Source organism: Mesoplodon densirostris, chromosome 9 (assembly GCF_025265405.1).
Source record: "Mesoplodon densirostris isolate mMesDen1 chromosome 9, mMesDen1 primary haplotype, whole genome shotgun sequence".
Lineage (NCBI taxonomy): Eukaryota > Metazoa > Chordata > Mammalia > Artiodactyla > Ziphiidae > Mesoplodon > Mesoplodon densirostris.
In genome coordinates, this window is record NC_082669.1 from 24,802,008 (window position 1) to 24,874,096 (window position 72,089).

The window sequence follows — 72,089 nt, forward strand, 5'->3', positions numbered from 1 at the left end:
CCTGATGGGTTTCTGGTGAATTCTATCAAACACTGATGGAAGAAATTATGCTAATTCTCTACAATCTTTCAGAGTATAGAAGCAGATGGAACAATTCCTAACTCATTATATGAGGCCACCTTTATCCTAATACCAAACAAAGATAAAGACATTATAAGAAAGGAAAACTGAAAACCAATATTTCTCATGAACACAAATGCAAACATTCTCAAAAAAATTAGCAAACTGAGTCCAACAACATATAAAAAGAATTACAATTACCAAGTGGGATTTATCCCAGGTGTGCAAGGCTTGTTTACCATTCAAAAATCAATTAATATAATCTATCAATACACTAAAAAAGAAAAATCACATGATTATATCAATAAGTGCAGAAAAAGCATTTAACAAAATCTAACACCCATTTATGATAAAAACTCTCAGTAAACTAGGAATAGAGGGAAGCTTTCTCAACTTGATAAAGAATAGCCAAAAAATCCCACAGCAAACATCATACTTAATAATGAGAAACTCAAATTTTTCCCAGTAAGATCAGGAACAAGCCAAGGATATATCCTCTTCTTTTCAATGTCATACTGGAAGTCCTAGCTCATGCAATAAAATAAGAAAAGGTAATAAAAGGTACACAAACTGGGAAGGAAGAAATAAAACTGTCCTATTTCTCAGATAACATGATCATCTATGTAGAATATTTGAAAGGATTAGCAAAAAAAAAAAAATCTCCTGGAAATAATAAATGATTATAGCAAGACATCAGGATACACTTTAATCTACAAAAGTCATTCACTTTCTTATATATCATCAATGAACAAGTAGAATTTGAAATTAAAAACACAATACCATTTACATTAGCACCCACCAAAATTAAATACTGAGGTATAAATCTAACAAAATCTGCATAAGATCTATAGGAGGAAAACTACAAAACTGATGAATGAAATCAAAGATCTAAATAAATGGAGGGATGTTCCATATTTATAGATAGGAAGACTCAATATTGTCAAGGTATCAGTTTACATCAACTTGATCTATAGATTTAATGCAATCTCATTCAAAATCCCAGCAAGTTATTTTGCATATATCAACAATCAATTCTAAAGTTTATATAGAGAGGCAAAAGATCTAGAATAGACAAAATATTAAAGAAGAATAAAGTTGGAGGACTGAAACTACCTGACTTCAACACTTACTATAAAGCTACAGTGATCAAAACAGTGTACTATTCACAAAGCAAAAACCTAGACTAGATACACAAATGATAAAGAGAAAGGAATCTAAGCACACTACTACAGAAAATCAACCAATCACAAAGGAAGAGAGCAAAGAAAGAAGAAAGGAAAAAGGAATTACAAAACAGTCAGAAAAATTAACAAAATGGAAATAGTAAGTTCATACCTAATAATAATTACTTTAAATATAAATGTACTAAATTCTCCAATTAAAATATATAGAGTGGCTGAATGGATAAAAACAAACAAACAGAAAATCAAGACCAAACTATTTGCTGTCTACAGGAGACACAGTTCAGCTTTAAGTACACACAGAGATTGAAAGTAAAGATTTGGAAAAATATATTCCATGCCAACAGAAATGAAAGAAAGCAAGGGTAGCTATACTCATACCAGACAAAATAAACTTTAAGCCAAAGACTGTAAAAAGATATGAAGAAAATCATTATATAATGATAATGATATCAAGAGGATATGACATTTGCAAATATTTATGCACCCAACATAGGATCACCTAAACATACAAAGCAAATATTAATGGACCTGAAGGGAGAACCAATCACACTCTTTGGTATTTGCCAAAAGGAGTTGAAAATTTATGTCCAAACAAAAACCCACACATGGATGTTTATAGCAGCTCAGTTCATAATTGCCAAAAGTGGTAAGCAATGAAGAGGTCCTTCTCTAGATGAATGGATAAACTGTGGTATATCCAGGCAATGGAATATTATTCAGCACTGAAAAGGAACCTGCTATCAACTCATGAAAAGACAGGGAGGAACCTTATATGCCTAATACTACGTGAAAGGAGCCAGTCTGAAAAGCCTGGATGATTCCAATTACATAACATTCTGGAAAAGGCAAAGCTATGTAAGCAGTAAAAAGATCAATGGTTGCCAAGAGTTTGGGGGAGGTTGGAAGGAGGAATGAATAGGTGAGGCACAGAGGATTTTTAGGGCACTGAAAACACTCTGTAATACCATAATGATGAATACATGTCATGATACATTTGTCCAAACCCATAAAATGTGCAACACCAAGAGTAAACAGTAATATGAACTATGGACTTTGGGCGATTATGACATATTATTGTAGGTTCATTAATTGTAGCAGATGTACCATGCTGGTGGGGGATGATAATGGGGGGGGTTGTGCATATGGGGGTCAGAGAGTATGTTAATCCTTGAACAACACAGGTTTGAACTGCACGGGTCCACTTATATGCAGATTTTTTTCAATAAATAGGAACTGCAGTACTACACGATCTGCAATCGGTTGAATCCTTGGATGTGGAACTGCCTATAGAGTCCTGACTATTAAGTTATACATGGATTTTTGATTGCTTGGGGCTCAGCACCCAAACCCCTGCATTGTTCAAGGGTCAGCCAGCTATGGGAAATCTATGTACTTTATTAATCTCTGTATCTTTACCCTCTCAATTTTGCTGTGAACCTAAAATTTCTCTAAAAAAACATAAAGTCTTAGTGAAACCGAGCAGGACCCTGTGGGGCTCCTGGGCACAAAAGTCATTCCATGTCCCCTGCACAAGTCTTTCCATGTCCCCTGTTTCTTATTTGTATGAAATAGGCTTCCTTCAGCCTCCATGCCCTTCCCTGAATTCCAAAGGGCAGGTTCAAATAGTTGCCAGAGTAGTGAGGGGTTGAGGAGACAAGGGAGGAGCCGTCAAGAAAGAAGAGTGCAGCCTTGGGGCAGGGTCCTGGTTCCTCCTCAAGGGATACCTAACACTACCTCAAGGATACCTAACACTATCTTTGAGCTCTTCTGCAGAACTAAAACCCCCACCAAATGGAAGATGTTAACTACTTAATGAAGCATTCTTTATTCCAGAGAGAAGGTCACAGAAGCTCATCACAAAACCACCTGAAGCCAGATGACCTCTGGATTGAAGGAATGCAGGCCTTGCAGGCACCCTGATCCTTATCAGCAGCCCTGCTCCTTGACTATAATACTCCCCACAAACCCCCTGGCTCGGGACACACTGTTTTGAGGGCATTAGCCCGCCTTTGCCTGGAAAAGCAATAAAGTTATTCCTTTCTACTTCATCCAAACTCTGTCTCCGAGATTCAATTTGGTGCCGGCATACAGAGGCCAATTTTCGGTATCATTAGTAAAAAATAAAATAAAATGAAATAAATTATTATAACAAAAAAGAAGTGTAATTGATTTGGGCACATTTAAATATATAATAATTCATGAGTCCAATATGGTACTCACAAAATAGAATCTCCCTCCAAAAAATTCATTGCTGTTATTGAAGGTGACTATTATACCAATCCCATACTCTGAAAACCATTAATTAGAGAAAAGGAATTAAGGATACCCTGACATTCAAGAAGAAACTATATTTCAGAGCAACCAAATGGCCCCAGCTCATACGGAAATCTTTCCGGTACCCTTATAGAAGAATGATACCTAATAAGTGTAAAGGAAATGGTAAAAGTGGGAAAATCACCATTTTGTCACTCTGAACGAAATAATTGATTCAAGGTTATAATGATTAATGCATGCTAAAATCATTAGGTGAAAGGACAATGGGGAACTGAATATTCACATAGTGCAAAAGTATTATTTCATAGTTAATTTACTAGTCCCAAGGGGAAAAACATCACTTTACAATGGAAAGTTCTGGCTGTCACCACTTTATTCAAAGGGACAATACTTAACATTACTAACAGTGGAACAACCAGATATGATATGACCCCTGGTGTAATGCTAATGAAGAATACAGTATCACCTATAAAATATTTAATCCAGCTTTTAGATCTCATTTCCAGTTTACAGGAAATAAAATTTACCACCAGAAACAATTAGATAAATCAAGAATATAGGATATCCTGTAAGACAACAGTCCTGGTATCTTCAAAAGCCAAAGTCATGAAAGAGTGAGATTATGTGTTAAATCAAAATAGAATTATGAAATATTAAAGCCAAAAGTAATGCCTAGTGTTTGACTGGATCCTGGTTAGACAGAACCCCTGACATCAGAATATGAACTGGGCATTAGATGATGTTCAGAATTATTGCTAATTTTCTTAGGTGTGCTCATGGAATCATCGTTGTGCAAAAAAATGTTCTTTCTGGAACTGAATACTGAGGGAGGTATAGGTAAAACATCATGGTGTCTGTAATTTATTTTAAAATATTTCAGCAAAAGAAAAACTTAAAATAGGGCAAAATAATAACACCTGTTTAACTGAGGTGATGGGTATGTGAATGCTCATACTCTATTCTAATTGTTTTTCTGTACATTTGAAAACTGTATTTATTGCTTCTCTCCCATTTTGTCTATTCTTCCTTTTGGGGACAAATAAACCATAATGGCAGTTAGAAATATTTTCTAATACACGAAAGGAAAAGCCAACTCCAGTGGCTTAAATAAATCAGGGTTTTATATTTTCTCTCAGCAAGAAGTCCTGAGGGAAGCTGACGTCAGCACCAGAGTCTATGATGTTCCCTCGGCCTTCCTCTCATCCTTATAAAATCATTTATTCAGTCACAAAATGGTGATCTCCCCGACTCTACTGTTTCCTTGGCACACTAGCTATCATTCCTCCACGGGGCAAGCCTGGCCATTGCCCAAATCAAACCAGGAAAAAGACGGAAGGAAGAGGAAGCAGAACTAACAGACTTCCCCGGGATCTCACTGGCAAGGATTTCAGGCTGAGAGAGCAAGGATGTGGGTGCTTCCCGCCCCTACAGGACAGACAGGCAAAGGCAGGGAGAACTTGGACCAGGTGCAGTCTGCCGGCCCCTGCTGTCTGCTGTGACCTTTGTGGACCTCACTATTTGTCCTCCAGGTCTCAGCCTCTCGGATTTTCCATCCTTTTACTTCTTTGCTGCATTCTGGGAAATTTGTTAAGAGCTATGTTTCAGTTCAGAATCTTTTCTTTAGTTCTGTCTGATTGACTTTTTTGAAGTTTTTTTCTGAACTTCTCATTTTAGTGAGGCTTTTTCTATTATGAGAACTCCCGATTGCTTGTATTCTCTCCTTATGGTTTCTATACTTTACCTTCTTAAAACATTTTTTATTTATGTGGAGACGGATTTCTGATTCCATAATGCCAGGTCGGGGGAGGTCTTCCCCACAGTGCACTCCTGGCCCTTCTCCCCTTCTGGGAACACAGAGTCATTTATTGGACCACCTGGGATACTCCGGTCATCTCTGCCCTTTTCCTCTTGGGAACAAGCTTCCCACAAGTGAGGTGTCCTCTGCACCAGACAAGCTCTCCCATCACACGCCCAGCATTACTTGTGCCTGGGTGGGTAGCGTCTGCCTAATTCTGGGGTTCAGCCCACTTTCTGCAGATATAAACCACATCCTCCATCTTAGCTACATGCAGTGTTTTGTCACAGATGGTATTTTAGCCTCTATCTGCCTCTTTGACTCATTCCTCTTTTTTTTCTAATAATATACGCGAGAAACACGTCAAAACCCCCCATATTTACTTTATATTATTTATCAGATTATTTTACTATGACCTTAAGTTGTTGAGGAACTTTGTGTTGCTGACTCACTGGTGGTGGAAGATTTCCTCACACGATTTCACAATGTCTCACTGAAAGCCCATCCAAGCAAAGCTTCATTTCCATTGGACTCTGTGAAGCTTGGGAAACTGAAGCGTCCCACAAGTCACGAATGATGCCATGAGTGTTTCTGTGAGGTATCTGAACGATAGTACTTACCTGGGACCCATTTTTATACTAATTTCACACACCTGGGCCTTCCCCATGACGCTCCTAGCAGAGCACAGGCTGGACTTGACATCCCTCAGGCTCCTTTTCTTCCACTCAGAGCCACTGGAGTCACATTTCCTTGCTGTCACCCTGGGCAATGTTTACAAGATCCTTTTTCTCAGGGACTTCAGCCTTTCCAAGATTCCGGCTTCATGCAGGTAGGAGTCTTGGGGTTACCTCTTTACCTCAAAGTAAGCCTCCTGCCTCCAATTTTATTGCAGCATGGAGATTAATCCCCAAGTCCCTAATATTTAAGTTGGGGGGTTCGTCTCTGTCTTTTATCCTCTGGCAAACAAGATTCCCACAGGGTGAGGTGTTCTTTGCCTGGGATTGAAATATTCAGGCAGCTTTCTTTTTTAGTATATCTTGTTTTAGTGTCAGAATCATGCTTATATTCCACAAAATGAATTTGAAAACATTCCCAATACAGTAATGATCTGAGACAACCAGCTTGCAATTACACAAATTAAGATACAGCCCCCGGGCTGCACACCTTCACAGGACCCTGTCCTCAAGCAGGAGCAGCCCAAGTCCTCATTTGGGGGTAGGAGAGGGCGAGTAAATGGAACATCACATCCTACCATGCTAAATATTTCCACCCCACTTATGGGGTATTATTTTTTTTAATTGAGGTGAAGTCCACAAAACATAAAATTAACTGACTTAAAGTGAAAAATTCCGTGTCTTTAGTACATTCGTAATGTTGTGTAACTACCATCTCTATCATATAGTTTCCAAAACATTTTCATCACCCCAAGTTGTTTAGGGCAGAATTGGCATGATACTTATGTGTCAGATTCAGTTTGACCATATTGTTTTTTAGAGCAAGGAGATTATTTGATATTTAAACGTAAGCAAAAACTTACCTAAAGAAGTTAATTGGACCTGGACATTTTTTGGAGGTCGTTAATTAACTGCTTGAACAATCTTCTCAAGGACTATGGGTTAAATAGGTTTTCTAGTTCTTCCTCAATTTTAACTCATATTTCCTAAGATTATCATCTGTTTCACTGAGGTTTCTAAACTTACCAAAATAGTATCTAGCTATTGTATATTTCCCTATAATTAATTAGGGAAATTATAGCTTCTACAAAGCTGTTTTATATCCTTCTTGGTCTTACAGCTCTCTTATGTTGTGCTTTCTGGTTTTTATGCTTCCCTTGAGAATTCTTTTGACTTGTCTTCTCTTATATGGACCACATTTATTCTCCACCCTTGCCCCTCGTTTGGAAGTGATTCAGCTTGGTTTCACTTCTAGTATCAGTAATATTTCCTGTTTGATACCTGCAACTATATTGCTCTATGACAAACTGTGTTTGATATGACAGGAACTTGATAAATGTTTATTAAATGAATGAGTATCGCATCAATTCTGCCTTGAACACACCCAGCATATACTACATTCCACCATATTGCACTAACTATCATTACAATCCTATCTTTCCTTCCATTAATTCTTCCTCCACACTACAGGTCTCTGTTGTTTTACTAAGAGATTTATGACCCATAATCATGACCCACCCTTTCTTAAAAATGGCCAATGGCTCTCTAATGCCAAACTCTTCAGAGAACTTTGCCTGCTTTTCTACTTCACTTCCAGTTTTATAAACTGTCCACATGAGCCCTGTCTCTGAACAGGCCCTCATATTCACACTTCTGTACCTTTCCAATCCACTCCCTGTACACTTCCTGTTGTCTCACACCCAAGCCCTCAGAGGTCACTGCCTCTCTGACTTCCTGTCCCCATAGCACGAATTACTCCCTTACTCTGTTCCCAGTCTTTTAAACGTAACTCTTTTAGAAAATTTAGCACATTAATTATACTTCAATTGTTTCCTTCCATTTCAGACGAAGAACTCCTTAGACCAAAGAGCAATTATTCATCTTTTATACCAATAACTGTTAAAATGCTTGGTACATAATAGTACCAAGTAATTAGTACTTTAATAGGTGCTTGAAAAGGCCTAAGCCCAATTTCTAACACTAGACAATTTCTGCTGCAGTGAAAGTTAAATCTACCTCTCCACACTAACTTGGAGCCCCAATCACAGCCTTTTCCCCTAGGAAATGTGTTGAGTTAGTTATAGAATCTCTCCCAGGAGAAACCCCCCCATACACTTAATTTTGTGTTTCATTTCATGGGCCCCGACAATCAAGTTCCACCTACTCAACATTGTGGCTGGAAATTGAAGTTTCCCTACTCACAGAAGAGGGGCTGGCTCAGTGGAAAGGCCAGGCTGTGAGAACACAAAATCAACTTCTAATAATGGCTCCCACACTTAGCACAAGTTAACACTTCAGCTTTAAGACTCAATTCCCAATGTTTTAAATGTGAATACGTGCCTACTTTGCTAATTTCTCCTCACTGCACATTCACGAAACACCTAGCACAATACGGACACAAAAATTTCTTTTTAATTACAACTGTGTCATGAAACAGGCATGGAATCTCCCTGCCACTGTCTCACGAGAGAGACGTAATAATGCAGCTGTCCCTGCCCACTTGCAAAAGGAATGAGAAAAGTAGTATTCATAATCCAAATACTGCTAATGTGGGGGGCATTTATATCTAAAAGTAAAACCTATTATTTTATATAATTCTTTTTCAATATATTCAAATTAATATTTAACCTTAAACACCTTAGGTTTGTAGTAGTGTGGCTGTTGTCTATCTTACCACGATGGTGTATCAAGAGATTCATGGGACTCCCATGATCAGAATTCCCTTTATTTCCTTCTGTATTAATGTCCTCTTCGTAAACATAACCACCAGACTGCACCTGACAGATAGCAATCAAATAAGTGTCTTTTCAATAACAGCCATAACTTTGGAGTCTAAAATCAATGGAAAACTATTACCAACCCATATCGATTGCTAAATCAATATAATGAAAAACAAGCTTCAGAGGTTTCTCCAGATATTTAATGCAAGATGCCATGTAGCCACAGTCCAAGAGATGTGGTTACCATTAGGGGAGTGGTAGCCCTACTGAATGAAACAAATCATAACACTGTGATACAGCTACAAGCCTTATATAGATGTATTTCTGCTCTAATTATAATGTAGCCAGTTTGATAAATAAGGTTGCCTCTTGTGCTTTTTTCCTACTTTAGGTTATATACCTTATAGATGAGACAGACAGTCAACCTGACTGGTTTAAGAGCTCTGAAGAGTATTATGTTTACTATAGACCTTTTTTTTTTTTTTCCAATTAAGAATGGGAAGAGGGGCCTCCCTGGTGGCGCAAGTGGTTGGGAGTCCGCCTGCCGATGCAGGGGATGCGGGTTCGTGCCCCGGTCTGGGAGGATCCCATGTGCCGCGGAGCGGCTGGGCCCGTGAGCCATGGCCGCTGAGCCATGGCCGCTGAGCCTGCGCGTCCGGAGCCTGCGCGTCCGGAGCCTGTGCTCCGCAACGGGGGAGGCCACAACAGTGAGAGGCCCGCATACCGAAAAAAAAAAAAAAAAAAAAAAAAAAAAAAAAAGAATGGGAAGACACAGCCTTTGGTATAAATAACTTATTCCCATGACAGTATTTAAAGGATATCATCAGTGTTCGTTGTCGGTTGTGCAGTCTTTTGGTAAGGGGGTAGCTAGGGCCTCTTTGCTCTCAGTAAGTGCTCTGGGCTGATGGATAAACACACTGAACTTAACACCCTGGTTGTTGGCAGCTCTGACAAAACCACTATTGGCAGTCATTGTGATGGCTTTTAGGGTGTCTCCTGTCCCAAAGATCGTTAATGAGCGGCTGTTGATTTTTGAACTGGACACTAGTTTCAAGGCACGCTCAGAAGGCTGGTCTGGGACCACATTAATTCGCTTAATTAGCATAGCAGCCCGCTCTCTCTCCCCGGGTCCTCCTAAGGTATCTAGGATAGACTGAAAGTCCTTGACCGCAGATTCGCAGGCAAACAACTCCTTGTCCTTCATAAATGCCTCCAGCTGTGGCAGAACCTGCTCTTTCCTCTCTTGCTCTGCTTGTTCGGTGAGCACTTTTTCTCTGAAGATAAAGCGGCAGCCTCCGTAGCTGAGGGCGGATACATATGTGATTAAAGTAGTAATGTCCAGGTTGGCTCTTGTGCACACGTCAACCTTGATCTCTGTTGGAAACGCGACACTTGCTAGGATGTTTTCTCGGTCTACTCTGGTCACCCGCAAAAGTTCGGGGCCATCATCATCTGATTCGCTCTCACTGGCCTGGAGCTCTTCACGGGGCTCTAACAGAGAGTTCACGGCTACTATGTCTCCCCTCACAGATACACCCATTTCTTTCAGCTTCTCGGCCATGGGGCTGGAGACACTGTTGTAAAATGCGAAGACGATGTGAGGGTTGCTGTACTGTACCGGCTGCTGGTGACTGGCCTGGAGGAAGTCTTCAGCCTGCTCAATGATGCTTTTGTCCCCATACTGCCCCCGGCCCAGCCAAATGTTATGCAGAGCTTCGGCCTTCCGGCCAATGGCTTTCACCCAAGTATGACCACCATTGGCAACGACATCCACCACAAGGGTCTGCTTTTCGCCCAAGGTGTCTGTGTAACCAAAGACATGGAGAACGCTGACCACGTCTTCCAGGTTTTCTGCCGATTCCACGATGGCTCTTAGGTGTGTCAGGTTAGTGCTCTGTAGATGGGACTCCTTAATGGCTACTTTCCCAGCTTCGACCTTCTGTAGGAATTTTAATTCTGCCTTCAGTTTGCTGCACAGCTTGGCACTACCTTCGATGCCACCTTTTCTTGACCTGGAGAGTGATTCTGCTCTCTTCATCAGTTCCTTGGCTATGGCGATCCATTCACAGAGCATGGAGTGTGCAGACATGCTGACAGCATTATGCCTTTCCTATGAAAAGAAACAAATCAACCGCAAGCAATTCTTCGCTCAGGATTCTAAGACTTCAATCGGACCACAAAGATTATGGAGGCCGGGTCTATGAATCTGGGATTCTGCGTGTCTGATTCTGGAGTGACTCCCTCCTCTGAGAGCTAAGGAAAGGATGATAGCTAGACTTCTGAACTGCTCCTTACGTCCGCTGGGTGCTAACACTCTTTGCGCCTTCATTTCTTCAGCTTGAAGGTCATGGGATCCACAGTATATCCCGGGTTAGGATAAAATGCAGGGGGCTGGCAACCTGCTACATAAAGAATTCCCTTATAAGCAGCCTTACTGTTCGGTTGTCGAGAAATTTTTAGTATAAGGGTCAAGATAAAAATGATTAAAATAAAAGTATCCACACAGACGACCTGGTGAACAAACTGTCCAAAACAGGAGACTCTCTCCTCAATTGACCACGCTAACCTTCCATGAGTGGGTCTCCTTCAACCTGCTGCCTCGTGATTTCCCAGGGGCACACGGTACACACGCCCAGGAATCCAGACCGCCTCGTACCTGCATGTGACGTCAACCCAGCCCATTTCTAAAGACCGAAGGCGCCCACCAACTTGGCTCCCGCTCCCACTCCGAGGAAAACGCCCGAAGATAAACTCCACGGAGCAGCCCGCGGCGGCCCGGGAGGGCGGGCCTGAGGTCGGCGGGGCCTTCCGGGCGGGCATCCGGCCCTGCTCGGTCCACCTGCGCCGCTGGCCCCGTCGGGCAGGCTCGGGCTCCAAGAGCCCCCACGGCCAGCGCCGGGACGGAGGCGCGGGCGGAGGGCGCTCGGCGGCTCGGCGCCCGCCACACACCCCGCCGACCCGGCCCAACCCCCTCCCGGCCTCGGAAGGGGGGCCCGGCCCCCCCACCCCCTCGCCCCTTCCCCGGCTCCTCACCTGCTGCGCCCAGGACCACGAGCGCGAACAGGCGGGCACGTGCGCGCGAGGCCGGGACCCGCAGAGTAACCTCACTGGGCAGCCCCCAACCCACTCCGGCCTCCGCTGCTGCTCCGCTGGCGCGAGCTCCGCCTGCGCCAGCCCCGCCGCCTCGGGCTTTTCCCGCGTCACGTGGCCCCGCGCCGGGTGACGCCGAGCCCGCTATTCCCAGGCGGCAGCGCGGCCTCCAGAGCGGGGCTGACGCTAGCGCGGCGGCCACGTTTGTTGAGGGAAGAGGCGTCTTCCACTCCTGCCGCGAGGCGAGCGCGGGGCGCGCGGCCCCGCCTGGCCCCAGGAAAGATGATCTCCCACTGGGGCACCGGCCGCTCGATCCCCAGCGAGCCAGGCAGGCTGAACCCGTATCCTAGCATCTAATCATGGTTAGACTTTGCCTGGGGCGGCAGTCGGTGCATTTTGGTGGAGAAAACCTCCCGATCGCGCCCACCTCCTCTCCGCGGGTCAAGTACACCGTTTTGCTATCAGGCTCAAACCCCTACGAGTGCCAGACAGTGGTTGTAGTCTTAGAAAAAGTTTGGCTCATTTTAACAGAAAACTGGCTGGAGAGGCTTGTCAAAGTTTTCACAGCTGGTAAGTGCTGTAGCTGGGATTTCTGACCCCACCCCAAAGCACTTGCCACTGCGCCATCACGGGCTCTCTCCATTATAAAGTGTCATATTAGAGACGCGCTACCTTTCTGAAGAGGACAAACGATGGGTGACTGGCTTCTGAAGGGCTGGGAAATTGATATTAGCTTTAGTAGAGTGTCCAGAGTCACCCATAAGTAAGGCTAATTTAAAAAATTTAAGAGGACTTTAAAATTAATCCTATGTCTGCCTGCTCCTTTCCTAAACCTTACTTAAATGACAGGAAAGGAATAAACCCACAAGACTAAAAAGAACAAGAGATGATTGCACATGAGGTATGTCGATACATTTTTCAAGACAAAGAGCAATAATGACACTTATTCAATGCTTATTATGTGGCAGGCATTGTTCCCAGTGCTTTTCAACATATTTATTCAATCCTCTGAGCCTAAAAGATATGGTTTAGAGTTAAGTCCGCCAGAGAGAGGTTATTTGAAGCCAGGAAGCCTCTCTGTGGAAGTAGTTAGCAGAGAGAAACTGCATCAAGTGATTCACAAAGCAGGACCCCAGGAAGGCGCTGAACTACAGATGCCTGGAAGGGGGGGGGGCAGTGAGGAGGGGCTGAAAGTGGGCGTTGCTTACATGTTGTATAAGGAACAGACACCAAGTCCTCTCTCCCGTCCTGTGGAGCTGGGACAGTTACCCATCCTTCCCCAGGTAGAAGTCGAGTTTATGATGTTGAAGACAGGGAATCAAGAGGGGTTCGAGATACATTATGAAAAGAGTTTAAGTTACGGTCCTGAACAGTAATATGCTGTCGGAACGCTGGCACTCCTGTCCCACTCCCCTCATCACCCTCTCCCTCAAACCCTTTCTCTGGAGAAACAGAGCAAATGAAAGACCACAGAGAAATGGTTTATAGGTGCTGATATTCGGCATCCCCCAGTAGGTAGGTTTGGGATTCACAAACACAGCACTTCCAAACATTTTTGTTTGGAATCTAAAGGAAACAGAAAGCAGAACAAAAAATAATTTTTTTTAATATCTTTAACTAGCATCCTCAGACAGAAGATATTTCAGCCATAAATCAAAGAATTTTGTTTTTAAAGGGGAGATAATGGAGTATAGGAAAGAGTTCTTCAAAATTAAAAATATCCCAAATCTTAAAAACATCAATAGAAAAGAAGAGTGTAAAAATCTACTAAAAAGTAGAATTTAAAAAATAGGTGAAAAATATAGCAAAAACAAAAGGCTCCAGTATCCAATTAATAGGAGTTTAAATGTGGAGACATTTCTTTCTAACCTAGAATTTTTAAACCCAGCCAATCAAGAGACAAGAGGAGAAGAAAGAGTTTCAAAGACGCAACCAGCTTGGATTAGAGCAGAAAGAGGGTTTCAAGAAACTTCTTGGAATGGTGCTGGGGGAGAGGGGCTGTGAAGGGTTGGGTGAGAACTGTCAGATTACCTTGTATCTGACAGTGAGGAAAACTGTGCAGAGGGTTTTGCAATGCCGTTAGTGGGTAACTGGCAAGAATTAGTGACAGCTACAGAGAAAACAAAGCAAAAAAGCGAGGAAAAGCAATCACAGTATACTTACATACCCCTAATAAAAATCTTTTATGCCAAACATTGTGATCTAATTAAAGCAGAAGGGAAGTGAGGGTGGTATAAGATTTCTAAATTCTATTCTTGCAGAATAAAATGGTTATATGATGGCTGAGCTTCAGGAATCCAGAAATAACCGTAATAAGCCTACTGTTTTGAAACACAGGAGTACCTGATGGAATACTTAAAATGGGAAAAGTGATGAAACTCAGGGACAGGGCCTCTGATCAAGTGTTAAAAGTTATCTAACTCTTAAAATAGGCTCATGCTTAGGAAGCTATCACTTAGTTGGCAGGCAGGTATTGCTGGTTCGATAATAAGGTCCTTGAGAGCAGGGTCAAGGGAGGAGTCTGAACTGAAGGAACCGTGTGAGGCAACGTGACATTAATACAGGACCACTGGACTGGGTTTCAGGAAATTAGGATTCTAAACCAAAGGAGTTACCAACTCTTACATGTTCTCAGGCACTTTACTGAATATCAGCTTGTGTTTCTTTACAACAGGGGCTCAGAGCTTGCCTACATTAATTAGCAAGGAGACGCGTGATAAAGAGCTGAAGTTAAGGCTTAGAGTTGGTGGTTTCAATCCATGAACATAGTCGAGAAATAGATGAAAAATCCTTTGATCACCTTTCTCACCTAATCAGTGTCCAATAAGCCAGCACTGGATAATTATAAAGATCAATATTACTTTTCTTCCTTATTTCCCTTTCCTTTTCAACTCCCTCTTCCCCCCCACATGTGTGAATTTTAAACATTTCCATGTTTCACCGCTAATAATTGTTTTGCAGACTTGGATTCACGGTTCAGTTGAGGAACTGGAAGAGAAAAACAAGTGGAGGCAAATTTTTTAAGATACAAAAAAATTGGACCAAAAATGGAGAGGGGAATGTATATTAGGAGCATTATGATACTTAAATAAGGTTAAAAGAAGCTAGAATCCACTGGCTAGAAATGACAGAAGAGTCGGAGAACATTCAGGGATGCATAATGGGTTGTCAGACCAAAAACCTGAGTTGCCCAAGAACTGGAACAAAAGGGGACAACTGAAAATTAAGGTCAATGAAAAGAACAAACTGAGAACCAAGGGAGTTCTAGGCAGCTTCAGCTGAACTGGGCTTTGTACTTAATGGGGCAAGAGGCAGAGAATAGAACCTGGACACAGATCTGCTTCAGCTAATTCTTCCTCTCTTTATTCCATAGGACTTACTGTGTTAGCACCCAATAAGAACCTCCACGTGCTTTCTTTTTGTCCTAAATAAAAATGCCTTTACTCTTCCCTTCTTTGATTTGTAGAATTTTGGCATTCCTCTGGTTTCTTAATATTGGACATTAGAGAGAGCCTAAACAAATTCAAAGGAGCTAAAACTTATGGGGTACTTAACCATTAACCCTGCCAGGCCTTTCACTTGCATAATCAAGTTTAGTCCTGAGAAAACACTCGAGATAATTACTTTGTGCAGTCACTCGGCCAGTTAAGTGGGAGAGTTGAGACCTAACTCCAAAAACCATTCCTTTTTAACACTAAGTTCTCCTTCTAGTGTGCTGGATTCACAATGTACCAAGAGCCGACGAGGAGAGACTGTTATGTTAAATGAGGCCTTCAAGACAAATGTCTAGAAATAGGTCAAGTTGGTATCTCCCATCTCCCATCATAATGCTTCAGCCACTACAGGGGTGTTACAGTGACAGCGGGTAGAACTGGGAATCCCGACAAAAATGCTCCAAGATAAGGCTCTTGCCTAAAGAGCCTAAACTTGGCTAGATCATAATCAAGATCTTTTGAGCCACATTTAAATCACAGAAATGCCCACGATCTCTTTGTCCGTAAGAACAGTGACATTCATAAACTCAATGTTCTGTGAGCAAGACTAATGACATGATTTCTCTTATCCTATGATGCCTTAAAAACAAAAAAAGAAAACTAAGTGCTATGCCCTCACATATAATGAAAACAGGCTTCAGGTACCCCATTATCTGCTTGCTTCTATGAGCCTTAATTTGCAGTGAAGGTTCTGATTACACTGAGATTACATGAACGAGGGAGAGACTTAAGCCATAATTTTGACATTTAAGTATTAGTATTTTATTTCCAGCACTCATGTTCATCCTTGAGTTAAAAAGGTTTAGTAGATTCTAGGGGGCTCTTTTTAAATACATTTACCTACTTGCGATGGAAAAACCAACAGGAACTAGCACACCATTTTTTATGTATGTACATAATAGATCTCCTATAGGAGACTGTTTGGCTTAGCACTCTTGGCAGCTCCAGTGCAATCTCACAGAGTATGCTAGGGTTTCACTGACCCCCACTTGATGGTGCCTGAAAAACATCTATGCTTCCACCTTGTCTCAGAATCCATGAAAGTCTGCAGATTCTCCCAGCTCTAAAAGCAGTGATGTTTACCCAAATCAGCGTTTTGCTTTACTGAAGCAGACATCTGACAGCAAAGAGAGTAACAAGATTTGACTTAACCCAAACTGCATGAGGACTAAAGACAGTTTCACCATTCTGCTTTGTAATGTAGTTTCCAGAAATCAACTGTGATGAAAAGCAGGATATAACTATGTTAAAATTTTACTAATTCCTAAAAAGCAGGAAGTTGAATTTAACGGTTTATTATGATTTATAAGTCTCATTTTAAAAACATCAGTCCATCAAACCATGTAGAAATAAGTATGCAAAAAGTCTGCAAAACAAAAACATACTTTAAACATGTTTCAGTAGAGAGGTTATCTGAAATTCCAGATTTTCAGTCCCTTCACTGTTATGCAATGGCAGCCAGGTAATCCTTAACTTCAGTGGGAGTCAGCCTCCTAAATCCGGCTTCATTGCAGATGCCAACTTCTATGTTATCTTCTGTCATCTGCCCTTCAAAGCTTTCCTGATCAAGAGGGAGGGAAAAATTTCAATTTTCTAAGCAGTTAATTATACAACCACTACAAATCCAACTGTTAGATATTGAACTAACCTTTAGGGTTAATATGGCTGTATGAATGGCATCTTCAAGTTCCAGATCTTCATTATATCTGAAGAATTTTTTGAAAAAAAACCCCAATGATTTACGGCACTGTTAACATTATTTATGACTATGTAAACACAATGATAGCAACAGCGTAAGATTTCTTAAACATCTAAAACACTCTTAAAAATATTAAGTTACAGATGAATTCTTTTCGTCACCTCACTGAGCTAGCTGCCCCGATAAGAAACTGACAATTATTTGGTGTGCATTCCCGACATCATGAAGAGCGTAACCCTAACGTGAGTTTATTTTAGTAAACTTCCTTAAGTATAAACATTTTAATACAATCAGAGTGTGGTGGCAATATTATAACAATTTATAAAAATAAAGCAGAGAAATCAGACTTTTGCTAAAATTTCTTATGTTTTTTATGTTTGGAAGACTCACTAATATGTAAAAGGAAAAAAAATTGCTTTAAAATCCTAAGCTTATTTAAATTTACCAATTAATCCTGAGTCTAAGATTTTTAAATAATCTTAACATGAATATTATGTGAAAATGTACCGAGAAGGTTCATTTGGTGGTTAAAATCAATTGCGAACCTTTCCCATTCAAAATGTAGGACATTTTTTGGTGGGCTACAATAATGCTGAGACTAGAATACAGCTGGAAGTAAGTGAGAGCAGCCTGCTGTGCTGACAGGACAGATTTTTACATATCGCTCCACTTTTTATCAAGTATATACATCACAACTTTAATCCACCATCAACACCGGGTTTGGCTTCGTAATTTTTTTTTGTAATTGTCAAAATGTAAGCTGTTATCACTTACATCATTTAGAAATTTTCCTCCCCAATTTTTTTACTCCAAATCCAATGGTCTTTTTTTTTTTTTGAGATAGGAGGAAAAATGAAGTAAAAAAATAAAAATTATATTTAGGAAAAAAAGCATGAGAATGCAGAAAGAGAAGTTCATAAGAAATGAATATTACCACTTAATATATTGAAGGCCGGGGAGCCAGAGTAGAGAAAAGTTTGTTTGTTCTATCAGGTAAATAGGCTTGAATACACAGTCATACAACAAATTTGTTTAGATTCATGATATTATTTAAACAGAGCTGAAAACTGTAAAGTAAGTTTGCTAATGAATCTAGTTTTATGAGCCCACCTTTTCTCAAGGAAAGTTTTCCCATTCACATAGTTCTTTCCCATTGCTGTGGCTTTCCAGGCAAAGTAAGCTCCCTAGTCAGGAAGGGAAGAGGAAAAGAACATTTTAAATCATTAACCTAATTACTTAGGATGCTGACATTTATGTCTCAGTTCAATAATTCGTCTCTAACTTCTAAGGTCACAAATATTTACTGGAATGCAACGGAATACATCATAGAATACGTTAGTGGGATAAATAACAAAAAGGCATGAAGAAACTTTTGGAGGTTATGGAGAAGTCCAGCATCTTCACTGTAGTGATGGTTTTCTCAGGCATTTACATACATCAAAAACCCATCGAATTGTACACTTTAACTATGCGCAACTTACTGTACAAAATTTATGTAAAAAAAAAAGAAACTGAGGTTAACTTAGAGCAAATAATCAAAAGTAATATTGTAGCTTACTAGGATTGAAGGGCTCTAGAAATCTGTCATATATATCTGAAAAATGGTGACCAGTTGTTCAGCAGCAGCAGCAAATAAATTAAAAAGACACAGCTTTGCATTAAAATTTTTCAAAGGTGTTGGTATTTTGTAACCTAATGTTGAATGAAAGCAGCAGCAGTATGTCCTATATAACATGACTCATCTATTGAAAAAATACATACACACACGTACACACAGACACTGAAAGAAACAGACCAAACATATTTTAAAAGAAGCAACTGCCTTTTAGACATAACAGGGGAAAAAGGGCAAAAGGTGAAAGCTGGATGCCAGTGTAGCTGGCTCTGCTACCCCCAGGAAAGGGAGGTAAGAGGGCATGTCATTTAGCTTCAGAAGCTCAGATATGGGGTAACAGACACTGTCAAAGTTCCCTAAATACTTAATTCTTCTGATTTAAGTAATAACCAATCTATCTTTTTTTTGCCTTTTCAGATTACAAAGCTAGTCTGAATTGAGTGAACTTGCCATTATCTAGTGACCTATAAACTATGAAAGATCAGTTTCTAATCACGAGTTTTTTCTTCCAGGTCTCCTCACAGCAAACATGAGTGACAGATGTGAGACGTGTGGAGGAGTGGTACCCTCTACAGACACCTGCTAACCTGAACACCAATCTTCTGCTTTAGAGCAGACAACTCACCCGTTTTGCAAAACATCGAATTCAAGATGGACATCAATATTTGTACAGGAAGAGTCACACTGAAGTCAGCCCCAAGATTAAACTGACTGCAGAGGGCACTGCCCCCACCCACACCCTTACCTTTAATTATAATTTTTTAAAAGTAAAAGAATTCCACAGATTTAAAGAGACTTGATAACAACTATTTCAACTAATCATTCAAGGTATGTGAAGTCAAGCAACATACCAGAAGAACACGGGGAGCAGAACTAAAGTAGCTTCCTTATCAGAAGACTGAATTACCAACCTTTTAAACGTGCAAGTGAATATATACTACTTCTAAAGCCCAAATGAAAAACAAAAAGAGAAAATACTCTACTTTTTAAGCTTTTTATGGCTTCTGTTTTTACTAGATATTTAAAGAGCCCTTCGACAAATCCCTCAAATACATCTAATGATACTTACAGATGGATCTGACTGAAATAAATATGGTCGTCCCTCATTCCAACCACAAATAAGTAAAGAAACTCCAAATGGACGAACACCACTGAAGAGAGAGAAATGAAAATTACTTGCCATCTTCATGGTGTTAAAGTCAACCTAAGCTAAGAATTTATTAATACCCTCAAGTATAGCAAGTGATCAGGTAAACCGAATTAGACTTCTATAAGTTCCTTAAAACGTATTTAACACCATTCTAAACAAATCAATTCAAAATGAATCTTCTTTATGGCACTGAGGAAAGACAGTCAAATCATTTTGGTAAATGGAGTGATACAAACATCAGGGTTAATAAGTATGGAGTAACAGTGTCCTAACAAAATGACACATTTCAACAAACGCAGCTTTTCCACCGGCTTTACAAATCAGCAGCTACCTCACCCGTGTTCACACCCAAGCTGAAGAACACTGGAATTAAATAAACACGGATGTGTCAAAGAGTTATTGCTTTCATCATGTGCTTATAATCATTTCTGGTTAGAAGATAAATTTGGAAGCAGCAATGACTGTCTGCCCATACAGAAATGTTTTAATTACTAGCAAAAGGACTTTATCTAGAAGTTGGTTTCTGCTACTATACGAACAGCAAGAAAACATTCCCATTTTCTCTTTAAAAAAATATTGCGGGTCCAGTTAAGATCAGAAATGTTCATCATAGTGATTTTTTCCACTGATTAAGGAAATATAGGAATACTAAGCCCTCTTTTTAAAAAAAAATATGTCTACTCATAAAATGATTTTTTTTCTAATTCATGACACATTTCAAGTAATAAAATCAACCTACCCTGACTGGGTGTATTCTTGCATCACGGAAGCTACTCTCTGTACCAGCTGAGCTGTGGGAATGGGCTCTTGGTAAACGAGATAGTATTGTTGAGCTAGTTTTCGAGCTCTGTGCACAAGCACTCTGACAAACAGAAAAGAAATAAGATTTAATTAAAACTCAGATGCTTTACTATCTAAAGACTCATTCTCCTTCTATAGGCATATACCTATAGCACAAGTTTGACATGTATCTCTAATAGCAGCTCTTAGCTCTAAGCCAGTCTTGTTCTTACATCTGATTATGGTTAATTTACAAGAAAATATCAGAGCGTCACTGAGGAGACAAACCATAGATGAACAAGAACAAGGCAAAAGGAAGGAAACTATGGACCGGGGGGTACCCATTAGCTTAGCAGCCACGGCTCTAGCGTATGCAAGAACTTTATAACTCGCCACAGCGTCTTCAAGATTGTGCCCCCCTTATCCCAAGGGCAGGCACCCTGCCTTTTTATATTTCACTCCAGGCAACAGGCTAATACACACACACACACACACACACACACACACACACACACACACACACACACGCGTTCAGGCATATTTTTCTCACTCGGCCTCAATCTTGTTCCACAGACTGGAATTCAAACAGATTATGAACAATAATTCCAGAGATTAATGAACAACGTGAAACTAATTATAACGTCAAATAATGTAAAATTTGTCAAAAGTGTAACAATTAAATATACTAGCAAGAGAAGCAGGATTTACCTTTACCTGCTCGTGTACTAATCTGAGCTCAGGACATTATCCCTCTGAACAATTCTCCCGTGGTGTCAGTTTATTCTGTGAGTGCTAGTGAGCTGCAGTCTCCCTTCCGTGCAGTGGTAAGAGAACCCACTGTAGTGAATCCTGATCACGTGCCAGTGACACTGGTGCTTTTTCTAACTCATGAAATTTTGGCTCCACCTATCTTACTCCACAAAATCAAGAATGAAGTAATAATATTCCTTTTGCTTCTTAAATGACAAACAGAAAGCTGCCAGTCTCTTTAAACCTGCTGGTACCCTGATGTAACAGGATTACTCTCTTCCTGTGAAATATCAAAGGAGTGATTATATAAACATCTGGATCCAGACTGGCTGTCATACTCCACAACTTTCAGTGCCCTTTTGAGAATTCTGTCCCTTTGCTAAAAACAGAACTAAATAAAAGGAGGTTAACTCTGGATGGTATGCTTTCTTTTGCTGTCTGACAACTTTTAAAAAATATAGTTTATTATGACATGTATTGCTTTTGTTGTTTTTAAAATACATTTAGAGAACAGCAAAGCCCCTGCTGAGCCCTTGGATGGTAGCAGAGGGATTATGATCAGAAGGGAAAACCACTGAACAGAGATGAGAGGGGTAAGTATCCATCTCCTCTTTTACAAGTGAGTGGCACTGAGTTCTTCTCCTTCAAATAAGCCCCAGTCTGTCTCATACTGGCAAACTAAGTTCAGCTGCCAATGATGAGAAGTTGGGAGATTAAAGGAAAAACATCCTTTGATTTTTCCCCTCAAAGTATAGATTACAAGGAATTCACGAGATGGTGAGAAAAAGAACAAAGGGTACAAGGTACCTGTAATCTGGGCCCATGCCGCTATACACCAAACCTATATGCTTGGTGATTGGTTCCACTTTGTGGACACTTCGCTCGTCATACAATATGGATTTCTGTTTCTTCTCAGTTGCCAAGACCACACCATTTGCAGCTTAAAAAAAAAAAAAGGCTTAAATGTTATTTAAAGACTCTGCTTCAACAGTTTTCTAGTTGCAGAAGCATTTCAGCCAAACTCCTTTATTTCTTCTTAGTTATAAAACCTTTTCTTCTGGATTTCCATATTAAAATTACCCAAGGAAAGGTAAATCACCTTTCCCTCACTGGTCATCTCTATTGCACTAAGACATCCCTCAGCTACAGGTATTACACAACTTTTCTTAAGAAAAGTCCATATGTTTTAAGATAATGGAATTCTGCCTACTTGGCCTACTGTTCTTATAATCTGAAATTTTACAACCAATGATATGTTTTTTATAAGTTATCTTTAAGTTTTATGATTAACCTTTTCTAAGTTATGGAAAGAATAAAAACTGCCAGAGAACAGTGATACATAATCAGTGGAAAAAACAAAATACTTAGTTTTCTGAATAGGAAAGACTGTTTGTGGGTTATCACAATAGATAAAGGTGCTATATTTATTTTGAAAAAAAAATTAATCATCTTCTTTGGTTTATTACTTTCTTTAAACATCAAAATACTGTAGATTAACAAAAAGAACTGTTGGAACTTCCCTGGTGGCGCAGTGGTTAAGAATCCGCCTACCAACTCAGGACAGGGGTTCAAGCCCTGGTCTGAGAAGATTCCACATGCCATGGAGCAACTAAGCCCGTGCACCACAACTACTGACCCTGTGTTCTAGAGCCCGCGAGCCACAACTACTGAGCCCATGAGCCTAGAGTCTGTGCTCCGCAACAAAGAGAAGCCACCACAATGAGAAGCCTGCGCACCGTAACAAAGAGTAGCCCCCGCTCGCTGCAACTAGAGAAAGCCCGCGCACAGCAACAAAGATCCAACGTAGCCAAAAATAAATAAATAAATAAATTTATAAAACAAAGGAACTGTTAAAAAATTATGCTACCACAGCTATTTACTTTTACATTAATTACCTATTAATTCCAAAAGAACACATTATGACAACTAATAACAGGAATCTGAAATGAATGAAGCATTTAATTACCTTTAATTCCCACTGAAGGGGCTCCTCCAGCTACAGCAGCCAAAGCATATTCAATCTGGACAAGTTTACCAGATGGGCTTAAAGAGAAACAAAGGTATTGCTAAATTCACATTCTCAAATACTTATTAGAGGAACACCTCTGAGAAAGGGCAGGTAAATAGGCCAAATCCATTAATCAGCACCAAGGAATAGCTGGGCTTTGAAAATTTATCATGAAGTTGTACGGAAACTAAGTTTATTCATAGTGTAACATTAATCTCTTTCCTTAGGTTGTTTTTTCTTGTCTGCCACTTAAAGCAGCATCATTACTGTTGCCTTTCACCACTTACCAACCTTGTGACTTTGGGCAAATTACTTAATCTGTGTCTCAGTTTTCTCATCTGTAAAACGGGGATAATAGTAGTATAGTAGTTACCTATCAATATTTCAAAGGTTGTTGTGAAGATTAAATGAAGCGATGCCTTTTGTTTCTGGCACAAAATTAGCAGCAAGCAAATACCAAATAGTAATATTATTAAGAACATGTATGTGTCTGTTAAATACCAGATAACAGCAAACAATCCATGTGGGTGGAGTTAAACATTTTATAAAGCAGACATGGCCTAAGACATAAAACCTAGATATCAGTCACAACAAAGCATTTGCTATATATTACAAAACTATTTCGAGATGCCATGAGCTGGTTAAATACCAAATAGTAATATTATTAAGAACGTGTATGTGTCTGTTAAATACCAAATAACAGCAAACAATCCACGTGGGTGGAGTTAAACATTTTATAAAGCAGACATGGCCTAAGACATAAAACCTAGATATCAGTCACAACAAAGTATTTGCTATATAATACAAAACTATTCCGAGATGCCATGAGCTGGTTATACTTAACATTTCTGGTTCCATGAGTTTGGCAGCCAAATGCTACTAGCTAGGCCCAAACTGGCTTTTTAGGTCACATTTTATTTCGATCTAGCTGTTGAGTTAGAACAATTACTATAAATGTCACCAACCTTTCTATTTTATTGACAAAGTCCTTGAATGAAAGTAACTTGTCCAAAGCGACACACAGCTAGGTCCACATCTCCAGTCTACTTCTGAAAATATAATCTTCAGTTTCAGAAGGTCATCTATGTTATCTTCACAAAATTATAGATACTCTCTTTGTCACTCAAGTCTCAACTCACACCATCCCACCTTGCTCCAGACACACAACTACTCTTAACATTCAAAGACCCCTCTGACAAGCTAACCCCTCTGTCTTCAATGCACTTCACCACTGTCTGGTGAACTCCTTCCAAGTCATCCTCCACCCCTTAGTAGAAATGTCATGTCCTCAGGGAAGCTGCCCTGACCACCCAGACTAGGTTGAATCCCACACACTCACACCTATACTGTCCTATGCTTCCTCTTTGGCTAAGATTCATCGTACTTGAATTATTTTTTCAACATTTACAAAGTGTAAGCTCTGTTCAGTCAGTACTCCAATACACAGCCTATGACCAGGTTCATTTGACTGACAGACACACATCTAGACCTATTTAAGGAATAAGCCTATAGGGGCGGCAGTTTAAAGACTGTTAAATGACAAAATTAGCTGACTTGAGCAGAATAACAGCAATAAGCATTTAAATTTTTAAAATTAGGTCGTACTTGTTTTCCTTTAATGGCCCCTATTTTGATAATCATATCATGACTTTCTGGGTCCATCCAGCTTTCAATTATTCTTCAAGACCTAGTTCAAATACCTCTGGGGACATTTTAAAGGATTAGGTAAACTTAAAAGTTAGCTTTTCTTCTGTGGCCATAATCACACATATACACTTCTATCATTGCATCTTTCTGTATGAAAGCTCACTAACCTGGGAGCTCACCGAGCTATCAACCGTCTTTGTATTCAATCATGCCACTACCCAATTCCAAAGCACCAGCATCTCTACCAGGGATAACTGAAATATCCGTCTAACTAGTTTTTATCTTTTCCATTCTTACTTCCCTTCCCTCACCCGGAGTTACTTTTGTACCATGTCATTCCCCATTTAAATCCTATAATAACTTCCTGGTTCACTTACAATAAAAGCTCCTTACTCTGGCCTACAGGGCCCTGCAAAATTGGCCTGACCCATGCACACTCTCTGCTCATTATACTCTAACACACTGGCCTTCTTATCAGTTCGGTCCTTCTCAACTTTGGCACTTTCATACATGCTCTTCCCTCTGTCTGCAACTCTCTCTACCCTAAATCTTCGAACAGTTGGCTCCCTTTCATCTTTCAGTCCCCCAGAACACTGGTCTTTCCTGACTACCCAATCTGAAGTTTTGCTCCTTCTTTCTCCCTCTCTTGATAAATATTCCTGAGTAAAGGAAAAACATTCTTCAGAATGCATTAGTAGGCACCCATTTGTTTATCCACTTATTGTCAATATCCCCAACTAAATGTAATCCACAAGAACACCTCCTATAGTATAGTCTCTTGTCATTCCACCTTTAGTAGTTTAACTCTGAGTACAACAGGCTGGAAACAAATCTTTTAATCTAAAACAGAAATGCACTATCATGTTAAAAAACAAAAGAGTGTGTTTTAATAAGGAAATTTACTATAGAAAGATTCAGTCCCTGCTAACATATGGTTGTTTTATGTTTCGGCTCCACTAAGATTACACTCTCTTAAAGATAAAGGTCCAGGTTTGCTTTGTTCACGAATATGAACAGTAACTACTTGGCAAACATTGCTCCCTATTGTTGTATATGATGAGACCTTTTATTAAAAGAAAGGTATTTTAGCATTTTAAGAAGACGTCGCACAGTAATGGAAAGTGTATTAAATTTGTCGTCAGAAAGAACCCAGTCTGAATGTTAACTCAGCTACTCACCTATGACCAGGGACGAGTTAATTTGCCTGAGCTGTGGTTAGCTCATCTGTAAGGTGCTGAGATAATTTATCACAGATGGTAGCCCAAAGAGATGGACTAAGCTCCACCCACACAGAAAGTCCTCAACAAGTCAGATGCGGCCCGCCTTCAGCAGTCAGATAAGAATACATTTTAATTAAACGGGGCATCACTGGTCTGTAGGAAAATGGCCAAATTGAATCCTTCCCCAGTCGACTTATTAAATCCTTTGGTGACGGTTTTCTTACATTGGGAATGATGATAGTTTAACTCAAGTTTACTTTGAAAAATATACTTATCTACCTGTTCTAAAATAAAAAAGCCTACAATCTTTTTTTTAAATAAATATAACCCCTTCCCAAAATAATAGCCAAAACGCAAATGTAGCCTAGTAGTTTGGCGCCTACAAAGACTAGAGAATAGAAAGATAAATAACGCTTTCACTTTCAGTCCTTAAGCTTCCAGTAGCGGCACCAAAGAAAACGAAAGCAGGAAGAGGTTTCGAGAGACATTAGTGACAAACGGAGACTAAGACTCGGACCAAACTGTAAAGTTAGGGCTTTCCGAGAAAAAGGGACCCCATAGGTCTGACCAAGATTCCGAGCTCCGAATCAGGCCTAGTTCGGTCAGAAAGGAAATCTTGAATTCTGAACGGGACACCCGGAGACAGCTAATGCAAAGCTACTTTCTTCCCTAATCTCCAAAGCTAAAGAAAATCCCTGGGTGAGGGCCTCAACCTCCAGCAGCGTCAAGGTCGGTCGCCCCGGACCCCCCAACTTGCGTTCCCACGGCCCCCAGGCACTACTGCTCCCCAGGCCGCGGGAGGGCCCTGCAAATGACTTTGCAAAGTTGCATTTCCACCCCCATTCCCTACTGGGCCCTCCGGAACCACCAAGCCAGAGACCAGGACGGTAAAAACCGGGTCAGCAGAGTTCCTGCAACCTCGGTTACGAGGAGGACCTCCGGGGCCCCTTCCATACCTGAATGTAGTCAGCGAAAAGCTGTAACCACGCTCCGCCATCTTTACCCGAAGACCCAGCGCACATCCGCACACATGCGCACTGCGGCCCGTTTCCTTTCATTTCCCCTCCCCGCGCCTTCCTTTCCCTCTCTCTGATTGGAGGAAAGTCAGAGACGCTTCAGGGGCATGCTGGGAGTTGTAGTTCCAGGTGCGCGTTTGCCCGACTCTGCGTCTGTGCGCATGCTCGACGTAGGGGCGGGACCCAGCGTTCCGGTGGGCGTGGTTTACGGGCGAGCAACATGGCGCCTGCCATGCTGATGCTGAAGGTTCCGCCGTGGCCCGCAGCCCAGGGACTCCTCCGGAACTTTTGGGAGCAACTGCAGCGGAAACTTCGGCAGAGCCGGCCAGGCTTTCCCAGTCCTCAATGTGGTACGTAAAGAAAGCCTCCGTGGATGGGCTTCCCTGGTGGCGCAGTCGTTGAGAGCCCGCCTGCCGATGCAGGGGACACGGGTTCGTGCCCCGGTCCGGGAGGATCCCACATGCCGCGGAGCGGCTGGGCCCGTGAGCCATGGCCTCTGAGCCTGTGCGTCCGGAGCCTGTGCTCCGCAACGGGAGAGGCCACAACAGTAAGAGGCCCGCGTACCGCAAAAAAAAAAGAAAAGAAAAGAAAAGAAAGCCTCCGTGGAGAGGGGTGGTGGGGAGGGGACCCCAGGCAGAGTGGTGGGCACCGCTCGTACTCTGCCCTGCTCCCGCGTCCTGATCTTCGGCCACGCGTAGGGGACGTTGTCCCGGACATGCACTTACTTAGAAACAAGAGACACCTGTTTTTGCTCCCCAGTCCCCTGCAAATAAGGGGGAAAAAAGTCCTCTGATCGTCTCCTTCGTACACAGAATGTAGCCGAAGCTCATTAGCTTAACATCAAGGGACGCCACTATCTAGATTCTCTTATCTTTCCTTTCCAGTCATCCCACCCCCTAAAGCAATTTGCTCTCTGTGGCGTTTGAGCTTTGTGCAGTTGAATCCGGATCCCGTGATTTTCCCCGGAAACTGATTTTAAAGGGAAGTGTCTTGGTTGTCAAAATTGTCATTGCTTTGACATTTACATTCCACTCGATTTCCAAGGTATCCCAAACATAATAATGATAATACCCAGGCAGTCTGAACCGTGAGACCCCTATATGTCAAAGCCTACATATGCTTCCTGAGATAATCTCCACAACAATCCCATTAGGTGTCTCCACTTTTCAACTGAAGAAGTAGGCTCAGAAAGGTCTCAAGGTCACACAGACCTTCCAGAGTCTGCGCTATTACATCAGGCTATGCATAGCAATACTTTTAGATATATTGACAAGGAATACCAGTTGTTAAGTGTTAGACAGCTTTGTATATTTTTAAGAGTTCCTAAAGTCAAAAGAACTGTTGCAAGTCTGAGGAATATAGCAAAGAGAAGGTAAAGGAATCTCTCTGATTTTATAAACAATTTTAAAAACAAAAGTGAAATGTTGATGGTCACATAAATAAATTAATATTCTACAAAGAGTGATGAGCTAGTTCTTTTCCTTAGAGAGCTGACGGGGATTGAGATTAAATATTATGAAGAACGAAGTGACTTAAAGGGCCTACCAGGATATGACTGAGGAGCTAACCCCATTTGAATGTAATATAAAACGGCAGTCAACAGTTACCTCAGTGCCAGTAGGAAGTGGATTTTGGAAATCTCAAGCTTAGATTTATTCATGTTTACTACTAAACCCCTGAGTTCTGTATTATGAGAAACTCTTGGTAGAATTTAACCGATTCATTTAAGCAGGTGCCACTAAGAAAAATTCTGTGTTCTTTAAAATTACTTTATGTATGAGCTTTACTATATTTCAGTAGCTACTAAGGTTTCCTGTTAAATGCCTGTTGAATGTAATATTTTATATGTGCCTTTTGATATATCATTGTTGATTGTTAAGGAGAATGATACCTGTAAATGGTCATTTAGAAGTTAGAAACTGATTCTGTATCTCCATGTTTGTTTTGTAGAACCAGCATTAGCGGTCCAAGGTCCAGCTATGTTTACAGAACCAGCAAATGATACCAATGGAAGTAAGGAGATTTCCAGCTTTTTGGAGAACATCTTTTGGATGGCAGCTCCCAAAAACAGACGCAGCATTGAAGTTAACAGGTGTAGGAGAAGAAACCCTCATAAGCTTATTAAAGTTAAGGTAATATGGTGATTTTTGTGGGTGTGCTTTTTCTCATGTCCACCACTGCATATTCTCTTGTTTTATTCACATAACTCATGAGTGAATTATTTTCAGATCTTACATGTCTACCTTCCTCTGGCCTAAATTAAATACAATATTCTCGTTATGTATGTGTGTGTATCTACTGTCTTGTAGCCTAAGTCTTAGGAACATAGTCACGGAGGGAGTTTAGAGTCTGGACAGAGGACTGGGCTGTTAAGAGTCTATGTGACTTTTGTATTGTGAGCTGTGCCAGTCCTAAGCTGTGTGATTTTGAACCATATACGAATAAACATTTTAACTATGGCAGACCCTAAAATTAAAGTCAGAAGCATAGATCTATTCGATTATGGGGTTTTACTAGCCCTTACAGATTTATTCTTTTCTTCACTGTATCCAATAAGGTACCGTGAAGGAAAATCCTTAGATAAGTAATAAAAATAGCTAATATCTATTAAGTGCTGATGATGTATCTAAGCGCTTTACATGGATTTTCTCATCATATCCTCACAACAGCCCTCCAGAGTAAATATTGTTTTGCTCAGTTTTAGGATGAAAAAACTGAGGCAAAAAGAATTTGCCCGTGGTCCCAGACTTAAAAGGTGAAGCCAGGATTTGAACCCTAGCAGTCTCCTACTGAAGTCGCATTCTTCTCTTGAAACTTAGTGTGTGTTCCGATCCTCAGACAGTTCTAGATCTCAGTGCTCCTTCTCCCTCACCCCCCCACCATGTCCCATGGGTACACTTTCTTCATTGATCTAGTAACAAAAATTTTAGCGTTTCTTACCCTTTTTTTTTTTTTTTTTTGAATTTTATTTATTTTTGGCTGCGTTGGGTCTTCGTTGCTGCGCGTGGACTTTTCTCTAGTTGCTGTTGTCTTCGTTGTGGTGCTCCGGCTTCTCATTGCGGTGGCTTCTCTTGTAGTGGAGCACAGGCTCTAGGCACGTGGGCTTCAGTAGTTGTGGCGCACGGACTTAGTTGCCCCACGGCATGTGGGATCTTCCCGGACCAGGGCTCGAATCCATGTCGCCTGCATTGGCAGGCGGATTCTTAACCACTGCGCCACCAGGGAAACCCAGCGTTTCTTACCTTTGATCTGTTAATTTATGGCTTTAACAGCCGTGATTTGAGTTCCTGTTTACTCCACGGCATTCCCCAGCAGTGGGGCAGTACAGATGGAACTCAAGGACAGAAAATGGACTTTCATGAGCCTCCACGTTCAGTATTAAACCAAACCCTTAGAACTTAAGCTCTAAAGTATTATTGATTCACAGTTGGGACCAGACTTAAAATGTGCAACTGAAAAATACTTCATTAATTGAGGCACCAGTAATTCATACAGTTTGAGAGAATTTAAGAGTTTAGGAATGAGATCTGTTACATAACTTCCCTGACTTTGTTTTTTTCTGAGGGAAAAGAATAGCTCTCGTCTTGCACATTCATTTGCTTTGGTGAATTGTTTTCTGCTACATATTGTGTGTTAGGCTGAGGGATTTGTTAGGAAAAGGGCACCAAGTGACGGTGGGTATTTTTTCCATACCTCGAAGTTGGATGTGCGATCCAGTTTCCAGGTATTGGAGTAAGATGAGAAGTCGGTGAGGCAAATGATTTGCAAGGTTTTTTGTTTCTTTCAGAAAATGGAGTTCTTTTTGTCGTCTGCCTCACAGATGTTTGTAGATTAATCTTCGGAAGTGCTCAGAGTTTCTTTGATGTTCCCGTTTACTATTTTTCTTTATATTTCAAACCTACCTTTAGAACACAATGAAAGGACTTCTTTAGAGGTTAGAATTGTCTTATTAAAGTTGGGTAGACATATAAAACTCATGAAAATACCCTCAAATTGTAATATATAGGGAGTTTTACATTAAGGAATAATCAGTGTTCATTTATAGGAAGAAAACTCACACTGCAGACCAGCTATACTTCATATAGGAATTTGAATTACACTCTGATGACCAGGGGAAGCCAACTTGTAATGTGTTTACCATCTTGTTCTTCCCAGGATAGACTGAAAGAAAAAGTGAATTCCCTTTACCTTGGTGTCTTATTTAAGATGCTGGCTGTGTGGTTCACCCCAATGTGTTGATGGGCTCCTTATCAGATGTTTAGTTTTTGAGGATGGGGGAATGGAGTACCGTTTCACATAATAAGACTGTTGTATTTAAGTAAAAATGTACCAGATTCAAAGTCGGTAGACCTGAGTTCTAGTCCCAATTTTTCTACTAATTCAAATCAGTGTGTGTCCTCAGTTTCCCTATTAAAATGGGGTTGAACTGGGTGGTCCTGTGACCTTGTGCGGCATGGACATTCCAAGAAGGTTTACATATAAGCCTCATTCCTGTCGGTGATGTGTGTGTTATGTTGCCTCTTGTTAAAATGTTGTTGTTTGGTTGGTTTTTTTTTAAGAACAATATAGACGTTTGTCCTGAATGTGGCCACCTGAAACAGAAACACGTCCTCTGTGGCTATTGCTATGAGAAGGTGTGTAAAGAGACAGCGGAAATCAGACGACAGATAGGGAAGCAAGAGGGAGGCCCTTTCAAGGCTCCTACCGTGGAGACCACGGTGCTGTACTTGGGGGAGACACCCTCCAAGCAAGACCAGGGCAAGAGGATCATCGAGCGAGACCGGAAGCGGCCATCCTGGTTCACCCAGAATTGACAGCAAACGTGTTTCGAGAGGATAACTTCACACAAGACGTTTCTCCTGAAAAAGAGGAAAATTCTTTGTTTTTATGTTGGTTGTGTGCTTGTTTTTAAATCATCAGCATAGCCTAAAACATTCTTTATAAGCAGTTAGTTTTTTGCAGGTAATTTGAAGAATGCATCAGGAGTAAAGTCTGAAAATGTTTGTTTATGCAGAGGCTCAATGGATTTATGTGTCTGTTGCTATTATACTATGAAGTTTTAGTGAACAGAATTTTCAGGACAGAAAAATAAAACATAATTTAAAATTCATAGCCAGAATTATGCGTCTGGGCTCTGGTTTTGTTTGTTTGCCACTGGTTTTACTTACAAGAATACTTACACAAATGCTTTTGTTTAAGTAACACCTGAAAATAGGTTATTTAAATTCTGGGTATCACTTTTTTAAGACGGTAGATGTGTAGCAGTAAGAAAAAGTTCGTTCTGTTTGGTTTTTTTGTTTGTTTGTTTTAGCAAATTAAAATGGCCTTTGTATGGCACTTTATAGGAGACATGTTCATTTACTTAGAAGTAGTTCTTGACATTTCACATTAAATCAAGATGACATTCAGAATTCATTAGATGGCTCATGAGATCTGTAATTTGTAGTCTGGGGAGAGAGATTTTTTAAAGGAGATGTGAGTGAATTCAGTAGCACACAGAAAATGTGCTGAGGGGGTTGCCCTTGCATTTTCCTTCTAGGATGACCTTTTAGTTTATTTCACATTTCATCATATTTATCTCTATAGCAATGGCCTTTTTAACTTAACGCAATTCATTTCATATTTCCATCTCCTTCCCCCATTCCTGTGTCTACCCTGAGTCCAAGGTTTGCTGTTTCCTGCCTCGTTGAAAACAATAATAAAAGTGAGGTAGCGTATTAAAACACAAAGTAAGAGAATTGTAGTTGAATGGAAAATTAATAGACAAAATAAGATAAAGCCCAGGGATATATTCAAAACAAAATGCATGCTCCAGTAGCCTGAGTACTTACAAGAATTAGGCAGTGAATTCAACCCTGAACTTGCTTTGCCTTGAAAAGGACGTCCATTGATAAGTCTCCACAAGAGACATAATCCAGAAGTATACTTCTATCCTGGTACTGAGGCCTAAGGTAAGTTTTGCCCCTGGGACTTCATGAGGACTCTGATGGGGTCATCCATGTTAACATTCCTAGAAGTAAAATGACCAGTGTCATGCGGTACAGTACAGATCGATGATATATTGGAGTGCAATTCAGTGAAAGCAAATCCTTAAATCTTCCAAAGTACCGGAGTCCCAGTAAATAGCTCTTTAAGACTTAGCTCCACCCACACATTAAAAAAAAAAAAAATTCTGCAGGAATTGTTGTCTGCGTATTCTTATTAAGGCAATCCTCTGCAGATACTGATTTTTCCTCTGACAAGCCTTAGAAATGCCTAGTGTCAAACTTGAGGCAGGTATACTTGGAAGCTAATGCTAAAAAGTACACACCTGAATCTTCCACCACCTACTCAGCATCGCGGTTGACTATCTTAACAGGTTGCAAAGTGTATGTCTGGGTAACATATTGTCCACTGATTTAGCAGAAAGCTACACAGATGAACCTGCTGAGAATGTGTGGGCAGGTCCACTTTTCTGTTTGCTACTCATGGGCAGATAAACATCAAATGCATCCCCAAATTAGCAAACCCAGATATCTGGTTCATGTCAGAAAGCCATGTCATTAGGGAAAGTGCCTATCCCTTTTTTTGAAGAGGTTGTCCCCACAAAGTTATCTTTATAACAGACTATATCACTTAATACCTCCATTTTTTTTTTACTCTCAGGAAAAAGAAAACACATGAGTTTGAATAAAATCATTTACATAACCGATTCGTTCATGTTCTGAACAGTAGAGATGAACTTCATCCCTACCTGTCTGCGTCGTCAAGATGTTGAGACATTACTTTTGGAAGGAGGGGTCCAAGTTCTGTTTGGGAGAGGTGGGTCAGGAGGTGATGTCCCCTCTGAGCTTGGTGACAGTCCCCTCCATCTTCCTGTCTCCTTTAGCCAGTTCCTAGCAGATTGCCAGATGCTGAAGATCTAAGCGCCTGACTTCACTGCATCTCCTAGCCAGGGTCCTCCTTCAAACCCTAATCATCTCTTTTCCGAGCTGTTACAATGCCCTTTCCAATTACTGGTTTCCAGTCTTCTCATATTTCTCATTCATTTTAATAGTTTTTCAATTACAAAATTAATACACCACTATAGTTAATGAAGCAATGCACAGTATATAAGCGAAAAGTGAAGAATTGTTACTCTACCGCTATGGAGTATATGCTTCTAAATGCCACACTCTGCCACGTGGTGGTTTCTGAAACACTTCTGATCGTATCGCTCCCTGGTCAAAACCAGACTCCTAATGAAACCCTCTCTGGTGTCCTCACGATCTGTCCCAGTCTTTGTGCCCACCTCCCAGCACAGCGAGGTACACACCCCACACCTCAGTTTGTTGAAATCATAACCACGTGTAGCAGAGCTTGTGACGCCGTCCTCAGCACGCATCACCCCCCCATCCCCATTTGGGCCCACTCTGTCCCACCTCACTGAGTCTCCCTCTCAGACCCCCTCACTGATTCCTTCTCTCCCCCCCTAACCTCTTGAGAGTGCCCAAGGCTCCATTCTTAGGGGTCTCATACACTGTTACGGCTTTAAACGGCAACTCTATCTTGACGCCTTCCAATTTGGTGTGGGCCAAATTTCTGGCACGGGCCTCTCCCCTGAACTCCAGATTCATATTCAACTGTGTACAGTAAGCCCCCTACATACAAACCTTCAAGTTTCGAACTTTCAAAGATGCATCAGCGCGTTCCATCAGCGTCAGGCGTGAGAGAGATTGCAGCCTGCCCTACATCTCCTATTACTGACGATCCTTCAGCTCTACCATCTCCCACCTCCTCTCCCCGCTCCAGTCAGTAACTCTTCTTGCCTGTTCACTGGATGCCAGCCCCTGGATGCCAGCTGTTGTACTGCACTGCTGTACTTTTCAAGGTACTGCACCGTAAGATTAAAAATGTTTTCTTTATTTTTTGTGTTTGTTTTTTATGTATTATTTGTGCGAAAAGTATTATAAACCTATTACAATATACTACTATATAGCCAATTGTGTTAGCTGAGTACCTAGGCTACGTTTGTTGGACTTAGGAACAAATTGGACTTATGAATGTGCTCTCAGAACAGAGCTCGTTCGTATGTAGGAGACTTACTCTGCTTGGCCTTCCAGTCGAATGTCTAACAGATGTCTTCACTCAGTGTCTACACTCAGAATCTTTTCTCTCCAGGTCCTACTATTCCCTGCCCTCCCACCCCGACCACAGTCTCCTCCGTCTCGGTTGATGGCAAGTCCATTCTCCTAGTTGCTCAGTCATCCTTGACTTTGATGTCTCTCTGTCTCTCTCTCTCACCCAATCTGTAAGCACATCCACAAATCCCACTGGTTCTACATTTAAAATATACTTAGATTCGGACCATTCATCACCACCTGCACCATTACCGCCCTGATCACAGCCCCCATCATCTTGCCTAGAAAACCAAAGTAGCCCACTAACTGGTCTCCCTGCCACCACCTTGATCTCCTATAGTCTATTCCCAACACAGCAGCCAGAATCCTTTCAAAACAGGTCAAATCATGTCTCCTCTCTCTTCAAATTCCTTTATTCAAAACCTTAACTCAGATGAAACATGCAGATACATACATGAGGATTTTTGCTTTACGTGATCAACACAAACACACAAACATATGTATATATACAAATTCCTTGTAAGTCTTGGTAAATCAAAAGTATTTTAGGTATTTAGAATGACCTCTATTTAAAGAAGTTGTGATAAATCTTTTTAATATATGAATGATTTTTTTCATAATTCGTGTGGTATGACTTAAACTCAAGATTTCCTCTCAAAAGAAGTACAAAGAGTAGGGGCCTTGCATACATCCCCGGTATGGAGATCATTTTAACACTCTCCTCAGAGAACTAATTCTTATCCCTACTGCTACCCTCCCATACGCAGTTGTTATGTTTCAGGGACAGGATTAGTCCCTCAATATCTCTAAATCTGTGCTTTGGGACTCTACGGTCTATGATTAGCGTTTCTTTTCCTGGCACACACACTGAAATAGATGATCTGTCTTCACTGCAGCTGGTAAGAAGCAATGTCATCCCGTGGCCTATATCGGTGCCTGGCATCTGAATTTGTGCCTCCGGAACAGAACGGTTGTCTCTTGCAGGAGCTGTTCTCACTTGTCTCGACAGCAGAGGGCAACCGAGAGAGAGCATGTTCCTGGTGCCCTAGCGTCTGCCCCAGCCCACTTTTCGCCGGGCTACTTTTACCGCCTGGGAAGCACTTGGAGTGGTCGAGCCTTTCCGTCACCACCAACCCTCCCGCCCCCGCTGTCCCATTGACGTCCTGTGCCGTCCCCTTCGCCACGTTTGGGAAGTCGCTAGTGACTGTTAAGGATGCTATTTGGAGCAAGGACGGAAGGAGAGCTAGAAGGCCAACCTGTTCCGGTCTCCTGGATCCTGTTTTTTTGTGTTTTGGGTGGTTTTTTTTTTTTTTCTTTTTTTAACTTTTTATTTTATATTGGCGTATAGCTGATTAACAATGCCGTGTCCGCTTCAGGTGCACAGCAAAGTGATTCAGTCATACATATAGGTGTATCTATTCTCTTACAAATTCTCCTCCCATCTAGGCGTCACATAATACGGAGCAGAGTTCCCCGAGCTACACAGCAGGTCCCCGCCGGTCATCCATTTTAAATACAGCAGTGGTACATGTCAATCCCAACCTCCCTAACTATCCCTCCCCCCACTCCCACCCCGCCCCCCACGACAACAAGCTCGTTCTCTCAGTCTGTCTGTCTGTTTCCACCTCGCAAATAAGTTCACCCCCGTCACCTCTCTTTTAGATTCCGCACATAAGCGACACCACCTCGATCTCTGTCCGACCCACCCCACCCAGCACGACAATCCCCAGGTCCATCCATGTTGCTGCAAACAGCACCACCCCTGTTATTCACGCTCAGAGCCAGCTTGGCAGTTCAGCCTGGACACGCAGTTCGGGAGGTACCACAACTCAGGCATCCCGAGCCGCCTCGCTAGGGGGCAGCAGGTGAACTGTACTGAGTCAGCTCCAATGAGATCAACACCCATCGGGCTCGGCAATGCTGGGACCTGCCTGTTACCACCAAAGCCATCCGCGTGTGGAGAGCAGCCAGGATTTCTTAACGGGGAGACAGCGCTGTCTGCAACGCTGAGCCCAGGTGCTGGCTGCTGTCCTCTGCCCTGGCCTTTAACGATGCTCTCCTGCGTGGGAGCGCGCCTCCACCCTCTTTCCCGACCCCACGCCCTCGCAGTGCACGCAGCCTGCTTCGTGATGAAATTCTTTCCAAGAGCTTTTTGCAGGGTAAAAGCTCAGAACGCCACTACTTGGTAGTTATCTCTCCAGTATTCTCTAATATTAACATTTCAGTGGCTAAAGAGAAGTACCAATTTTCTCATTGCCATTGCTGTAATCCTGTAGTTCTCAACAAGGGGCGATTCTCTCCTCGACCCCGGGGATGGGAAATGTCTAGTGACATTTTTGGTTGTCACCACTTGGAGTGGAGGAAGAGGAGAGCTACTGGCTTCTAGTGGGTAGAAGAAAGGGATGACCCTAAACATTTCCCCATCAAACTCAATAAAGCTAATTTTATTTTGAATAAAATATGTGAAAAGAAAATAGTTTCGTTTTCTAGAAGTTCCACTTTCATCTTATCTTCTCCGTACTTTAAACTCTCAAGATAACCCTCAGTTCTAAGCCTCCAGGTCTAATTTTCCTATTGCTCTCCAGGCCCATATATCCAAATAACACCAGGGATTTCCATTAGAATGTTACCTCACAGCCTTACCAATTCTTCCAAATCTTTCCCCCAGAATTTGCTTCTCTGGTAGCCTAGTTTGGTTCACTTATTCATTCAACAAACATCTACCCTGTCTAATATTTATTTGCAACTATAGCACACTCCTGCTTGGCTAAATGACATCTCAGGATTAGCACATGGAAAAACTATTGATCACCCCTCCAACCCATCCCCATCAGCCAAACCTGTACCTGACCCAAACTTTCCCACCCTGATAACAGTCATTGCCTCGTACAAAGTTGCTCAAGCAAAACCCTAGTCATTCTTGATTTTTCTCTTCCCTTCTCATTGGACCTACAATTCAAAAGCAACTCCTCTTAACTTTACCCCAATGACATATCAGAGGCCTGAGGCAATTGGTTTGGAGCCATAGGCAGGGATGCAAAGAGAATGATTAGGGAGGGGCAAGAATGGGTCTTGGGCAGTAATCTAGGTCAGAGATGATATAGTACAGACCAGGGTGGTGGCAGTGGACATAGAGAGAACAAGAGGAAGTTGAGGTGTATTTCAGAAACAGAATAGATGGGACTCTGATTACGAATCAAGGATGATTCCCAAGTTTCTAGCTTGAGCAACACAGGAGATGTGATTAGGAAGCCTGTGTGAGGTGAAGGCAGGTTATGGGGAAAACTGAAGATGCCCATTTTTGACACGTTTTTTTTTTTTTTTGAAATATTATTGGACCTCCAAGCTGAGATGTAGGGGCAGCAGATGGACATGTGAGTGTGTAAAGTCAGAAGCAGTCAGCACATGGAATCTTAGTTCCCCAACCAGGTATCGAAACTGGGCCATGGCAGTGAAAGCCCAGAATCCTAACCACAAGGCTACCAGGGAACTCTCCCAGATGGGATGTTTTTAAAGCCATGGAAATGAACGGGATTATCCAGGGCAAGTATTCAAGAGAGAGAAGAGAACCATAAACTGAGGGGGAAATCAGGAGATGTTGTCCTGCCACAGATCCCAAGAGTGGAGAGCATGTTGAGGAGAGGAAGCCATACATTCTGTCAGATGTGCCTGGAATGAGGATCGAAAAGGGCCCAACGATTGCGGCAAATGGAATTGGTTTGTGACATGACAAAAGCGATTTCATTTGTGTGTTGGTGGCAGAAGCCAGATTGGAGTGGGCTGAAGGCTAGATGAACTGAGGATATGGAGGCTGTGTTCCTAGACAGTTCTTCGCAACAGTCATCCTCTCAGAGGAGTAGAGAAGTGAGGCAACAGCTGGAGGAGGGGTGGGGATGGAGGGGCCAGTGTGTGTGTGTGTGTGTTTTGCAAACTGAGAGAGCAAACATGTATTTATGCTCATGGGAATTATCCAGTAGAAGAGGAGATTGTTAGGGCTTTCCTGATGGCGCAGTGGTTGAGAGTCCGCCTGCCGATGCAGGGGACACGGGTTTGTGCCCCGGTCCAGGAAGATCCCACATGCCGCGGAGCGGCTGGGCCCGTGAGCCATGGCCGCTGAGCCTGCGCATCCGGAGCCTGTGCTCTGCAACGGGAGAGGCCACAACAGTGAGAGGCCCACATACCGCAAAAAAAAAAAAAAAAAGAGGAGACTGTTGGCAAAATGATGGAAAGAAGACAGCCAGACAGCCAGATAGAGGGAGCTGTCTTTAATGAAGTGAGAGGATGGGCCCAAGTCTCACTCTTCAGAAAGAGGAATGCACCCTCTAACCTAACATCTGAAGGTTAAACCAGGAGGAAGACCTGGGACAAGGTTGCACCAAGTTCGTATCAAGGAAATGGTTTTGCTCATTAAAAATAATGAGTAGAACTATATAAAACATAGATAATCAACAAGGACCTACTATATAGCACAGGGAATTCTACTCAATACTCTGTAATAACCTATATGGGAAAAGAATCTGAAAAAGAATAGATATATATATATGACTGAATCACTTTGCTGTATTCCTGAAACTAACACAACATTGTAAGTCAACTATACTCCAATATAAAATTAAAATTAAAAAATGAGTAGAAAGTAGTTGTAGTATTTATGGGGAGAAACTAAAAATTGGTTTTGCAAAGGAAACAGCAGTTGCAGCCTAACTCTTCTGAATCCCCAGACTGGTAGCCACATGTATGATAACTTTTCTTAGGTTTTATTTTTATGCTTATGACCTTATTCCGTGTTGTCAGATTAACAAAAGTCATTTCTTCAACTTTCCTATGATTTGATTTTTTTTTACATGCAAAGCTCTACTACATCTAGAATTAATTTTGATATGTGATATATGGACAAAATCTAAAATGATTTTTTTTTTTACCCTCGGGTGCATCACTGATTTCATCTTTAGAGAAATGTCTATTCAAGTCCTTAGCCCATTTTGAATCAAGTTGTTTGATTTTGTTGTTGTTGTTGAATTGTGGGAGTTCTTTATATATTCTGGATATTAACCCCTTATCAAATATATGGTTTACAGATATCTTCTCGTGGATTGCCTTTTCACTCTATGGATGGCATCCTTTGATGCACAAAAGATGAATACTATTTAACATTTACACACTTTTCCATTATAAATTCTTGCATATGATAGGGTCTGTCTCAGGCTATTCCTTCCCATTTCTGTTCGTGAACCACAACAATGCCATTTTAATTACTGCCACGTTATAATGCATTTTCCTGCATGGTAAAGGAGGTATCTCCTCCTTACTCTTCATTGTCTAAAAAAAAATTAGCTCTGTATTTTTCAGAACAGACTTTAGAATCATTTGGGCCAGTATTATATTCATTGGGATTTTGCTTGGGATAATATTAACCCTAAAATTTAATGAATTTGGCATATTTAGTCTTTCTACATAACATGGTATTTTGTATATTTATTTCATCTTATTTCCTACCCTTAATTAAGATTCTCTGGTTTTCCTCATACAGATCCCATGCATTCATTGCAAGGGTCAGTTCAATGCCCTTGACCCAAAATGCTGGCAGTGTAGAGGAGACTGTATCTTATTAGTCAGCCAGTGCAGCTTCCGCCTCCATCAGAGACGTCCTATTTACCAGAGTAGCCGAAGAAGCCAAAAGAAATCTGAGAAGCCTGATTCATTTCCATACTTTTCTGGAATATGCCTAGAAGTCTGGGTCTCTGAATCTGCCCTCACAACAGCCCAATCTATAATTTTGCTTTTCCCATTTTCCTGCCATTAGACTTAGATGAAGCAAATAATTCCATTTGGTCAATATATTGATGATTTAATGGCCGGTGTTATGTGTCATGTGTCATTCCAGAGGCTTAATGGTTATTTCTGCTGATACAATCTTCCAGAATATGAAGGCCAGGGACATCTAAGTGTATACTTTGAGCTAGCATCGGACGTGGTTGACAGGAGATAAACATGAGCACGAGGAAAGATAAATTCTCAAACCCTTTTAAAAAATTATTATTTCCAGTTAACGCCATCATTCGAAAACAGTATCAGTCTTTATATTAAACTCAAAACCATTTTCTTGTGGCTTCCCTGGTGGCACAGTGGTTGAGAGTCTGCCTGCCGATGCAGGGGACACAAGTTTGTGCCCCGGTCCGGGAAGATCCCACATGTCGCGGAGCGGCTGGGCCCGTGTGCCATGGCCGCTGGGCCTGCGCATCCGGAGCCTGTGCTCCACAATGGTGAGAGGCCCACGTACTGCAAAAAAAGAAAAAAAAAAAACCATTTTCTTCACTATGATGGGGGACATTTAATGAACATCTATTATATGTCAGACATTTTACATACGTTATAAATAATCTTTAAAATAACATTGTAGAGTAGATATTAATCACCACAGCTACTGTTTGTTGAGTGTCTACAATGCATGAGGCCCAGTGCTAAGTGTTCTACATAGATTACTTATTAAACTTTTATATGGCATATATTGCTGGAAAATTCTAACTGACATTTTTTTCTGTGATATTTCCCTGTGTCTGATCCAGAAAGCCAGATATTTTAATTTCTCAAGGAAGGAAAAACAGAGAGAAAAAAAGGAAAGCTTTAAAAAATCCTGGTCTTTAAGGAAGAAAGCAAAGAACTGATTTGGGGAAGGCACATGTTAGTAAATAAGGTTCCTCGTCCCAAGGACTTGATAAATGCCCTGGGCCAGAGAGCAGGAGTCTGAGAAAGTTCCCTGTGCTCTGCGCCCCAGCTCCACCCGATCCCCAGTCAAGCTCAACCCTTGGAGGGAGGCCTAGAGTCTTCCTTTTTGGGTGCAGACTCGGGGAGGCTGAAGGACTCCAGGGGAGAAGAGAGGAGCCACAGAATGTCTGGTCCTGACTGTGTTGCCAACAGCAACCAAGGGTGATACTCCAGGTCACGTGGATGGAAGACCAGAGGGCCAGACAGGGTGACGGCTTCTCAGTGGACACTGAGAGCCTATGTCTGCCCTGTCTCCCGTCACATGTTACTAGGTAAGGCCTCCAAAATCTCAAGGGAAAAAAGGAAAGCATCCCTGAGAAAGATAGGGTGCTGCGTGTGTGTGTGGCGGTGGGGGGGGACCCGTGAACCCTGAATCAGCAGCCGGGTCTGTCCCCTGGCAGAATGGAGCCTCACCCTGTGATGTGAGGTAGACTCAGGTGCAGAAGCAAGGCCTGGCCAGCGTCAGACCAGCAAAAGGGCTACCATTTGAACCTCAACTGGTTCTAAATCCAAAACCTTAGGGGCTTATTTGCAGCAACATGGATGCAACTAGAGATGATGATACTAAGGGAAGTAAGTCAGACAGAGAAAGACAAATACCATATGATAGCACTTATATGTGGAATCTAAAATACGACACAAATGAACCTATCTATGCAACAGAAACAGAATCACAGACTTGGAGAGCAAACTTATGGTTACCAAGGGGGAGGAAGGTGGGGAGTGATGGGTTGGGAGTTTCGGATTAGCAAGTACAAACTATTATATAGAGAACTGATAAACAACAAGGTCCTACTGTATAGCACAGGGAACTGTATTCAATATCCTATGATAAACCATAATGGAAAAGAATATTAAAAAAGAATGTATGTGTATATATATATATATATATATATATGTATATATATATATATACATATATATATATATATATATGTATGACTGAATCACTTTGCTGTACAGCAGAAATTAACACATTATAAATCAACCATACTTCAAAAATAAAAAATAAATAAAGAGAGGGAGAAAAGAGTGAAATGTTAGAGGTTTATCACTGTGATAGACCACCCTGGGGTTTACAGACAGCAAAAATGACACACACGGGCTTCCCTTGTGGCGCAGTGGTTGAGAGTCCACCTGCCGATGCAGGGGACATGGGTTCGTGCCCCGGTCCGGGAGGATCCCACATGCCGTGGAGCAGCTGGGCCCATGAGCCATGGCCGCTGAGCCTGCGTGTCCGGAGCCTGTGCTCCACAACGGGAGAGGCCACAACAGTGAGAGGCCCGCGTACTGCAAAAAAAAAAAAAAAAAAAAAAAAGGACACACACTTACCCACAGCCTGGAGCTCATAGTGGGGAGGTCGAGTCTGAGGCCTGCTTGGGCTCCTCCTCGCGGCCTCCACAGAGTTTGTGTGTGCACATCTTAAAGCTGCACCTTCTAATTCTTAGAACAAATGTTGGCCAGCTTCCCAGATGGCATATGGATATTTATAGTAGAATTTGTTCAAGCTTGAAAGGAAATGCTGTGTCTAATGGCTTCATTTGGAGCTGACGACATTCAAGCCTAGACTTACCCAAGATCACAAAGCTAATGAATGTTACACGTGGGTCTAGAACTGTTTACCTGGATCATGATCCCGGCCATACATGACTTTTCAAATATTCGTTCTTTTAATAACACAAATACCAAACGTCATCAGAAATTGAGGTGATGAGACATTCTCACTGTAGCTTCTGGAGGTAACAATACTTCTTTTCCCATGGTTATGATACCAGTTTATACAAAGAGTAGTAGGTATAATAGACCTGGTGATTTCCTTCTAACACTAGGTTTACCATGTTGAATGGTGCAGGTGTAGAACATTTCCGTCATTTCAGAAAGGACCGTGGGACAGCACTGCTCTACAGAAAACTGATCAAGGAGTAAAATGGATTTGATGGAGTTCACTCTGAATACTGTCAATTTTCAAAATCTCCTTAATGTCAAAATACTGGGGTTAACACACCCTCTACCCATCTCTGTATTTTATACTTAAGACAATATTAGTTAAATGAATGATAATTTACAATTCCCCAGGCTTACATGTGAAAATCCATCTCACTGTGACATCACCAACACTGAAGACATTTTACAGATGTGTTTCTATTTTATGATCCTTTCTTCAAAAGAAGCAACTTCTGTACTTATTTATAAATTTTACCCTCTTTTCCTTGTTCAATTCATTAATCAGTTTTGCCTTTATTATTTCATAAATATCCATTTATCTAAATAGATGAATGGATAAAAATAAAATTAGTCAAATCTAAGTATGTTTTTCATCTGTTTTCATAGTGTAGGAGTAATGAGTTAAAGCTTTCCATGACAATTGAGTTTTTGAAGTTTTCTCCTTGTGTTTTGAATATTTAAAAATTTCTTGTGATGAAATGTTATTTTTCACATGGTAAGAAATAATAGAGAGATCATACATATACTTTAACTCAGTTTCCCCCAATGGTAACATTTGTAAAACTGTAGTGTAATATCACAACCAGAATATCAACATTCAAACAATCCATGGATCTTATTCAGATTCTTCCAGTTTTACTTGTACTTGTGTGTGTGTGTGTGTGTGTGTGTGTGTAGCTCTAAATAATTTTATCAGAGTCAAGATACTGAACAATTCCATCACCACAAGGACCCCTCTCCTGATTTATATTTTAAATATAGAAGATAATTACATGATTCAAAAATGAGTACTGTATATTAAGACATAATTAGAGAAGTCAGCCTTCCATCCATATCCTCTTAACTCTATTTCCTCTCTTTCATTATCAATAATTTTTTAAAATTTTGTTCTTGTTTTATTCTTTCACTGTTTTTCTGAAAATGTAAGCAAATACCTATATCTCTCATATTTTTCCCCCTTCTTTCATGTAAGAACACAGAAGAAATAAAGTTTTCTTAACACTTGCCTTTTCTGCTTAATAATTGTATCTATTGGGATAGGCTAGGGTCTGCCTATATTAAACCAGCACTGAAATCTCAGTGGTTTGAAACAAACAAACAAACAAAATCCACTCTTGTTTCTACATTCCCTCATTTCCCTGATTACTGTTTGAATCTGCCCTTTGGAACTCAGGGAAGGTCTAGGAGGCTGAAGCCTTTTTTCCTGCAGACAAGAAACGGGGACACAGAAAGGCTTTTGTGCCCAGGAGGACCCTGCAGCACCCTGCTCAGTTTTATGACCACAAAGCGCCGCTTTGGGGTTCTCAGAGTTTTTAGTGAATATCTGGGTAGATGGCCCAAGGTCTGATAAACCAGTTAGAGGTTTAAAGAGGAGGGAGTCTATATTGTCCTAAATGTTATAACTCACTAGCTCTGAGTCTCAATCACCGATTGTTGTGGTTTTACAAGATGTCTACAATTCTTTGCCAATCTCCCTCTCAGAAGGTGGAGCTCAGTTCCTCTCTGCACGGGCATGAGTGGGACTTAGAGATTTACTTCTAGCAAATGGAATGTGCAGACGTGACAGTAGGTGACTTCTGAAACTAGTCATAAAAGGCATCATGGCTCCCTCTTGCTGCCCTGAATCACCCACCCTGGGGGAAGTCAGCTGCCACTGCATGCGGTGGCCCTACAGAGGGGTCTCTGTGGTGTGGAGCTGAGGCCTCCTACCAACAGCTGTGTGCCTAAGCCAGATTCTGGATCCTGCAACATAGTCAATGTTTATTGTTTTAAGCCACTAAGTTGTGGAGTAATTTTTACTCAGCAATAACTAACTTTACCCCAGTGAAGAAGTATTTTTCAGGAGGAAAAAAAAGAAAGACAGTGGGTCTGCCTGGATGGGGGTCAGGATTGGGTCTGAGAGGAGAAGGCCGTGGAGAGGTGGCCCTTCACTGGTAGAACCACTCAAGGATGCCACCATGGCCGAGCCAGTTTCTAAGTCAGGCTTTCTCAGTTCCTTCAACTGCATTTTCTTCATAACCCATAGATGATCAGATTCTCAGTCCTGGTGGATGGATGGTAATGACAATACCTCTCATTCACTAAGCAATGACTCCATGCTCAGCATGGTTCTGAGCACATTATGTGTATGAAGTCACTTACTCTTCACCCCAACCCTCTGAAGTAGATTTGCAGGTGTGGAAATGCAGTTACAGAGGCTTCCCTGGTGGCGCAGTGGCTAAGACTCCTCGTTCCCAATGCAGGGGGCCTGGGTTTGATCCCTGGCCTGGGAGCTAGATCCCACATGCATGCCACCACTAAGAGTTTGCATGTTTCAACTAAGGAGTCTGCATGCCACAACTAAGGAGCCTGCGAGCCACAACTAAGGAGCCCACATGCTGCAACGAAGACCCAACACAACCAATGCATAAATTAAATAAATATGTTAAAAATAAGTAAAATAAAGAACAAGTTAAAAAAAAGAAAGAAACTGAGTTACAGAAAAGTCAAGTCATTTCTTCCACATCACAGACCCAGGATGGGTAGGTTCCAAGTCCGGGTAGACAGGCAGCAGGGACCATGCTCAACCATAGTTCTGTGCAGCAAATGAGACTAATCTGTCTATAAGAAGAACAGCAATTTAGTAATTAGTGATGATCATGATGGGAGCCCTGTTTCCAATGATCCAAATACTTCTCCTGCAATTTAGGGCACCCCTCTTTGCAGGAACAAGATACTAGATGTTCACAAAAGAGCATGGAAGCTCGGGGTGGGGGGGGGGTGGAATCACTCTGGGGATGTGGAATCACAAAAGAGCATGGAATCACAAAAGAGCATGGAAGCGCTGAGCAGTGGTGGAATCACTCCTCCCTACACAGGAGATCACCTTTCCAGGGCCATCCCTGTCCTCAAAATTAAGGGTCTTTCCCCCTGGGACTGAGCTTCTGTTCATGTGGATCATCCTTTTATGCTGTGACCACCTGCTCTCCCTGAGTGTCTGGGAGTAACAGCCTGTACCCACCAAGTGAAGGTTAGACCAACTCTTGAAGTTCAGAGGTCAGATCTGAGATCTGAATTTGAACACATGGAGCCTTGAAGAGGTGAGACAGGGTGAGATTATTCAGAAGCTTAAATGCCAGCCTGACAAGTTCAGCCTTTATTCTATAGGCAACTACTTTCCCCACAAGAATCTTTCACATTTCTCAAAATGTGAAGGCTCTCAGTCAAACTGTGTAAGTGGCCTATGAGGGGGTAATCAAGACACAATTTAGAGAGGAGGAATTTGCTTTTTTTTTTTTTTGGAATTTGCTTTTTTTCTGAAGAAGTGCTTGAGTTCACACGCAGCACTCTGGGAATACTTGGTTTGTAGGCTGGGGACAGGGGAATTCAGAAGGTGTACTCTTGAGGGGAAATAAAAGGATGTGAGGATAAGGGAAGAGAAAAAAAAGGAACTAAACTTCAGACATAAACAAAGACTCAAACCTAAGGTTAGCTTGATATATAGATGTCAAAAGAGGCTGGGCTGACATCTGCAACCTAACCTCAACTCTGAACTTCATCTCCACCTACAGATCCAACAACCTTCTCTAAGCTAGTATGTCCGAAAGAGAATCCTTGACTTTTTTCTCCTTCTGTCTGATCTTCTCTTCCTTCAGGCTTCCCTCTTTCAGTAAACGCTAGCATTATTCATCTAGTACGTCCCCCGCTCTTGAAGTTATCCTTGTCTCCTCTCCTACCACATGTCCAGTCTTTCAGCAAAGCCTGTTGGCTTCACCTTCAAAGTACAGCATGAACCTAACCTTGCCTGTCTCCCCTCCACCACTCCTATCCTGGTCCTTCACTGGCTTACTGTGATTAACTCATAACCGGCTTCCTGGTTTCTACTGTTACCCCTATAGTCCATTCTCAGTCGGAGTGACTCTTTTGAAACAAAGGTCAGATTATGCCCCCTCTGCTCAAAACCCCCCTGTGGTGTCCACACCTTATCAGAATGAAATGTAAGCTGCTATTTTTTAAAGTAAATTTATTTATCTATTTATGGCTGCTTTGAGTCTTAGTTGCTGCATGCGGGCTTTCTCTAGCTGCGGTGAGCAAGGACTACTCTTCCTTGCGGTGCGCAGGCTTCTCATTGCGGTGGCTTCTCTTGTTGTGGAGCAAGGGCTCTAGGCATACGGGCTTCAGTAGTTGTGGCTCGTGGGCTCTAGAGCACAGGCTCAGTAGTTGTGGCGCACAGGCTTAGTTGCTCTGCGGCATGTGGGATCTTCCTGGACCAGGGCTCGAACCTGTGTCCCCTGCATTGGCAGGTGGATTCTTAACCTCTGCGCCACTAGGGAAGTCCTAAGCTGCTATTTTTGACCCACAAGGCCATACCTAAGTCTGTCCATCAGCCACCTACGCTCTCAACCACTTTCCCTTTGCTCCCTGTGCCCCAGATTTTGTGTCCTTTTTGTTCCTCACACATGCCAAACCTGCTCCATCCTGGGCTTTGTGACATGCACTGCTCCCTCTGCTTGGAAGGCTACCCAGAAGTCTGCCCTAAGACCTCCAAGAGAGGTCCTCCCGACTCCTGGGACCTCAGTTCCCTTCCATGGTTCACAAGCCCTTTGCCTACTGTCATCCCCCTGGATGTATTACAAACAGACTGTTTATTGGTCTGTGAGCCTTCCTGCCCCTAGCTGGCTAGCCTCTTGAGAGCCAGGATTTTGCCTGTCATCTCCCTGTTGTTGCCCGTGGACCTTGACTAGTAACTGACACATAGAAGGCAACTTAATGAACCTTGTTTGAATGAATGACTGAATGTCATCGTTTTGCACTGTGAAGCATAATGAATGTGAAATGATGCAAGAGAATGAAGACTCACAATAGGTCAGCTTACTAGCTATTCTCTTAATTCCCTGATCGATGTCGGACAATGAAAATCTCTGGCTGATCAGTTGAAGCTACTGAATGTCCTTCCTCTCAAGTCTTGTCCTAATCAACTCATTAAACTAGGGGAGGCACGTTGTACACCTAACTGAATGGGTGCAAACCAGACATGAAAGGACACAAATGTATAGCATGTGTGTTGCAGTTAATGCAGAAAAGGGTAATGTTAAGTAAAGACAAGGGAACAATGACACATTCTCTGCACTGGCAGATCTATACACAATTACAGGGCATGAGGAATTTCATTTCTGGCAAAAGAGAGATCAGAACAAAATGGAGAGGGCATGACTGGCACTCTTTAATTCTATGCCTTTATGTTTTACCTCCCAACTGTGACCTAAGGTTATAAATCAAGATAATAAAAGCTGATGAAGGCATCGCCCTAATTTTCCCCACAGGGGAGGTAAAGGAAGATGGAAGAAAGCACGAAAACAAAACCTCTCTGGCAGAAACTCCTCATTACTTTTCATTTTATTTCCTGTCATTCAAAGACAACTGCAGTTTTTACTTGTCTGAGAGGTTACAGAGGAGATGGAGCCTGGGATCAGATCATAATGATGGAAGCCACAAAGAGAATGTATCTTTTAGAAAGAGGTGTTCAGAAGGGTTCTCAATGATGCTGCAAATCTTGTGCACGGGACCATTGTGCTTAAAACACAACTATCTGGGACTTCCCTGGTGATCCTGTGGATAAGACCCTGTGCTCCCAATGCAGGGGGTCCAGGTTTGATCCCTGGTCGGGGAACTAGATCCCACATGCATGCCACAACTAAGAAGTCTGCATGCTGCAACTAAAGATCCTGCATGCAGCAACTGAGACCCAGAGCAGTATAAATATATTTTTTTAAAAATTGAAATTAAAAAGCACAACAATCTGGGGTTCACACCCGGCTCTTAGACAGGAATGAACATTCCTAACAACTTTACTTTTGGAGGTTTAGATGGAGGGGTCAGAAATTAAACCAAAGTTGGAGGGAATTAATCTCCAGCTTAGCAGATTCCTTGCTAAATATCTACCTTCTGAGGTTCTACCGTCAAAAGGGAAGGCATTCTGGAGACTTAGCTTTTCCCCCTTTCTTATTAAAATGATAGAGATATTTTAAAAAATAATAGTAAGATATTCTCTACAACAGATAACAATAGGTCTTTATATCCAGAGATCTCCGGAGTGTGCTTATAAGTCACTTTTATCTGTCATGAGAAATAGGAGGCAGATGCGTAATACAGGTGATCTCTTCGATGCCTTCAAAATAGAAAATTTGGGACTTCCCTGGTGGTCCAGTGGTTAGGTCTCCACACTTCCACTGCAGCGGGCAGAGGTTCGATCCCTGGTCAGGGAAATAAGATCTCGCATGCTGCTGTGTGGCCAAAAAAAAAAAAAAAAAAAAAGGAAATTTTAAGCTTCTCTGAAGTCAGAGAGTCACTCCATAAAATTAACAAGCAAATAATTTCTATCTGCAAAATTTCTCCAGAGCTTCCAATGAAGAGTAAAATCCACACCAGAGTTCTCCTTCCTTGTCCTGCCTTTGCCTCCCTGGGTGGAGGTCATAGTAAAGATGAAGTAAGAGGAGAACAGGCAAATTAAGAAGCCAGGGCTTGAATAATGCACAAGCTGGAGCGTCCACTTTGGAGCAAACAGGAGCTAGCTGTGGCTTGTGGGTCTCCTTCTGCTTCAAGAGCAGGAACCAGGGATCCCTCTCTCATTCATGGCCAGCAGGCTGCTGATGCTTTGAGAAGCAGACCACGGGGTAGGGCGTGAACTCAGTCCTGGCTCTTCCCTTGCTTGTTAGTTCAGTGATCACGAGCCTCAGTTTCCTTGTCTGTCAGTTACATAAATTGTTTGATTAAATAATGCATAAATGTACCTACTGCATAGCAGGTGCTCCATAAATGCCTGTTTTCTTATCTCCTTATTACCTTTACTAAAACACAGGATGAAGGGTGCTGTGGACTTGGCGTGGTGAATTCACCCTCAAAAGATCATAAAGCACATTACTAGTTGTACCATAAAAAGATTCTAATAGGGAGATTAAAGGAGGAGACACCAGCTAGAGAAATCAAAGAAGGCTTCAGGGAAGTAGTTTTCCAGAAAGCAGCTCGGGGCCCCTGTGCCTGGTCTCTCATTCACATTCTCTTGCCTCCCAAACTCCAAGTTCAGCTTTCTTTCTTTCTTTTTTTTTTTTGCGGTACGCGGGCCTCTCACTGTTGTGGCCTCTCCCGTTGCGGAGCACAGGCTCCGGACATGCAGGCTCAGCGGCCATGGCTCACGGGCCCAGCCGCTCCGCGGCATGTGGGATCTTCCTGGACCGGGGCACAAACCCGTGTCCCCTGCATCGGCAGGCGGACTCTCAACCACTGCGCCACGAGGGAAGCCCTCAGCTTTCATCTTAATTCTATTTCTCAAGACCTGTGAGGAAGATAAAGAAATAGAGAATAACCTTGCCTTGCCAAGAAACTGCTGTTCAGTATTAGATGTGGTAGCAAGTAAAGGGGAAAAAAAATAAAAAGAGAGAAAACAAGTGCCTGGCTGATAAAAAAAATGAAACTTTGCCATTTGCAACGGCGTGGATGGAGTTGGAGGGTATTAGGCTTGGTGAAATAAGTCAGACAGAGAAAGACAAATACTTTCTCATATCACTTATATGTGGAATCTAAAAAGTAAAACAAACTAGTGAATATAGCAAAAAAGAAACAGACTCACAGATATAGAGAACAAACTAGTGATTACCAGTGGGGAGAGGGAAGGGGGAGGGGCAAGAGAAGGGTAGGGGATTAAGAGATACAAACTACTAGGTATAAGATAAATAAGCTACAGTACAGGGAATATAGCCAATATTTTATAATAACTATAAATGGAGTATAACCTCTCAAAATTGTGAATCACTATGTCTTACACTTGAAACTTATATAATATTGTAGATCAACTGTATTTCAGTTTAAAAAAACCTGCCTGGCTGAACAATGTTAAATTATTTACTACACTGTGCTCACTCAGTGGGAGTCTGTATGAAACATCGTGCTATTTTTAAGCCTAAAGTAATTTAGTGATTAACATAAACCCTTAGAAATTCTCCCTACCCAATATCAAGAAAATAACCCAACTTTCTAAATAAATCTCTATACTGAGAATTAAATGTGCATTAAATTAAAAGCCATGGAGAAGCCTGTCTCTGGCACTAGGGCCTACCACCCTCTTTTCCCCTAATATTGAATATATCCCAAATCTAGTTCTCGAATCTCTGGTCCTCTCACCAAAGCATCCTAACCTAAGATCTGCTCTACGTTCGCGGCCCCATGTTCAGACCAATCACCCTCCTGATCTGGGTCAGCTTTTCCAATTGCTTTTTAGACTTGGGCAGCAAACCACACTCAATGTCTGCCATTGAGAATCTCTTCCTAACATTGGTGTTTCTTCCTGGATGCCACATCTGCCCTCTTGCATAACACCAGAATCTTGACTCCTTTATCATTTATGGTAGAAAGGGAGACACTGCTAGTTTCCATCCACTTGGGAAATTCTCTCTCCCCTAAATCCCCTTTGCTCTGGCCATTTCTAGGTCACACCACTGGGCACCCCCAGAAAAAAGCCATGGCCCAAACTCCCCTCTACTTTTCGGTACTCATGCCTACTTTTCAGTACTCAGTGTAAATAAATCTTAGAGACCTCATTTTTCCAGTGGCTGTATATTACATTCATTGATTTTGATGTCTTTTTCAAAAATTTTATTTTTAGAATTCTAAAATATACACTCTTGGAAATAAAAAGGCAAAGGTATTTGGGTATGTTCCAGTAAAATATTCCCCACTATAAATTTTTGGAAGACTGAGTACTTTTCCATAAGTATCTTCTTTTCAAAGCTCCTTTTGGTTTCCTAGGATTATTCTTACATTGAGAAAAGGCATCAGTCCCTTTCTGTCATAATTGGTAAAGATCTAATATTTAGGGTTTTTGTAAATCTCAGAGATTATGTAGACTTTTCATTGTTTTCCATTTAAACTTTTTACTTTTTTTGCCCTGTCTAGTTGTGAAATGAACTAATGTTATATGAGACTATGCCCTTAAATGCTGTCAGCATTGGTCTGAATTCCAGAAAATGAACACTTAAAACTCAGTAACTCTTAGTAGTAGATGGGAAATAATTTTTTTAAAAAACACAGAGTCATTAAGAGAGATATATATAGGCAAGAAATCCCAATCTAACCCCCAACCAAGTTTTTCTCTTTTTAACATCTTTTTAAAATATTTATTTACTTATTTGGTTGCGCTGGGTCTTAGTTGCAACAGGTGGGCCCCTTAATTGCAGCTTGAGGGCTCCTTAGTTGTGGCACATGGGCTCCTTAGTTGTGGCATGCATGTGGGATCTAGTTACCTGACCAGGGATTGAACCCAGCCCCCCTGCTTTGGGAAGGCAGAGTCTTAAGCACTGCGCCACCAGGGAAGTCCCTTTTTAACATTTTAAAATACATAGACAACTGATTGTAAAAGAATTCACTTGCTTTCATCAGTTGTGTTGGCTGGGAATCATTTTCATTGTAAGTCAAGAAGAAGAGAACATTAAACGCTGAATAAAAAGTAAATGTTACTTTTCTTGCATCAAAGTCAGGAGTATTTTGAGGGGCAGGGGGCAGCTAGAGCATTGATACTTCAGTGATTTGGGAGAAGGGAAGCCTTAGAGCTATTCTGAACATCAAAGAAGTTATTCCTAATAAACTTTACTTTGTATTAACCCACATTTAACAAGACTGGAGCTACTGAAGAATGACACTGTAAGAAGATGCTGAAATTCGATTTTGATCAGCTACATGCTTTCACGACTCAACTAAGAATATCTGTAGAATTAAATACTCATGCACGTAATTGATATTCCTAACAATTTACTCTCAAGGACACATTTCTGTTGATAAGAAACCTTCTCCCCCCCACCGAAAGAAAGTGGAATTGACCCATGAATTATGAAGAGGCTGTCTCCATGTTCAGCTCTTTGATAGTATCTGATGGGACCACTGCTCTGAAGCACCTCCTAATGCATTGGCTCCTGAATTAATAATAGGTTTCCAACCTCAACGCACTTGCGCCCACGTTCAACCTTTCATTGGACAGCAGACTGAGTCGAGATTTGATATATGACTAACACAGCTCCCCTTTTCTTTATTCCTTTATTTTTAAAAAAATATCACCCAAAGATGCAACATGAATGTATAATGAAATGAATGCTTACAGTACTTTAGCATGACAAGAAACGCTTTTATTCTCCCCTGGAATCTTACCTTGAATTTACTTTAATGTTAACTAGGCTGATACAACCCGTTCACTGAACCATGTCGTTTTCGGTTTCCTCTCCTGCTTCAGAATTCGTTTGCTCTTGAAAATTACCCAGATGCAATTTGAGAGAGAAAAGCTGATTCTTTTGTCATTTAGAAGGGAAGAAAAGTATTGGCTAAAAACAGAACTGGCTTTTAGAGCCTGAGCATCGAATACAGTCATTAGGTAGTTCTCAGCCAAACCTGGAATAGTCCTGGAAAAGAACCCTGTGAATCACCTTTGGCATGAAAAGAATGTAGGAATGCTTCCATCCACCTTGAGATTCCGACTCAGGAAGCCCAGAATGCAGCTCAGGCATCCAACTGAGGGATTTTTATTAAAAACAGACATATTGGCTACTTCCAGAAGAAAAATTTGTTCTCCTCTCAAAAGAAAGAATGACATTCTGGAACAAGGAAATATTGTTTATGGAATGTTTTGGATCATGGTCCTCTGCTTATACAACTATTACTGTCCAAATTAAAATTCACCTGTAATGTGGGATATAGTGTCCTAGCCAACTTTATCTATTTATCTTTAACCTCCCTCTATCTTTAAATCAACAAATACATCTATTTAGTTTTATATTTAGATTTCCCCTATTCTGTAGGTTTGGCAATACAGATACTGTAACTGGACCCTATGCCATTTTCCCTTCTGTTCTACTTTATAGTTCCTACATTTAAAATACTGTTGGTTTCATGTTAATGATCTGGAATGTGGTTTTTTTCTACTTTAATCAAGCCCCTGAACCTTCTATTACTCTATGACTTACTGGAAAAGTTTTATAGAAAGGAAAATTTAGGGAAAAAAAGAGGGAGTATCGCCACTCTGTGCTGAGGGCTCATCTGCCATCACCTCCCCGTTTATCCCAGGAAATTAGAGAAACAGCAGATCACCCCTCATGGTAGTAAATGTCCATTGTCTTCAGGGGTTTTCTGTTTCAGTCCTGGGTATGATATTACAGCAAAGTTGTGAACTTAAGCAGCTGCCTAGAAGTAGCTTGGATGAGTGAGAGTCCCAGGCCACCGGAACCTGCAGGGTAAATGTCTCCCAGGCTGCTTCAACCTTGACTGCAAAGAAGGCTGAAAAAGAAAATTCATTTCTCAGGAACACTGGCTCTCCCTCTTTCTATTAAATGTCTTTGCACTGTGGAAAATGATACGAAAAATGTAAGAAAGTCTGGAGCTCTGAGGCCTTAAAATATTTCCCTTTGATGCTCAGTATAAGTTACCTAAAGGCCATATGTATTTTAGACTTAGATTTCTGAAAACGAGTGATCACCAGTGTGCTATGCATGGTCGACCCTATGAAGAGAAGAGCTTGATTTCCTTACTGTCATTTTATTTTACATTTCTGTTTCTCTTTACTAAAAGTTTACTTGGATCTCACCATGATGACTCTTACACATCTGATTGTGAAATTAATAAGGACCAAGTTCAGATTAATATTTTGAAACATCAGTCAAATAATGCAGACTCCATTCTCGAAAGCCTGTTACCCTCGATGGGATTCCTCAGCGTGAGCTCCACCCTGTAAAGTGACTCTGTGGGAACTCCCCTCCCTTCCTGTTTCTCCCAGTGCGTGTTTGCTCTGGATGCTCTGCCGGTTTTGTTTTTCCACAGGTCTCCTTGAGGCTTTGCTCATAGTTTTGCTCCTTTTGGATCTACTTTCTCTTACATCCATGTATCTAAATTAGAAATGTAAAATTCCTCATGAAAATAATGCCCATGAGAGAGAGAGAAAAAAATCTTTAATGAGAACTTTTGGAAAATACGGAAAAATCCAGAATCAGTTAGTGCAAGTTATTTTTCTTTGCTTTTGTTCTGATTTTTAATTTAACTATGTTGATGTTTTATGTACCACTGTAAGCCACCTTAAATAAATTTTGGGATGAGGTAAGGAGAATATATATACAGTATATAATTGTAAGAGCAAAGATTTACATAGTACTTGATACATGCCAGTCACTGACCTAAGAGTTTTCTACATATTAACTCATCTACCTGGCTACTGCTTCATGGACTAGGTGCAATTATTACAGGGTTTCTACAGATTAGGCAGTAGAGACGTAGAGCATTCAGTACCATGTGCACATCATACAGCTAGTAACTGGCAGAGCCAGGATTTGGACCTGAGCCATGTAGCTATGGCACTGACATCCTGACCACTAAGCCACACCCCCAATTTACAAATATAATACTCAGTTAATAGCGGAACTCAGACATGGAGATTTGGGGGCTTTTTGACTAATTGTCAAGAACTTTGATATAGTTTTAGTAAAATAAATTGTCAAAATCTCAGCAGGCTGTTTTGGTAGAGATGAACAAGCTAATTCTAAAAGGACTTTGGAAAAGAGTAAGACAAATATCATATGATATCACTTATATGTGGAATCTCTCAAAATGATACAAATGAACATATTTGCAAAACAGAAACAGGCTCATAGACATAGAAAACAAACATGGTTACCAAAGGGGAAAGGCGGGGAGGGATAAATTAGCAGGTTGGGATTAGCAGGTACAAACTACTGTATATAAAACAGATAAACAACAATGTCACACAGTATAGCACAGGGAACTATATGCAATATCCTGTAATAAACCATAGTGGAAAAGAATATGACATTTATATATATATATATATATATATATATATATATATATATATATATATGACTGAATCATTTTGCTGTATACCACAATATTATAAGTTAACTATATGTCAATAAAAATAAATAAAATATAATGACTCTGGAAATGTAAAGGACCTAGAATATCTAAAGCATCCTTGAAAAAGAACAGAACTGGAGGACTTAGACTCCTTGACATCATGAATTACTATGAAGCTACAGTAATCAAGACAGTATAGATTTAGCCAATTTTACTGTAGTCAAATTTATCAATTTTTTATAGCTTGTGCTATAATGCATATAATATAAAAATATGTCCTGTCCAAGAATTCTTTGCCTAGCTCAAAGTTGCAAAGATTTTCTATGATGCTTTCTTTTGGAAGTCTTACACTTGAGCTTTTATGTTTAAATAACATGACTATCCTACTCCTTGACTTTACAAGTTTAGTCCTTATTGATTGACTGCCTAATGATTGAATATTACAATTTAGACCTTCTAGCCCTCGAACCCTTCCCCACTACCCCACACTCTCTCCCGCTCCTTCCACGTTTCAATACAGTTTCATACAATATTTGGTTGAATCTATACTAATTATTTTTCTTTCACTGTTACATTTCTTTTCTTATATATGTTTTTGTTTTCCTGGATTTAATCATTATCTTGTTTTTTCATCTGCTTAATTTTCTGTATACTATTGTTAAATCTTGCCAAAGCCCCAAAGCTTTAAAAGCTCTAGAATTCCTCAATACATTCACCAGTCACCAGTTAGGAAATCTACCAGCTCCTGGTTTCTTTTCCGACACACTCCCAGGACCTTTTGTTCACCGCCTGTCAGATCTGTCTTTTTCTCTCTCAGCACTGATGGCAGCCTGGCTCTCCTCTTCAACCTCTTCCTGAAATTGCTCTCGCTCTATCACCTTGAATCCTCTCTCTTTTGCATCACATGACGTATCACTTTGTACTAACTCATTTTCGGAAGCATTAGCTCAGTTTCTGAGAAAGAATACAAGGAAGCAAACTGAGACTTCACAGGTCTAAAATTCTGTGTTCCACCCTCACACTCGATTGACAACATGGTTGAGGTAGAACTAGAAGGTGGTAATAATGTTCCGGAGACGGGAAGGCTTCCAGCATTGCTGTCGTGAAGCACAACAGGATTCTGATCGCTGTTCCTTTATGTAAGCTTATCTTGTTTGTTTGTTTCCAGGAAACTTCATAATCTTCTCTTTACCTCTTGTGTTCTGAAATTTCACAGTAATGTGCCTTAGTGTGGGCTATTTTGAAGGGGCCCTTGTGATCTAAAAAACTACGTCCTCCCATTCTGGAAAACTATTTCATTGTCTCTTTGTGAATATGTTCCCATGCACTTTCTCTCTTTTCTATTTTCAGATCTACTAACCATTCAACGCACACCTTCACAGTTGATCCTCTATCTTATTTATTTTCTGTTTTCTATTTCTTTGTCTTCTATGAAATATACTGGACTTTATATTCCAGAGTTGTTGTGGGTTTTTTTTGGAATCATATTTTGATTTTCTAAGACATGTTTTTATTCTGTGATTTTTTTTCCTTTTTTTAAACTTTATTAAGAATTGTAAAGCAACACATGAGAATAAGTGTATAAATAATAAATGTTCACCTTAATGAATTATTATAAAATAAGCCCCCTATACCTACCAGTCTAAGTAAGAAATAGAACACTGTCAGCTGCCCCAGTACTCATACATACTCCTCCCTAGAATATAATCTCCTTTTACTCCCTAAATGTAACCACTGTTGTGACCTTGGGAATGGCCATTTCCTTGCTTTCTTTAGAGTAATAGTCATCACATCATGCATTCTTAAAAACTACAGCTAAGTTTTGCCTTTCTTTTCTTAACATTATATAACTGGAATTATACTATATATGTTATTTTTAGTCTTTTGCTCAACATTATGTCTGAGAAATTCATCCATGTTGCATGTAAGTTCATTTTTAGTCTTTACAGCATTCTATAAATATGCTAGAATGCATGAATCCTTTTTATAGTTAGCTATCACTAACTATTTTATAGTTAGCTATCCTTTTTATAGTTAGCTATAGTTTATCTATCAATGGATAGATATTTATGTTAGACATATACCTAGGAGTGGGATTTCTGGGTCATAGAGTCAGCACATCCTCACTTTAGTAAAGAAAATCAAAGTGTTTGCCAATATGTTCTCCCAATTCCCACTCCACCCAAGAGTGTGAGTTCCAGTTGTTCCTCACCAACTCTTAGACTTGTCAACTTCCTAATTTTAGCCATTCAAGGAGTGTGAGATAGTAATTTATTGTGGTTTTAATGTATGTATTCTTGATGACAGATGATGTTGTGATTCACTACCTTTTGTTCATATTTCAGTTAAAATTCACTAGAAATTGATACTATAGATCGTGTGAGGGCAAGGTCAAGTTTTTTTAAGTGAGGATATCCAATTATCTCAGAGCCATTCATTGAAATCTGTCCTTGTTTTCTGCTCTGTAGTACAGTTTTCATTACAGTATAAATCAAGTGTTCATGCATACATGCTTCTGTTTCTGGGCTTTTGATTCTGTTGCATTTGTCTGTTTGTCTTTCCATGCAGCAATTCCACTCTATCTCAATCACCACACCTGTATTATGTCTTCATATTCGATAGAACAAGTATTCCCAAACTCTTCATAGCAATTTTGAAATCTGCTCGTAAAGTTTCACCTATGCACACACACGCAGAAACAATACTTTGGTGTTTTTATTGGGTTTGCATTGAATCTCTCAATTTGGGTGAGATATTTGCAATACTGAATCTTCCATTTCATGAACACAATCTATATCTCTATTATAAATTAAGTTTTATAATTCTTTCTCAACACAGTATTATTAAATTTTTGCTTAGAATTCTTCAAAACTATTTTAAAAGATTAATTCCTAATAATTACTTTATTTTGATGTTGTTGTATATAATATCTTATTAAAATTTTATTTTTCTGTAAAATGTTGCTAGTATATGGTGTTGCTATCATATATATTTTCTACCTGGGCTGCTAGTATAAGGAAATACAATTAGTTTTTGTATATTGGCCTGTGTCCAGCAGTCTTTCTAAATCCATTATTTTTTAAATTAATTTTTATTAGAGTGTAGTTGCTTTGCAATGTTGTGTTAGTTTCTGCTGTACAGCAAAGTGAATCAGATATATATATATATCCCCTCTTTTTTGTACTTCCTTCTCATTTAGGTCACCACAGAGCACTGAGTAGAGTTCCCTGTGCTGTACACTAGGTTCTCATTAGTTACCTATTTTATACATAATAGTGTATATATGTCAATCCTAGTCTCCCAATTCATCCCCCCCCCACCCCTGGTACCCATATGTCCATTCTTTATGTCTGTGTCTCTGTTTCTGCTTTGCAAATAAGTTCATTTGTATCATTTTTCTAGATTCCACATATAAGTGATATTATATGATATTTGTTTTTCTCTTTCTGACTTCACTCTGTATGACAGTCTCTAGGTCCATCTACATCTCTGCATATTGCACAACTTCGTTCCTTTTTATGGCTGAGAAATATTCCATTGTATATATGTACCACATCTTTATCCATTCTTCTTTTGATGGACATTTAGGTTGCTTCCAGGTTCTGGCTATGGTGAATAGTGCTGCAATGAACATTAGGGTGCAGATATCTTTTTGAATTATGGTTTTCTCTGGGTATATATGCCCAGGAGTGGGATTGTTGGGTCATAGGGGTCATATGGTAGTTCTATTTTTACTTTTTTAAGAAACCTCTATACTGTTCTCCATAGTGGCTGTATTCATTTACATTCCCACCAACAGTGTAAGAGGGTTCCCTTTTCTCCACACCCTCTCCAGCATTTATTGTTTGTAGATTTTTTGCTGATGGCCATACTGACTGGTGTAAGGTGATACCTCATTGTAGTTTTGATTTGCATTTCTCTAATAATCAGTGATGTTGAGCAGTTTTTCTTGTGTTTGTTGGCCATCTGTATAAACCCACTATTGATTCTAATAATTTATCTACAGATGATTCTGAATTTTCTACATATTCAACCATATCATTAAGTATGATATTAGCTCTAGGAGTTTGTAGATATTCTTTATCAAGCTAAGGAAGTTCTCTTTTACTTTTAGTGTGCTAAGAGTTTGTATTATAACAAAATGTTGGATTTTACCAAATCCTTTTCATGTATAATATCAGTCAGCCAATGTCATAATAATGCTGTTTAGCAAACCACAGCAAAACTCAGTGGCTTGTGACAACTGAACAACTGATCTACACTGGGCTTTGCTGGGTTTGGTTGGTCTCAGAACTGACCATGAATTGGGCTCGAGACTGTTCCTCATGTTTCTCATTCTGGAAACAGCAAGCTTTTGGGGGCATATTCTTAGCATGATGACAGCAGAAATGCAGGAGGGCAATTCCAACTGTTCAAGCACATTTTAAGTCTTTTCTTGTATCACATCTACTAATATCATATTGGTCAACGTAAATCACAAGGCCAACCCCACAATGTGGCAATGACAATAACTAATCGTGGCAGATGAGTACAGAATTGAGATCAATAAATCAGTCTACCATAATCATTTATTGAGATTATTACACAATTTTGTTAATGTGGCAAATTACATTGATTTTTTTCTAATGTTCAGCTATCTTTGTATTCTTGGAAAAACTAAAGTTAATTTTGATGTTTTATGATTTTTTATATTTCACTGAATTTGGTTTGCTAATATTGTATTTAGGATTTTTGCACTGATGAACATGAGTGGTATTAGTTTATAATTTTCCTTTCTCATAATATCTTGGTCAAGTTTTGGTAACATAGATATGTTTGCTTTATAAAATGAATTGGAGACTATTTCCTCTTTCCTTATATTCTGAAAGAGTTTACATAAGATTGGAATTATTCCATCCATAAATGTTTGAAGAATTCCCTTTGAAGTCATATGGCCCTTGTGATTTGTCATGAAAGGTTTAAGTTACACATTTAATTTCATTATTAGTTACAGAATTATTCAGATTTCTATTTCTTCTCATTTCTGTTTTTTTTAAGATGGAACTTAAAAAATAATTTCCTGTTACATTTAAGATTTTAATAATATTCATTTATTTTGTAGGATTTATAGTGATGTTTGCCTTTCCCATCCTTGACATTGGCTGTTTTCATACTTGTTCTCTTTTTTAATTTAATAAGCCTCCTCCAGGGATATATCAATTTTACTTATTTTAAAGAAATGAATTGTTGTCCATTAATATAAATAAAAATCAGGTTAAATTAATCTATGGTGTCAGAGGTCAGGCTAGTAGTTTCTCTTGAGAGAGTAGTATGGTAGACATCAAAGATGCTGGTAGTACTCTCTTGACTTTGGGTGTTGATAACAAGAATGTTCACTTTGTGAAAATTCATTGAACTGTATAATTATAATGTGTGAACTTTTCTGTGTGTATAATATTCTTCAATCAAAATCAACTTGAGGGCTTCCCTGGTGGCACAGTGGTTGAGAGTCTACCTGCCGATGCAGGGGACACGGGTTCATGCCCCAGTCCAGGAAGATCCCACATGCCATGGATTGGCTAGGCCCGTGAGCCATGGCCGCTGAGCCTGCGCATTGGAGCCTGTGCTCCACAACGGGAGAGGCCACAACAGTGAGAGGCCCGCGAACCACAAAAAAAAAAGAGAAAAAAAATCAACTTGAAAAACAACTTTTGGTTTGTTGAATTATTTGTATATTTATTTTCTATTTTATTAATTTTTGCTCTTATCTTTATTGCTCACTTTTTCCACTTTTTTTGTGTGTTTTCTGATTTATTGATGTAGTTATTTATTATTTTCTAGCATTTAGAGTTAAAATCTTCCTTTTATGCACAGTTTTTTTTCTCACAGGTTTTGATATGGACTATTTAATTAACATTTATCTTGAAATATTTTCTGATTTTTATTATTATTTTCTCTTTAATTTCAACTTGATTTTAATTCCTTACTGCCTTTCTTTCTTTACCTTTAGGTTATTTATAAACTTTTTCTTAATTTCAAAACACATGATGTTTTGCTAACTATATTTTATGTTTTATTTCTAGTTTAATTGCTTTGTGGTCAGAGAAGGTACTGTATGCTTTTAATCTTTTGTGATTTGTAGAGGCTTGTTGCTTTATGACTCAATATATGATCAATATCTGTAAGTGATCCATTTGCTCTTGAAAATGATGCTCATTCTGCAGTTGTTGGATGCAGTACTCTATAGATGTTCTTTAGATCTGATTTGCTGATTATATATTCAAATCTAAATTTTTACTGGTATTTTCCCTATTTGTTTTATCATTTATCACTAATTGTCTATTTATCCTTGTAATTCTCCCACTTTTTCTTGTATGTATTGTAATGCTATGTAATTAGATATTTTATTATTTTGAAGTGCCTCTCCTCCTATCTAGTAATATCACTATGATTTTGCCTTGAAATCTACTTTGATATTAATATTGCTATTTCATTCTACTTTGGTTTATGTTTACATGGAATATTTTTCCTATTCATTTATTTTCAATTTCTCTGTATCCTTGTGTTTTAGATGTCTCCCCTAAATTGCATATAGACTTTTTTTTATCATACTTATAAGTTTTGTCTTTTATTTGAGCTATTATTCTTTTATATTAAGTATAAGATACAAATAGTACATTTGTATATTATATTACATTTGAATATAATTCTCTATATAACCCTTATAATGTCTATTTTTCTTACTTATTCCATATTCTCTTGTCTCTCTTTTCTTAACTTTTATTGGATTAAAAAATTATTTCATTATTTTGGCAGTGTGGAAGATATGCCCTCTTATGATTCTTTTAGCAGTTCTTCCTGAGATCACAGCATGCATCCTGACTCATCAGAGTTGTACATTACTCTGCAGTTTTACCCTCTTCCTGGGTACTGCAAGGACATTAGAACACTTTAGTTCAGTTTATTCTCCTGTTGTGCAATTTTAAGTCTGCCTACAATAGAAACCTTATGAAAATAATAACATAAGTCAGTATTAGTTTTGATTAATCTATATATTTATTATTTTCATTTCTGCATCTTAAACTTTCTATCTGGAATAAGTCTTCTTCTGTCTGAAGAATATCCTTTAGTTTTCTCTCTAAAACTAGATCTGCTACTGATGAATTATTTCAGTTTTTGTTTGTCTGAAAATATATTTAATTCACCTTCATTTCTAAAGGACGTTTTTGCTGCAAAATCAGATTCAGAACGTTGCAGATACTCTCCCATTAACTTTAGACATCCTTGTTCTTTGGAAAGTAAATTTTCTGACTGCTTCTATGATATTTTTTCTTTTATTTTCCCTTGTCTCTCTACCCCACCCCCCCTCTGCCACCACTGCCCCTGGTGTTGCTCTGGTAGTTTTAGGTATGGATTTCTTTTTATTTTTCTGGCTTGGGTTTTGTTTGAAATTTTTGAATCTGTGAATTGATGCTTTTCATTTGTCTTGGAAACTTCAAAGCCATTATGTTTGTTAGGACTTTTAACTGTATTCCCTGTGTTTCTTATCCTCTCTTTTGTGTTTTCCATCCTTTTATTTTATGCTTTCTTCTGGATATTTTTCTTCTGATCTTTTAACCAATTCACTAATTTTCTCTTCAAATTTTTCTAGTCTTCTGTTAACTCTAACATTGAGTTCTTAATTTTAGTTATTATATTTAAACTTTTTTTCTGTAATTACATTTTGTTCTTTTTAAAGACATTTTATTTTTTGTTTTCTAGATCTATGAAGAAATAGTCAATCCTGTGGTTTAGCTCCTAATCCAGAATAAGAAGACTGATTTTAAACCTAATAGTTGCAATGTCTGGAGCTACAGAGCTGTTTCTACTGCAGTTTGTTTCTGCTGATTCTCCTTTATGTAGTATTGACTCTGATTGTGACTTATTTGTTTTTTTGGAGATGGAGAGGGGCATTTCAAGAATTGTATTTAAAATTTGGTAGAAGTAACTTGAAACCTGGGGTCATATCATTTTCCTCTAAAAACAATTTTTATTTACTCTTGCCATGTCCCTGTAGGGTCCTAGCAATCCAGATTACATCAATTCATTTTCAGAATTGGCATTTCCAGGCCACTCAGATGATTTGAAGATGGGATGCAATGTGAATGAGCATTTTCTTCCAATTCTCCCTCCCTAGGGTACAACATTTTAGGACCCACCCCAGAGCTTGTGGAGTTTACCAGGGACCAACTGTAGTAGTCTTGAGCTCTTCTTCCTGAATACTTTCTTCTCTCAGACTCTGTGAAAAATGCTGTGAAAAATGCTGATTAGACTGTCAGGTACCTTGTGTACATTGGCAATTGTCCCTGGGCAGAAAGGTATCCCAAATGATGGGCTTATCTTTCTTGTTTTCTGGTTTTAGTTTTTTTTTGCTGGGTTTTGGCTGCCTTCTCTGAGACTTGACTTAATTATCTTTACCTTCTTGTCAGGCCTCTGATAACTTCAAGCAGATTTATTTTACTGTGGTAAAAATATACATAACATAAAACTTACTATTTTAAATATTTTGAAGTGTCCAGTTCAGTGGAATTAAGCTCATTCACAGTGTTGTGCAACCATCATCACTATCCATTTCCAGAACTTTTTTTTATCATCCAAAAACTGAAACTCTGTGTCAATTAAACAATAAGTTCCCATTCCCTCCTCCCCCAGCCACTGGTAACCACCATTCTGCCTTCTGTCTCTATGAATGTGACTATATTTTGTACCTCATATAAGGGGAATAATAATATTTGTCCTTTTATGTTTGGCATATATTTCACTTAGCATAATATCTTCAAGGTTCATCTATGTTGTAGCATGCATCAGAATTTCATTCCTTTTTAAGACTGAATAATATCTCATTGCATATACTACATTTTGTTCATCCATTCATCCATCAATGGACATTTGGGTTGCTTCTACCATAGCTATTATGAAGAATGATGCTATGAACATGTTGTAAATATCTCTTTGAGACCCTGCTTTCACTTCTTTTGGGCATATACCCAAAAGTGGAATTGCTGGATCATGTAGCAGCTTTATGTTAGTTTTTAAGGAACTCCCATATTGTGTTCCACCGTGGCTGTACCATTTTACCTCCCCATCAACAATGCACAAGAGCTTCAATTTCTCCACATCCTTCCAACACTTGTTTTCTGGTTTTGCTTTTTTTAAAAAAAAAAAACCATTCTAATTGACGTGAAATTGTACGTCATTGTCATTGTCATTTGCATTTCTCTAATGATTGATGATGTTGAGTATCTTTTCAAGTGCTTATTGATCTTTTGTATATCTTCTTTAGAGAAATGTCTATTCAAGTCCTTTGTCCTTTTTTGAATTGGGTTGTTTGCTTCTTGTTGTTGAATTTTAGAAGTTCTTTATATATTCTGGTTATTAATTCCTCATTATATATGTGGCTTGCAAATATTTACTCCCATTTTGTGGGTTGCCTTTTTACTCTATTAATAGTGTCCTTTGATATACAAGTGTTTCTTAAATTTGAGGAAGTCCAATTTATCTATTTTTTTCCTTTGTTGCCTGTGCTTTTGGTGTCATAAACAAGAAAGCATTGCCACATCAAATTTCATGAAGTTTTTCCCCTACGTGTTCTTCTAAGAGTTTTATAGTTTTAGGTCTTACTTTAGATCTTTGATCCATTTTGGATATGGTATACAGTAAGGGCCAAACTTTGTTCTTTTGTATATGGATATCCAATTTTCCCAACACCACTTGTTGAAAGACTGCCCTTTCACTATTGAATGATCTTGGCACTCTTTTCATAAACTATGTGTGAAGATTATTTTCTATTGTATTCCATTAATCTACATATTTGTCTTTATTCCAGTACCAAACTGTTTTCATTACTGTAGCATTATAGTAAATTTTGAAATCAGGAAGTGTGAGCCCTCCAACTTTTTTCTTTGTTCTCAAGATTGTTTTTGCTATTTGAGGTTCCTTGAGATTCCATATGAATTTTAGGATGGAATTTCTATTTCCAGGAAAAAAAGTCATTGAGATTTTGATAGAGATTGCATTGAATCTGTAGACCACTTTGGGTAGTATTGGCATTTTAACAATTTTAAGTCTTTCAAGTCATGAATATAAGATGCCTTTCATTTATCTTGTCTTTTTCAATTTCCTTCAGTAATGTTTTGTAGTTTTCAATGTACAAGTCTTTCACCTTCTTGGTTCAGTCAAGCAGATTTTATGTATTTCTTTTCCAGCATTCTAATTCTCTTTAATGTAAGAGTTTGAATAACCTCTAATTTTTCTTTTTTTATATAGCACTTTATTGATATTTCATGATATTTTATTAAATTTCTGTCTGGAACACACACTTGCATATACACACCTATGTGTACACATATGCATGTAACTTTCTCATGTTCCTTGTGTTGTCATTATTTTTTCTGTTTGGTTTTCATCTCTGTTTTTAATTAGAGAATTATTTTCTCATATGACTAATTCTCCTGGACTGTGCATTGTTACTTAAGAGTGAAGCATGTAAAAACTGATTACAGTATTTTTATGTGGTCATATCTTGTCATTTATTTCTAAGTGGAGTAATCTGGCATGAAACTTGCAGCTTTATGGAAGGTGGCTTCAGAAAGGACCTTACAGGCTGAGATGTGCTATGACTGGACAATTGATCTTCAGTCTATCCAATCTTCTAGTAAAATTTCAGGGATATATTGGGTTTGCTTTTCAGTCTTGACTTATACCTGGTGATCATGTGGATTTGTAAGAAGTTTGCAGAACAGTGATGTAGAACTGGGTTATAAGAAGGGTAACTCCTGTTAGGAGAACTGGGTCGTCCTTCCCTCATGCATGGCAAGTGATAACAGCAGCAGCATGTGATCTTTTAAAGAACACTTAAGTGTCCCAAGAGACCTTCATTTCCATCTGAACTCATGCTATATTGTCCTTTGCTCATGTAATTCTCTCTCTAATTTTTCATATTTGCCAAATTTTAATGAAATTTTACATCCTCTATCTGTGTCTCTCTATCTTTATATCAATCATGCTGGCGTCACCATTTAGTAAGTAGACTTTCTCTTAATCTTCCTGCTTCATTGTGCCCCTCACAGTTACCTTCTGCCACACCTGTTGCCTCTGAGTTCTGTGCCACCTGTGCTCTATTCCTTCAGAGAGTACATTTCCCTTCTTATGCTGGGGTAGGAGAGGGGAAGTCACCTGACTGTGTGGGGATACGAGTTAGATCTATGGGTCTAGACATTCCTTGCAAAGGCTCTTCATAAATCCTCCTGTATTTAGTGTACTCCCCACCCATGGCTCCAGTTCCTGGGTCTTTCTGGAGTTCTGTGACACAGTCTGCTTACTTCTCAGCCTTCTTCAAACACATAGGGTTTAACTTTCTCTGCTAGGTAAGTTGCCACTTTTTCTTCCCCTTTTCATCTTCCAAAAAATGTATTGATATCCCTCAACTGCTACCCTTTTCTTTCCCGTTCTGTTTTCCCTTATGGGTTTATATGCTTTTACTTTATTTCTCCCATTCTGATGGGGTCAAAGAAGAGAGTAGCAGTAGTGTGTGCTTAAGCCCCCAGGTTTAAACTGAAGCCCGCTTAGTTCTCTCAACAGCACTAAGAATAACTGTGCTAATTTTATATATGAAATTTCATGGCCACTCAATTAGTAGGAGGTGAAGCTACATTTGGAACATGTCTGTCTGACGCTAAAATGTATGCTATCATTGTATACATAATATCCTTGCCATTATAAGACAGCTTCTCCTCTAATTAAGCAAAGATTGCATTTAAAGAAAATATACCCATTAATTTAATGCAGAACAGCCTTAGGCAAAATCAAAATATTTTACTTTTTTCTCCTGTTAAAGAAGGAAACTTATGCCAAAGTCTTTGAGTAATAATGCATATCTCAGAAGAAATTCTTTTAACTCACATGGGTTTTACATCTTCATTGTTGCATGTAAGAATTATTACTCAAAATAATACCAATAATGGAAAGTACATATCTTTTTATTAAACTCAGTATGCATCCCAACTTTCAAAGAGTTGATATCTTGCATAATCACTAATTATATTGCAACCTCTTTCTCTCTCTCTCTATCTCTAAAAGAGAATGTGTATTTCTTTTAGTTGATGTAATGTCAGAAGGCAAAATAGCAACAATTAATTCTTGGAATGCATGTGCTTTGTCCAGTGACAGCAGCCACTGGAACTATTACCTAAAAGTCAAGAACCAGAAGGTTATGTGGACATTTTTCATTCATGAAGACTCATTGTCTAAACTGTACCTTCTAGGTTTTAGGTAACAAAACCAAGGCGGGCAGTGCAGGTGATTACTAATTTGTTATTTATTCCACCAGGAAAGAGAATGATGGTCTCTTATTCTACGCCTCTCAAGACAGGAAATAAATTATAATGTGGTGGCTGATTGCATGGACTTTGGTACTTAATTGAAATTTGTTCAAATCCTGGGGCCTACTAGTTGTGTAACCCTGGTGAATAATACATCTCTAAGCACAGAGCTGCCTTATTTAGAAAATGTGGGCAATAAGAATAGTGTCTACCTCAGGGAGTTTTTGTAAATATTAAAAGAAGAAATGCAGGTAAAGGATTTAGCATGGTGTCAGGTACATAATCAGAATGTAGTAATGGGCAAGGGTGATTACAAAAATCAAAGGTTTTCCTGGATAGACCCTTAGAAAGGCTAGTGAAATGAAGATAAACAGAAAAAGTAGAAAGTGGTTATAGGAGAAACAAAGATCTATTGAGGACTACTGCACGCCAAACATTGTACTAGTTACATAGCTTAATAATTTCAGTCCTGCAATAATTCTGAGTTGTACGGTGTCTCCCACTCCCCAGAGAAGGAGGAAAGTAAACTGGACTCACATGGAAGTGGAACTGGACTTCAGGTTCCTGCCTGCCTGACTCTGACATCTGTTCTGACCCTTTACGTCATGCACTTTGCTAAAGCTGGATGCTAAACTGACTTGAAGTCAAGTCATCTGTGTATTTGTAATCTATTTCTGGTTATTTCACTAATCATATGTTATTATATATACAGTACAAAATTAATTCCTACTTCTTTCTTTATTCATCCTTAAGGAGGGTGAACAATAGTTGTTCCTTTCTCACGGGGTATTAAAAGTAACAATTTCATGAGTTATTTTAGAGGACAAGTCCCTAGATAAAAAGAATAATCAAAATTTAGAACAAGAAGTGCTTTAGAGATTGCTGGGGAGAACCTGCTCAGTCCACAGAGGAGGAGGCCTAGGCTTAAAGACAAAAACATTTGCCCAAGTTCTGAAAATGAGTATTTGGAGGGTGGTTGTCTTCTCTGCTGGTGAGGCTTGGGTTGAAACAGAGAAATATTTTTCCTCGTGGAAGGCAGAAAGACTGGCTGAGAACAATAGGTCATACTTCCTTGTGACTCTTTGACACAACCACTCATCTTCAGGCATCCTTCCCTCTACCTGGAGGAGAGAAGCAGCGTAGCTCTCGTCTGTGGTCACCGACATGTGGTTGACCTCAAGATTTTCCGATCCATTCTTGCAAACCTTCCTCTAATCTCACCCATAGCTAACCAAAATAGTTTCTAATATTTACAGTGGACTTATTATGAAGTATTTATAATATATAAAATGTATCTAGTGTATGGTAGTTCTTTTATTTTATTGATCCTTTCCTCTATTCTTTAATATTTCCCTTGGCCAGCAGAGCCTAGGCAATTGGGGTTTCAGTGCATCCACAAAACTGCAGAAGAGACGTGTAATTATCAGAAGGTTGGATGTGCAGTAGATATCTGTTGAGAGATCACAAGACCAAAATCCTATCCTAATGATGCCCCAAACCAGATATGTGTCTTCTTTTCCAATATCTACAATCTCTTATTTTTCATTGAAAAGCAAAATAAGCAATCCTGTTAATTCTTTCAACAGATGCCTATTCTACTTTTAGCTTTGAAAAACAGCCTGTCAGCCTTACTAATGATCACAGTGGAAACAGAATATGATTTCTTTGATCACTTATGGATGGGGAAGGAAACTGGCTCCCAGCCCTGCTTCTCCAAGCAGGATATGCTGTTCACCGTGCACAGGGGAGGAATTACGCTTCTTTTTGTGCCCGTAGTAGAAAGTGAACGGGTGCCAGGCTGTGCACACATTAGCAGAATACAATAAACACAAGTTGCTGACTCGACCTATTGTGCTGAGTGCAGCAGAATGAAGATAGGACCATTACGATGGGTCCTATGTTCAAAGATGAGGAGAACTGTGAAGACTTACATGCTACATTTTTTTTTTAGTTCTGTAAATTTGAAACTAATTTACTCGCACATACATAATCCTATCATTAAACACTAGGAAAACACATCTTAAAAACCCATCTAACCCCAAAGTTAGATGATAGCCCACAAAACACATTTAATTGTCAATTCCAGGCTTAGAAAAAGAAAATGCAATAAGCAGGAAGACATTAAAGAGTATTGTAAATAGGTTTCACAGCAATCGCTTGAAAAGGTAATTATTTTCCAAAGCAGTTCACATTGTATCCCTTCCATTAAGGACATCACAGCGGGGAGTTGTGACATCTTTCGAACAAAGTCATCCTAGGTATTCAAGCCATTGTTTTCTAATAGCAAAGCCCTTAATCCTGCCAACCTATTTTCTAATCTTGAATGGCAATACAGTTAGTTTGTAAAGCTGGAAAGAAATCTTGCACAGTTGACTAATTATCTAGGACGCCAGGGCAATTCTTAAAGGAAGGAGTGTTAATTCTCAGGCCCCTCTCAGTAAGCCTCTGCTGTTGTTTTTCTTGCATCAAAGTAAACAGTTCATGTATCACTATAGGTTAGAGTCTCTGAAGACATTTTCCTTCTCAAAAAAAAAAAAATGCCTTTGAAGAATTTAGGCTACACACAGTCCCCTTAATGGTGTATTGCACAAAGTGATTATGCACACACCTTTACAAGGAAGTTTGAATATTTTTGGAATGAAGGTTGTGGGTTTTTATTTTGTTTTGTTTTTAGTTATTCCAGGTACTATTATGATAATGCCATGATTGAAGATAGTCTTAGGATTTCACCATTCGAGGTTAATTTATTGTCTTTTACACCCAAAGGGCCAGTTAAAATTAAATTAATAAAGCATAAGTCATTTCTATCTCCGTCCACCACACAAGTTTGGTTAAACAGGACCAAAGCTGACAGTTAGGGATCAGAAACTTTGCTATTTGCCCACCAG

The 72,089-nt window shown here is 39.9% G+C and overlaps 3 protein-coding genes across 3 annotated transcripts; 1 reads left to right on the forward strand and 2 right to left on the reverse strand.

Annotated features, from left to right (window-relative positions):
• Positions 1 to 9,475: 9,475 nt before the first annotated feature.
• On the reverse strand, positions 9,476 to 11,899 carry C9H7orf25 (chromosome 9 C7orf25 homolog). Its single transcript, XM_060108318.1, has 2 exons — positions 11,741 to 11,899; positions 9,476 to 10,817 (listed from the first exon to the last, which is right to left on the reverse strand). The coding sequence occupies exon 2, from the start codon at positions 10,794 to 10,796 to the stop codon at positions 9,531 to 9,533; it is 1,266 nt and encodes a 421-aa protein (XP_059964301.1). The 5' UTR covers positions 10,797 to 10,817; positions 11,741 to 11,899; the 3' UTR covers positions 9,476 to 9,530.
• Positions 11,900 to 16,029: 4,130 nt separating this feature from the next.
• On the reverse strand, positions 16,030 to 27,199 carry PSMA2 (proteasome 20S subunit alpha 2). Its single transcript, XM_060108485.1, has 8 exons — positions 27,117 to 27,199; positions 23,252 to 23,328; positions 22,093 to 22,225; positions 20,495 to 20,617; positions 19,675 to 19,756; positions 18,101 to 18,174; positions 16,940 to 16,997; positions 16,030 to 16,852 (listed from the first exon to the last, which is right to left on the reverse strand). The coding sequence occupies exons 1-8, from the start codon at positions 27,155 to 27,157 to the stop codon at positions 16,736 to 16,738; spliced, it is 705 nt and encodes a 234-aa protein (XP_059964468.1). The 5' UTR covers positions 27,158 to 27,199; the 3' UTR covers positions 16,030 to 16,735.
• A 175-nt stretch (positions 27,200 to 27,374) lies between these two features.
• Positions 27,375 to 32,078, forward strand: MRPL32 (mitochondrial ribosomal protein L32). Its single transcript, XM_060108183.1, has 3 exons — positions 27,375 to 27,526; positions 29,127 to 29,308; positions 31,736 to 32,078. The coding sequence occupies exons 1-3, from the start codon at positions 27,397 to 27,399 to the stop codon at positions 31,988 to 31,990; spliced, it is 567 nt and encodes a 188-aa protein (XP_059964166.1). The 5' UTR covers positions 27,375 to 27,396; the 3' UTR covers positions 31,991 to 32,078.
• Positions 32,079 to 72,089: the final 40,011 nt, after the last annotated feature.

Excerpts from the sequence above, each read along its gene's own strand:
- C9H7orf25 (XM_060108318.1), bottom strand. The coding sequence starts at position 10,796 with ATGTCTGCACACTCCATGCTCTGTGAATGGATCGCCATAGCCAAGGAA.
- PSMA2 (XM_060108485.1), bottom strand. The coding sequence starts at position 27,157 with ATGGCGGAGCGTGGTTACAGCTTTTCGCTGACTACATTCAG. Across the intron at positions 22,226-23,251 it reads CCCTTCAGTGGGAATTAAAG|CTGCAAATGGTGTGGTCTTG; the intron begins GTAATTAAATGC and ends TTTTTTTTTAAG. Across the intron at positions 16,998-18,100 it reads AAAACTTTCCTTGAGAAAAG|ATATAATGAAGATCTGGAAC; the intron begins GTGGGCTCATAA and ends AAAATTCTTCAG.
- MRPL32 (XM_060108183.1), top strand. The coding sequence starts at position 27,397 with ATGGCGCCTGCCATGCTGATGCTGAAGGTTCCGCCGTGGCCCGCAGCC. Across the intron at positions 27,527-29,126 it reads CTTTCCCAGTCCTCAATGTG|AACCAGCATTAGCGGTCCAA; the intron begins GTACGTAAAGAA and ends TTTGTTTTGTAG. Across the intron at positions 29,309-31,735 it reads ATAAGCTTATTAAAGTTAAG|AACAATATAGACGTTTGTCC; the intron begins GTAATATGGTGA and ends TTTTTTTTTAAG.